Here is a 72,089-nt window from a genome sequence, read left to right as displayed (position 1 = left end):
TGTTTATTTTCGTAAATTCTACGAAAACCGTAAAATAATAGCAAGGGTGTTACACTTAGCAAAGCATCTGTATGATTCTTTACAATCCATTAGTGATCCGACTATAGAAGAAAGCCTTGTGTTGCAGATTTTAAACGGTTTACATTCAGATTACAAGATGTTTGTAACTAATATTGAAAAAATCAGGATGTAAAACCTCAAGCTCGCAGGGCCGGCCGTAAGGCTTATCAACCTAGGCTAAGGCCTAGGGCCACAAAAAAACAAGGGCCTCCAATTTTGTTTCCTTTCATATATTAGACTTGTTTTTTTGTCATTTAAACAACGTTTCTAGGCCCAAGATTTAGGATTTACACTAGGAGTCTGCATTGTCCTTGCACACAACACATCAACCCTCGTTACTTGCGGCGTCTTTTGAGTAACCATGTGAAACTGATTGCAAACTGAGGGAAATTAGGGCCAAGATTAGGAAAAATCATTGATATGGTTATTCAATGTCTCAAATCTCAATCTCAATTCCTTTATACCAATTCAATAGGGCCCTGACTATGTAGTTCGCTTAGGGCCTCCAAAAACGTTTGAACGGCTCTGCAAGCTCGTGTTGGATTCATGTATGTGAACCTCATATTCATTCATAAAAATTATGTTTTCTGTATCTGATTATTTGATAAACATCCCGAAAAAATAAACACAAACAACAAAAGTTTATAGCTCCAAATAAACGTCGTAACTTATAACGATCCCAACTATTATTTACCCAACATACAAATTGTATTTAGATACTTATAGTTAAAACTCAAGGTTTGCCTTCAATGCCATCAAATCTTTTTTTACCGACGGTATGGGACAACCTACTTTCTGACGAAGAAAAACTCCGATGAACACGACAACAAATTAAGTAGTAGACAAAGTTGAGCAAAGTCAAGAAACTGAGCAACCAATAATAATAAGAGTGAATTTCAAGTTTTGTCCTTTATCTTTAGGCCACTTTTCAAGTTTTGTCCTTTATGTTTAAAAATCAAGCACGTTTTACCCTTTATGTTTAAAAATCAAACACGTTTTGTCCTTTATGTTTAAAAAATCAAGCACGTTTTGTCCTTAAAAATCCAGCATAAAGGACAAAACGTGCTTGATTTTTAAACATAAAGGACAAAACTCGTCAAATTTAAACATAAAGGACAAACTTGCAAAGTGGCCTAAAGATAAAGGACAAGACTTGAAATTCACTCTAATAATAATCCACGTGTCCCTCGTCAATATCACTCGACAGCCAACTTACGCCACCTCCTTGTCCAGTAACCGAGTCCACAATATTAGTTAAAAGGCTTGCAACAAGCGAAGCAACCGCCATGCTCACCATAAACATAACCGTGGCTAAACTCGACATACTATTTGGGAGCTCGGAATAAAACTCCAACTGTCCAATTGCATTAAACGCTTCAGTTAATCCTAGTAATACAAACTGTTGGCGTTACCAAATTTGCCGAACCGAAAGATCTTAAGTACCAATTCGGTACCAACTTTTGGCGTTCCTGGTACCGGTTCACTACCGTTTTTACCTTCATATAGCGGTACCGTAACCGGTATTTTCGGTATCAGTACCGATTCTGTATCGGTTGGCACCGAGCTCATGCCTACCCGTGAAACTAAAATAAGAAAAAATTAAAAGTTGAAGAAAATCAACAAAAAAAGTTGTACGATACCGTTGTTGGTACGGTAACAGTGATCAGGGATGAGCAAATGGTACAGGGTAGCAGCACTGAATTTCCCGAACCAAAAAATTTCCAATATCAATTCGGCACCAATTTTTGACGTTTTCTGTATTAGTACCGGTTTTTACCTTCATGTACTGATACCAAACAGGACCGTCCCGGTATTTTCGATACAAGTACTGGTTTGATACCGGTTGACACCAGGTTTATCCCAAACCCTAATATTAAAAAAAGGACTAAAGTTAAAAAGTAAAGAAAATAATTATTATTATTATAATATTAAAATAATAAAGTTTTAGAAAAAACTATATATTATCTAATCTAACTACTATAATAAAAGAAACCAATTTTTGGACATGTGTCAATCATTGAAGGTATCCTCAAATTTATATTTAACTAAATAAATAAATAATAAATTAATATTAAATCTTTTCATACTTTAATAAAATATTATCCTCAAATCTAAATTGTTAATTTAATATATTTTTAAAACAAATACCTCTTTTATCTACTTATCTTATGTAAATATAAAAATAATAAATTAATGTTAAATGTTATCCTAATTACTAAAAAACATAACTTTATTTTATTATTTGGTATACAAAATTTTGTTTATTCAACTTGAGTAAAACGCGAGGTTTTTAAGGATATAATTTTTTTTATTATTTGGTAGATTTTTCAACCCGACTATACACGGTTTTTTTAAAGATATGAAGTTTTTAGTATTTAATATACAAAATTACATTTATTTAGGATACAATTTTTTTATTATCTGGTAGATTTTTCAACCCGACTATACACGGGTTTTTTAAAGATACCACGTTTTTAGTATTTAATATACAAAAATACATTTATTTAATCTGCGTAATACACATGGTTTTTAAAGATATAACTATTTTTTATATTTATTCAACACGTGTAATATACGGGGTTTTTAAGGATGTAATTTTTTACTATTTGGTAGATTTATTCAACCCGATTATACACAAGTTTTTTTTAAAGATACGACGTTTTTAGTATTTAGTATACATAATTACAATTATTTAATCTGTGTAATACACATGGTTTTTAAAGATATAACTTCTTTATTGTTTGATATATAACATTACATTCATTTAACCTGTACAATATATAAGGTTCATAAAGATATAATTTTTTATTATTTAATATATAAAATTACATTTATTCAACCCGTCTAATACACGAGTTTCTAACGTAGTAAAAATATAAAATCACTATTCATTTCATTCTTAATTGGCCGATTGGAAGCCCCAAATTTTGGGGAGACCCTAGGCTATAGCCTAGTTTCTTATAACTTAAGGCTGTGGGGTATGGTGGGGCTTGGGTTGGGCAAAAGGTGACACGTGTAAAGGGAGCCAGCCCACGGGGTGGTTACGTGTCTGCTGGGTATGGCGGGGCGTGGGTTGGGCGGGTGGCTATGCCATCTCAACAATTAATTTTAATATATATTTATATTTATAATTATACAAAAAATAAACATACATATAACATACATATTTTTTTAAAAAAATACATAAACATACATAATAATTATCAAAATAAAAGACAGTCATTCTTCATCGTCTTCGTCGGTTTCGAACCCATGAATCGTTGAAACGTGTTCCACCAAATCAGCTCGAAGGTTCTGATGTATATCCCTTGACTTTATTAAATATTCATTTGCCGTTTTATCTTCGTCTGTTACGTTACCTAATTGCCCGGTTACATCGGGTTTTTGCTTGAAATAATCATATTTCTCCTCAAGATCTCTAGATATTCTTAAAAACAAGTTTTACTCATACGAAAACGACGCCTAAACATTTTTTCATCATACTTAGGTTCCGCTGAGAAGTAATCGCTTACCAACAAATCGTTAGCGGTGTGCCGTTCACGAGCGATGTACCTCCTCCTCCGTTTAGGTTGTTGAGTCTCTTCCTCATCGTCTTCGTCTTCCACGATAGCTTTCACCATAGCCGTGATCGTTTGTAGAAATAGTTCCGCACCATCGTCAGATGATGATGACGATTCACTATAACTTGAAGAACTCATAGTAACATTGTGTTTTATGTGTTTGATATTGTGTGAGAAAAATGTTAAATGTGGTAAGTATATATAAAAGAAAAAAGATTTTTTTTTTAAAACATAGCCCCCAACGGCTAGCCCAACGGCTACTTTGAATGAGCCACTCAGCAACCGCCATGTGACATTGGTCCCCCTCCCCACGCCCGGCTTGAAACCCAAGCCCCAAGGGCCACGCCCCAAACCCAAGCCCACCCGGGGTGGTGACTTGGGCGTTTTTGTCACACCCCAACCAATGGCGGAAACATCGGGATGAGACGAAGTGTGAAGATTGCTAGAGACATCATAACGCTATTTGTGACAATATTTAGAAATTCCAAATTTCATTTCATTTCATAACTTCAAATAGTCAACATTACAAGAAATTCAAATACAACAAGTTTAACATAACAACATGATAACATAACAAAATTTGATACAACATATTAAACCCTAACGTCTATATGTGTATCTAGGCATCAACGCTACTTCTTTTCTTAGCATCGTCCTCATCAACCTGTAACATGTTTAAAATAATTCAATGCAAAAGCAAAGGCGAGTATACAAGTTTGGTACATACACAGCATAAGATAAAAGTGTGAACAATTCCTCATAGCAAGCATGCGATTCAAGATAAACATTAAATATGGCATGTGTCTAACATATCAAACCAAGAAAACGCAACTTGCTCATGACATAACCAAAGTTTCAGTAGAGGCGGGTCGTCAATCCTATAGCGCTACATATGTCAAGGTTTGGCTCGTACGAAGTTAATGATAAGTTCAACACATAAGAATCACCCAAATTTAAAGTATCAAGCCATCACATATACAAGCATTGTTATAGGAATGTTCGTGTGTTTAGACAAAAGTTCATGTGTAAGTTTCAATAGGTAAACATGTTACACCCCAAAAGTGGTAAAAGTAAAAGGGGAAAAGTACGAGTATACTCACAAAGTTTGCATATGTTTTCCGATTATCCAATTGTTGACGAGTAGAGATTTAGAGTCCGAATGTATAAGGGTTAAAGTTCAAGTATGTTTAGAGTCGAGATTCGGTGTTTAAAACAACATAAAAATAAGATATGAGAATAACATGGAAAATAATCATTTAGTACATATGATGCTTGTTCTTGACACTAGGAAACTCGAAGGAGTTTAGATGTTTTCATGGAACAAGGTTCCATTAGAATCGTGACAAGTTATCATAGTCTAGGATGATGTAATCTAGTACCCCGACATATGAACACTAGTTCATCATCAAAGATTCGATTATTCGAATAATATATTTAGGTTATATAATATATGTCCAATAGTTCAAGCATGAGGTAGAAGATTAAAATCTTCATTTTGGTACCTCTAAATGTCATAGAAGTCATGTAGGAGGTAGGAAGATCAAGTCTTCCATTTAGGCACCTCTATGTGTTCACCACTACACTTGATGTAAAAAAAACAACCAAGGAGGGTCATGAACATACAATGAAGAATATGCAATATACACACAAACTAAGAGAAATCATCAAATCATGTGAGGATTGTATGTTTGGACAACCCAAGTTGTTCCATAATCACTCATGTATCAAAGACAAAGTTTGACATGACTTGTGGGTTAAAAACCCTAAACAAAACACCAAGTTTATGAGGTTTAATCCTCTGATTTTAAATGTCTCAACCTTGTTTTTAAGCTTAACCAACCATGGGATAAGTTGTAAGCATTAGGACATAGGTATGAGATGTGTTGGACACAAGTTGCATAGGTTTAAACAAGTTTTTGATGAACATAAAAACAAACAGAAAGTTTATGGACTATTTCGGGGCATTTCCAGGTCTGATTTCTCCAAGGAGAAGTCTAGGAATCGAACCCCATGATTATACAAGCAAGTAGGAAAAAGAATCGAGTGAATCGGATAAGAATTGAGTGAGTTATGCTCATTTTCGTGAAGGGGTGTCAATCTACTCGAACCCTTGCTTTCAGCTACGGTTTGGTGGATGTTTTGTGAGTTTTTAGGGTTGCAAAAGTGGTAGGGTGGCTGGTTATAGGTGGTATTTATAGGGGGAAGGATTAGGGTTTCAATGGGTTGGGCTTTGGAAGTGTTTAGAAGGGGTTACACCTTGAAACTAGCCCACAAAACCCAACTATATGGGGCTGAATTTTGCTGAATTGGGCTGCCATATTTCTTTATTATTTTTTTTAAAACATTATAATGAGTAATTTTGTTAATTAAGTTGTGTAATAATATGCAACAATGTTTCCCCTAACTTGTAACAAGGTGAAATATGAAATAAAACATGATTTAACTAGGTAAAACGTGTAATGTACAAGTTTTATTTACGAAGCAAGTTCTGTATTTTACAACGATTACGATGAAAGAATGGTTATAAGAACACAAGATTTCCAAAGATAGAATTTCACGTAAGGTTTCTAAATATAGGATGTTTGAAAATGCAGGGCGTTACAGTCTCCCCTCCTTTAGGAAATTTCGTCCCGAAATTTATTCAAGAGGAAGGGTTGAAAGAGTTATTGGCATAAAGGTGATCATTAAGAATTGAAACTTGGGAAGTTTGAAAGTTTTGAAAAGTACCAAATTTTGGAGAACATCAAGGTAGATTTGCAAGGGGAAGTTTTTAAGGATAGTATAAAAAAATCATACTTTCGTAAAACCTGTTTATTGAGAGGAACGAAAAGATTTGTTACTTTAAATAAAGCAATAGAGAGATACTAAGTATAGTTACACAAGAATCAAGAATAGGGAGGCTATTTTATAGATAATGAGGTAAGTTAGGACTCAAATGTTTAAACAAGCTGGATTGCGAACGAGTTTTGTATAAAATAATACGAGTATAGAATGAACGAATGGCTCTTAAAGAGTACAAGTATGTGAATAGCATAAGTGTTGGATAGATGAACGTAGTGTGTTAAGGATGAAGTCTCGTCATGAATAATCGGATATAATGCGTTTGTGAGTTGCGTGAAGTTGTATTAGGTCCAAAAGGTCTGCAACACACTGAATTTCTCATGGCACGTTTTACGAAAGTTTGGTAACATGGTGAAAACACTTATATATAGGAAGTACCAGCGGCGTATCCACCATGTTTTAACCACATTACGTCCGTTTCGTTACTCGGGGTCATGTTACGTTCCGTGTCTTACCATACACAGTAGTACACTCTATGGTTCTCATACGTCTATCACTATAATCCCGTGTGCACCCGCGATTATACTGATCGTCGCATGATCCACATAGCTTGTACTAGTTATGTATGAATCAAGGTATACATGAATTTGAAAATAAGAATGTGTACGTAGAAGAATGTCGTATGTAAGCATGTTTATGTTTAAGCATGTATGGGACCCACGTAAGCGAATCCCTCGGATTACGCTCGCGTATAGGTACGAATGTACGAATCATGAGTAAGGATGAAAGTGTGAGCATAAGTTTAAGTATGAATACGCATGTATGTATGAGCATAAACATAAAACGTGTAAGTAGTATGTGTACAAGTAGAAGCGTAAAACGTATGAGTAGTATGTGTATGAGTACAAGCATAAAACTTATGAACATAGGTGTAGGTATGAAAAATAAATATTGCGTATATGGTGTACGTTGAGACATTGCGGAGAAAAAAAAAGGTTAAGTATGTAGATACGAACGATATAAATGATGTTATCGCGAGATATCGTCTAAAATGTGTATGATGATGTGCATGTATAGTTGTTTAAACAAAACGTTGAGCTTGTCGAATCAAAATTAGATTGAGCTTGGTTTGAAAGGTAGAATATAGTTTGTATATGTAAAGGAACATAAAGTACTCATTGGTCATGCTTAACGTATTTTGTAATGATTGAAATGCTACTTTTGTTTAAAAAAAAAGAAGTTCACGTATGTTGAAAATTGTCGGTCCCCATGAAGTCTTCTAGCCCACGTGTTTTGAAATTTGGATGACGAGTTAAGCGTTGTAGAGAAGGTTTTTTTTTTTTTTTTAAATAACGGGTTTGTTTCATTTGCATCAAAACATGAAATTTTGAACTTTGAAAGTTCTTGTGAAAACGTCGACCCTTAGAAAAGAAATTTAGTAAAAGAACTTAGTGATTGTTTAAAAATAATTTTAACAAAGGATTTATTGATGTTGGAAAGAGTATTTGGTAAAACGATCATATAACATCTATGAGGTCTTATAAGTAATTGAGAAAGGTTAGTTTGATTTCGATTAAGAGTGGAAGTCTATAATATGATGATATAATGTGAACGTGTTTCAGATAATAAATCAGATGTGAAGTTCATGGGCAAGAGATTCAGTAGATCGATTAAATTGATAGGTAGCATTTCGTAAGGTTTGGAAATTCGTGTAGTAAAACGGTAAAGACATGATTAAGAATCTCGTGTATATGATTTGAGTGAAAATGGATGGTAGAATAAGAAGTACGTTTGATAAACAATGTATTTTGAAATCGGTATAAGTAGGTATTTTGAATAATGATAAATGATTTACGTATAAAACATGATCGGGTTTGCATAATAAAATATTTTGAAAGAGAAGTTTTGGGTAACGGTCACCTAAGTAAGGGAATCACCCCTAACTCGTTGGTGAGGTCGTTTTAAGGGAAGAGGGGTGGAGTCAATCGTCAAGGTAAGGAAGTCACTCCAATCTCGATGATACCTCTCCACTAGTTGTTACAAGGAATATGAATTTAAATTATATGAAAATCATGCATATATAAATGTATCGAAAAGGTTCGATATGTTGTGCGTGTCAAAAGAGAAATCAAAGGTAAACTCGAGGTTGAAAGATTGCATCGTATAAAATGAACAATAGAAACACATGTTTGACCAAAGTTTGGAGTGTTCCAAATGGAACTTTGACTAACCAAAGTGGTCGAAAAGTCTTTTGAATTTGAGGAGCATGCTTTGGCCTAATAGGTAAAATACTCTCGCCGACAAGTCGGTTAACGGTATTTACCCTTCCGGTTACTACATGTCCCAAATCAATCGAAATTTCGAGACTTGGCGGGATTTATGAAAAATCAAGGAGTGGAACTAGTCGACAAGGTGCGGGTTTCACCCCTATCTTGACGATTTCGTATCCTAAGTGTGGTTGGTACTCGTCGGGTCAAAATTTAAATTTCGACATGTTGACGAGGGTCCACTAGAATTTGAAATTTGAGATTTGCCATTTAGATGTGGATTTCACTCCTAGCTCAATGGCGATATCTCGTGTAAAAAGAAGAATAGATAGATTGAGAGTCGTTCACTAAATTGTGGGTTTCACGCCTATTTTGGTGAATTCGTCTCATTTGTACAATATGAGTGTTGTCGGATTTAGAATAATCGAGTAAAATGCATGAGGGAAGTGTGTGTTGAAGAAATACACAAGCAAGTATAAACACATAAGAAAGCAGATCAAGAATGGTACTTAAATAATGAAATGATAAAACAAGTGTTAACACATAATAGAACAAGCTTTAATGCGTACGAATAACATGTCAAATATTACACATGAGTAACATACATGTTTAAAAGAGCATAAATAAGTAACAAATAAGGTATCATGTAGTAGTCCAAGCAAAGCATACGAATAAGGCTCTAAAACTATAGAATAGGTTAAAGCATTCCTACTTTTCCTAATTCCCTATAGTTATGGCTCTGATACCAATCTGTCACACCCCAACCAATGGCGGAAACATCGGGATGAGACGAAGTGTGAAGATTGCTAGAGACATCATAACGCTATTTGTGACAATATTTAGAAATTCCAAATTTCATTTCATTTCATAACTTCAAATAGTCAACATTACAAGAAATTCAAATACAACAAGTTTAACATAACAACATGATAACATAACAAAATTTGATACAACATATTAAACCCTAACGTCTATATGTGTATCTAGGCATCAACGCTACTTCTTTTCTTAGCATCGTCCTCATCAACCTGTAACATGTTTAAAATAATTCAATGCAAAAGCAAAGGCGAGTATACAAGTTTGGTACATACATAGCATAAGATAAAAGTGTGAACAATTCCTCATAGCAAGCATGCGATTCAAGATAAACATTAAATATGGCATGTGTCTAACATATCAAACCAAGAAAACGCAACTTGCTCATGACATAACCAAAGTTTCAGTAGAGGCGGGTCGTCAATCCTATAGCGCTACATATGTCAAGGTTTGGCTCGTACGAAGTTAATGATAAGTTCAACACATAAGAATCACCCAAATTTAAAGTATCAAGCCATCACATATACAAGCATTGTTATAGGAATGTTCGTGTGTTTAGACAAAAGTTCATGTGTAAGTTTCAATAGGTAAACATGTTACACCCCAAAAGTGGTAAAAGTAAAAGGGGAAAAGTACGAGTATACTCACAAAGTTTGCATATGTTTTCCGATTATCCAATTGTTGACGAGTAGAGATTTAGAGTCCGAATGTATAAGGGTTAAAGTTCAAGTATGTTTAGAGTCGAGATTCGGTGTTTAAAACAACATAAAAATAAGATATGAGAATAACATGGAAAATAATCATTTAGTACATATGATGCTTGTTCTTGACACTAGGAAACTCGAAGGAGTTTAGATGTTTTCATGGAACAAGGTTCCATTAGAATCGTGACAAGTTATCATAGTCTAGGATGATGTAATCTAGTACCCCGACATATGAACACTAGTTCATCATCAAAGATTCGATTATTCGAATAATATATTTAGGTTATATAATATATGTCCAATAGTTCAAGCATGAGGTAGAAGATTAAAATCTTCATTTTGGTACCTCTAAATGTCATAGAAGTCATGTAGGAGGTAGGAAGATCAAGTCTTCCATTTAGGCACCTCTATGTGTTCACCACTACACTTGATGTAAAAAAAACAACCAAGGAGGGTCATGAACATACAATGAAGAATATGCAATATACACACTAACTAAGAGAAATCATCAAATCATGTGAGGATTGTATGTTTGGACAACCCAAGTTGTTCCATAATCACTCATGTATCAAAGACAAAGTTTGACATGACTTGTGGGTTAAAAACCCTAAACAAAACACCAAGTTTATGAGGTTTAATCCTCTGATTTTAAATGTCTCAACCTTGTTTTTAAGCTTAACCAACCATGGGATAAGTTGTAAGCATTAGGACATAGGTATGAGATGTGTTGGACACAAGTTGCATAGGTTTAAACAAGTTTTTGATGAACATAAAAACAAACAGAAAGTTTATGGACTATTTCGGGGCATTTCCAGGTCTGATTTCTCCAAGGAGAAGTCTAGGAATCGAACCCCATGATTATACAAGCAAGTAGGAAAAAGAATCGAGTGAATCGGATAAGAATTGAGTGAGTTATGCTCATTTTCGTGAAGGGGTGTCAATCTACTCGAACCCTTGCTTTCAGCTACGGTTTGGTGGATGTTTTGTGAGTTTTTAGGGTTGCAAAAGTGGTAGGGAGGCTGGTTATAGGTGGTATTTATAGGGGGAAGGATTAGGGTTTCAATGGGTTGGGCTTTGGAAGTGTTTAGAAGGGGTTACACCTTGAAACTAGCCCACAAAACCCAACTATATGGGGCTGAATTTTGCTGAATTGGGCTGCCATATTTCTTTATTATTTTTTTTAAAACATTATAATGAGTAATTTTGTTAATTAAGTTGTGTACTAATATGCAACAATGTTTCCCCTAACTTGTAACAAGGTGAAATATGAAATAAAACATGATTTAACTAGGTAAAAAGTGTAATGTACAAGTTTTATTTACGAAGCAAGTTCCGTATTTTACAACGATTACGATGAAAGAATGGTTATAAGAACACAAGATTTCCAAAGATAGAATTTCACGTAAGGTTTCTAAATGTAGGATGTTTGAAAATGCAGGGCGTTACAGTTTTACCCCAACCCACGCCAAAAGTCCCGCCCCATACCCCCCGGCCTAAGGAGCCGGGCCCTGACTACCTAACAACTCTTTTTTAATGGGTAGATAACTTTCATTTATGTAGTATCAAGCTACAAATACAACATCATCCTCCAATAATTTAACATTGTATTTTATACTGACACGTAGACATTTTAAATTAGATTTTTTCAAGAAAAAAAACAATATTATATAAAAAATTATATTACAAGTTAAAATTTGTTTTATGTAAGTGTAAAATGAATTAATATATCTTTTCAACAATACATAGTTATTTAATTTATTCTATTTTTTTGTTATCTTTATTAATTTTTCATTACATCGATCTTACGAACTCTTTGTAAGATCGATGCATTTGAAGTATGGAATACTTGGGAACTTGCATTAATTTGAATCGAACTCTATACTCAAGCTCGTGTTAGATTCATGTATGTGAACCTCATATTCATTCACAAAAATTATGTTTTCTGTATCTAATTATTTTCCGAAAATATAAACATAAACATCAAAAGTTTATAGCTCCAAATAAACGCTATAACTAATAACGATCCCAACTGTTATTTATGCAACATACAAATTGTATTTAGATACTTATAGTTAAAACTCAAGTCTTGCGTTCAATGCCATCAAATCTTTCTTTATCGACAGGATGGGACAACCTACTTTCCGACGAAGAAAAACTTCGATGGACACGACAACAAATTAAGTAGTAGACAAAGTTGAGCAAAGTCAAGAAACTAAGCAACCAATAATAGTAATCCACGTGTCCCTCGTCGATATCACTCGACAGCCAACTTACGCCACCTCCTTGGCCAGTAACCGAGTCCACAATATTAGTTAAAATGCTTGCAACAAGCGAAGCAACCGCCATGCTCACCATAAACATAACTGTGGCTAAACTCGACATACTACTTGGGAGCTCAGAATAATAAAACTCCAATTGTCCAATTGCATTAAACGCTTCGGTTAAACCTAGTAATACAAACTGTGGGACCAACCACATTGCTGACATGACAACCGTCGTGTTTGAGTTTGCTAAATCACGCCTTATGGTTTCCACGATTGCGGATACTACCATGGTTATGATTGACAATATTATCCCAACTCCCATTCGGGTTTTCAGGTTGAGGCCACGAGGCTCGTGTGTAAATTTTGCTAGAAACGGGACCATAACACGGTCATAAACCGGGATCCATATTGTGATTGTCAAAAGCATGAACAAGCTGAAAGATGCTGCAGGGATCTCGAACCTTGAGGTGATCTTTCGGTTCATTTTTTCGGCTTCAAGTGTTGGGAACGTTTGCAACACGTTTACAAATAGTATAATGCCCGATGACCAAATAGGTATTATCCGAATTAGGGATTTGAGGGATTCCACATTTTCGACTGTGGGGATACCACACGAGTTCGAGCCTGAAGAACCAATGTCCACATCTCTAACAACACACGCTTTGTTAAGAAACCTAAAATACAAATTTAGATAATAACGAAAAAAATTAGAGGTGACAAAATAGACAAGTTAGATAACAGGTCATGTAATAAGTAATTTTCGAACCTCAAACTGTCGGTTAACTCAACTTGATCTATATCATTGCTATGATTATAGCAGTCACCAGGAAGAAGACGGATCTTACGGTTCCTAAACGCAACGATTAAGACTTGAGTCAAACCCGAAAACGGGCTCTTGTCAACTTTGACTTTGACATAAAGAGGTGACCCGAGTAAGAACATGAGAGCAGAACACAACATGGCCAAAACTGGAACCGCAAACCCGACCCGCCAACCAAATTGGTCTTGAATGTAGACCAAAACAGAAGTAGCAATAACAATGGAAACCGTGTTGGCAGCATAGTACCAGTTAAAGTAGCTATCGATGAGCCTTTGGTTGTTCCGGTGTTTGAGCTGGTCTGCACCAAAGGCTATGGAACACGGTCTGATGCAAGCCGACCCGATCGACATTAGACCAAAAGATGCGTAGAGGAAACCGAGTTGGGCTCGTGTTGGTGGGCTGCAACCCGTGTCCGGTCCTTGGCAAGATGAAGGTGTTAGTTGAGGAAGAATGGATGTCAACCAGAGAAATGTCACTCCCTGTTGCAAAAAAGTTCAACTTAGGGGTGAGATTTAAAATCGATATAACCGAACCGAAACCATATTAACCGTAATAACTGAACCATACTAAAAACTAACGCGTCGGTCTGGTATTTTCTTTAAACCAAGTTTTACTGTTCGGATTCAGTTTTTTCTTTTCTAAAAACCAAAAAAGCAGAACCAAAAACCAAAAAAAAAACCGTTTATTTTATAATGTTTACTAGGTTAGAACCCCGTGTATTACACGGATTAAATAAATGTAATTTTATATATTGAATAATAAAAAATTATATTTTTATGAACCCCGTATATGTATGGGTTAAATAAATGTAGTTTTATATATCAAATAATTAAAAATTATATCTTTAAAAACCATGTGTATTACACAGATTAAATAAATGTAATTTTGTATACTAAATACTAAAAACGTTGTATCGTTAAAAAAACCCGTGTATAATCTGGTTGAATAAATCTACCAAATAATAAAAAAAAATACATCCTTAAAAACCATGTGTATTACACATATTAAATAAATGTAATTTTGTATATTAAATGCTATAAACGTCGTATCTTTAGAAAACCCGTGTATTGTTGGGTTGAAAAATATACCAAATAATAAAAACATTATATCCTTCAAAAACCCTTGTATTACACGTGTTGAATAAATCTAATTTTACATAGCAAATGATAAAAAGTTATATCTTTAAATACTTTGTATATTACACGGGTTATACACATGTAATTTTGTATAGCAAATAATAAAAAAAAAGTTATATTTTTTAAAACCCCGCATTTTACAGGTGTGGAATAAATTTAATTTTGTATACAAATTATTAAAAAGTTATATTTTTAATAAATTAGGATAACATTTAATATTAATTTATTATTTATATATTTAATATAAGATAAGTAGGTAATAGAGGTATTTATTTTAAAAATATATTAAATTAACAATTTAGATTTGAGGATATTATTTTATTAAAGTATGATAAGGTTTAATATTAATTTATTATTTATTTAGTTAATATAAAATAAATATAAATTTGAGGATACCTTCAATGAATGACACGTGTCCAAAACTTGGTTTCTTTTATTATAGTATAATAGATAATAGATAATAGATTATTGAAATTTAGATTTATTTTTTTTTTAATTTTGAAGAGTAAATTATGATTTTCGCCCCTGTGGTTATATCACTTTTACACTTTTAGCCCAAAAAGAAATCCTTTAACATCTGAGCCCCCAACGTCTTTTTTCCTAACCCTTTTAGCCCCCAACGTCTTTTTTTCTAACCCTTTTGGGCTCTAAAAGTAAAGGATGGGATTAGTGTTAGGGGCCAAAAGAGTTATAAAAACAGACGTTGGAGGCTCAGATGTTAAAAGAGTTATTTTTGGGATAAAAGTGATATAACCACAGGGGCTAAAATCGTAATTTACTCTATTTTAAAAGTTAAGAAGTTAACAAGTGGTGTAACAAAAAAAAATTAATGTGTAATAATCAATTAATGATTAACAATACAAAAATTAAAGCAAAATTAATCATTAACTAAAAAAAATATACATATTGGTCCCAGATTTTTTCAGTACAAACATTTCAAGTTCAAATGACATGTTGAAAACACGAAGAAGTTTTAGTTTTTTATTCGGTTTGAGCCTAAAACCGACCCAGATGGAATAGGAATATGGATGATATGGACTTACAACAAGACTAAAGAAAGACCCGGTTGCAATGACCCGAAACCGACCCAAATAAGCGTCGGATATGACACCCCCAACAATGGAGAGACCATTCGAAAGCGCGGTCCAAATGAAGAGTACAATGGTTCCGGTTGCAGCTTCCATGTGATAAACTTCCATTAGATAGAAGATCATGTTCGCCATCACTCCGCTACTCGCAACTCTCTCAAATGCTTCATTTACTACAAAACAAAACACAAAGGTAAATCAAAACCAAAACCAAAACCAAAACCAAAACCAAAACCAAAACCGAAAGTGATGAACAAATAATGTACGTACCTATGATGAAGGGCATTGTCCTGAGACCACCCTTTTGAACATGGTGATCGTTGTGGAGTAATTTCGATTGTAACTCGGCTTCGACGCTCGATGTGTCTTGATTCAAATGTGTTCCCATGGTGGATCTATGGTTTGATTGATTGCAACTTAGGATACTATCATTTTTTTTATAATAATTGGAGCGAAAGTGACATTGGGAGACTGAGGAGTCCACATAAAGATTGTTGATAAGCTTTCTTCATATATATGGCCAAAACAATTGTGATATGGTTTGAGTGATTGGGTGGAGAAGAAATAATTAAAAAGGTTGGGCTCATGTGGCCAAAGGAGCTAAAGTTGAAAATGTATTATTAAGAAGTAACACGTGAAGAAAAATATAGCAGGAATTCATTTTCACGAATACCGAAAATCAATGGTAATAATAATAATAATAATAATAATAATAATAATAATAATAATAATAATAATAATAATAATAAGCTTGTTTTTTTTTGAACGGCAATAATAATTTCTATATAACATATAGAACCCGGGTCAGCAAGAAACTGAAGAACCCGACAAAACAAAACAAAACTGAAGAACCTGACAAAACAAAGTTAGGGAAGAACCCGACAAAACAAAGTTAGGGAATTACATCACGAAGGTTAAAATCTAACTACCTATCCCAATTTAGCGCATTAAATAATAATGAGCTTGTATATGTTTGAATAACAACATCGTATTTCTAAGAAACTAAACAAAATAGATTGGATAAGAGAAACATAAGGTAATTGGAAAGCATATCCTCATGATAATCCAATCAAACTGCTGGTAGATTAAAAATAGAATAGAAATTCTACATAAGTAAATAACATAGAACTTTTTAGTAGGAAAAAAAAAAGTAATTCGAAAGTAATGACAATGAGAAACTTATATCAATCACTTCAAACAATTAGTTAAGTCAAACTAGGAATAGGATAGTATACAAACATCTATTTTTTATACTAACTATAAAAACCAACAATTTAATGTATATGTTCTCAATTAAAAAATTGATTTAAGGGTATTTTAGACTTTTTATATCCTTTTATTTATATCTAAATAAAAACAATAATTAAATTATCCTTAAATTCATGCAAGATTAGTTTAAATCCTAATCTATTTTTCATTATCGAATCAGCACTGTAATCAGCATCATCAATCATCAGCACCGTAATTAACATCATCGTCAACACCGTAATCAGCACATCGTCAACATCAGCACGGTAACACCACCATCGGTACATCCGACGGTAACATCCCATACCACCACCGTCAGCACATCCTGTAATCAGCATAACACTGTAATCAACACATTAATCAACACCGTAATTAGCACAATTTCATGTTTTTTAGCTTTGTAAACAACATATATTATTACATAACTAGAGCAATTTTTTTTTTAATTTTATAAACAACACATACCGTTACATACTAGCACAATTTCATATTTTTATTTTTATTTTGTAAATAACATATACTATTACATAACTAGTAGAAAACAAGTTTATTTACAAATAGGCTCACAATAACAACAACAAAAAAAAGGAAAAAAAAGCTGAACACATAAAAATGCTTAACTTGTTATCCGGCATTAGTTCCTAACGTGTCTATCTTGTTGGGTATGTATACTTCGCTAATCTACACAAACCATAATAGTTGATGTTTTTTTTATCTGATTATTTAATAATAAATTACTTATCAATAAAAAAGATAACATAAGACCATGGATACTTCTATAAAAAACACATACAAAAGTTTATAGCTTCAAATAAACGCTATAACTTATTCCTATATATCAATAGCATGGGACAACCTGCATTCTGATGAAGAAAAGCTCCGATGAACCCGATAACAGATCAAGTAGTACAAAAAGTTGAGCAAATTCAATAAACTAAGCAACCAATAGTAGTAATCCACGCGGCCTGCGTTAATATCACTCGAGAGCCAAGTTACATCACCTCCTTGGCCAGTAACCGAGTCTACGACATTAGTTAAAACTTAAAAGGCTAGCAACAAGCGAAGCAACCGCCATGCTCATCGTAAACATAACCATCACTAGACTTGCCATACTATTTGGGAGCTCAGAATAATAAAACTCCAATTGTCCAATTCCATTAAACGCTTCGGTTAAACCTAGCAACACAAATTGTGGGACCAACCACATTGCTGACATATCAACTGGCGTGTTTGAGTTTGCTAAATCACGCCTTTTGGTTTTCATGATTGCGGATACTACCATGGCTATGATCGACAATATCATCCCAACTCCCATTCGGATTTTCGGGTTAAGCACGTGGCTCGTGTGTAAATTTTGCTAGAAATGGGACTAAAACACGGTCATAAAATGGGATCCATATAGTGATTGACAAAAGCATGAACAAAGAGAATGATGCTGCCGGGATCTGGAACCATGAGGTGATGTTTCGGTTCATTTTTTCGGCTTCTAAATGTTGGGAATGCTTGCAACATGCCTACTAATACTAGAATGCCTGATGACCAAACAAGTATTATCCGAATTAAGAATTTGAGGGATTCCACATTTTCGACTGTGGGGACACCACAAAGGTTCGAGCTCGGAGAACCAATGTTCATTTTTTTTCCATAATAACTTTTTCAACCATCCGGTTTTTTGAAGCACTTTAGTGATAATAAAGTCCTACTGATTCAAAAATTCTAACGTTGAGTTGATCAAAATTCGAACACCTACAAAAATGAACAGAGGGAAAAATAATTCTGAACCCGCTAGTGGTGGTCACACCCATTAAATGGCCACATATGGACAATAGATGCATCTCAAGAATTCCAATTTAAATAAAGAATTCAAAGAGTATCACTGTAAAACAACAATTATATGGATATGATGATATGACTACGTACAACTCTTTTTTAATGTGTAGATTTACAATCGACTAAATGTGTCCTTCAACTTTCATTTATGCAGTATCAAGCTACAAATATAACATCATCCTTCAATAATTTAACATTGTATTTTATACTGACAGGTAGACATTTTAAATTAGATTTTTTCAAGAAAAAACAATATTCATATAAAAAATTATATTACAAGTTAAAATTTGTTTTATGTAACTGTAAAATGAATTAATATATCTTTTCAACAATACATTTTTCATTACATCGATCTTACGAACTCTTTGAAAGATCGATACATTTGATGTATGGAATACTTGGGAACTTGCTTTAATTTGAATCGAACTCTATGCTCAAGCTCGTGTTAGATTCATGTATGTGAACCTCATATTCATTCACAAAAATTATGTTTTATGTATCTGATTATTTGCTAAACATCCCGAAAAAATAAACAAAAACAACAAACGTTTATAGCTCCAAATAAACGCTGTAACTTATAACGATCCCAACTACTATTTACCCAACATACAAATTATATTTAGATACTTATAGTTAAAACTCAAGGTTTGCCTTCAATGCCTTCAAATCTTTCTTTATCGACGGCATGGGACAACCTACTTTCTGACGAAGAAAAACTCCGACGGACACGACAACAAATTAAGTAGTAGACAAAGTTGAGCAAAGTCAAGAAACTAAGCAACCAATAACAGTAATCCACGTGTCCCTCGTCAATATCACTCGCAGCCAACTTACTCCACCTCCTTGGCCAGTAACAGAGTCCACAATATTAGTTAAAAGGCTTGCAACAAGCGAAGCAACGGCCACGCTCACCATAAACATAACCATTGCTAAACTCGAAATACTATTTGGGAGCTCGGAATAATAAAACTCCAATTGTCCAATTGCATTAAACGCTTCGGTTAAACCTAGTAATACAAACCGTGGGACCAACCACATTGCTGACATGACACCCGTCGTGTTTAAGTTTGCTAAATCATGCCTTATGGTTTCTACGATTGCGGATACTACCATGGTTATGATTGACAATATTATCCCAACTCCCATTCTGGCTTTCAGGTTGAGCCCACGAGGCCCGTGTGTAAATTTTGCTAGAAACGGGACCATAACACGGCCATAAAACGGGATCCATATTGTGATTGTCAAAAGCATGAACAAGCTAAAAGATGCTGCCGGGATCTCGAACCTTGAGGTGATCTTTCGATTCTGAACTAAGATGATAGTTAATTAGTTAGTTCAGAAGTCATCTATGGGAATGGAACTGAAGCCCTTGAAAAGTTAAGTTCATATGATGGAAACCTAACTCAATAGACTAGAGATCCCAAGAACTGAGTTCAATAGGAAAACCTAATTGTATGAATGAGTGAGGTCACTGTGGGGGATAACCCTACGTATTTAAAAGGGAGTTTATTACAAAGCTTAATAAACTTCTTAGTCCATTCCTAAAACTGACAAGTGTGAGGCTAAGCTTATGGCTTTTAATAATTCGACTAAGGTAACCATACATAGTGAATCACCTATGTGAGAAAGAAGTGGGGTCGCTTCGAAGGGTATTGTTGGGGCACAATACTTAATGGCTCTTGCAGAACCAGGATTATGTTCACGGCCATAACGAACATAACTATGAGGACTTGACGTTGTCAAGGAGAGTCTTATGTGAAATGTATTGTCGTCTACATAAATGGAAGAAGAGTTCAAAGACATCGATGTCTACTCAGAGCCAGTGGGCTAAGTGCATTTCATGAGCGAAGGTTCAAAGGGTAACACCTACCGATCGTATGTAAAACTCAACTGCTGAAATCAAATGGGAATAATGTTGTTTCTGACATCGACCTCCATTCATGTGGGGGATTGTTGGAAGTTTTGGTGTGAATGAAAGTCTCAAGTGGTAAAACCACCTTGTCCCACATTGGTGTGGGAACAAAAGGAAAGGTTATTTATAAGGTAAAACCTTAACCAACCAATTGTAGTCTTATGACATGTTTTATCACAAGTCCTACCCGCGCGTGCAGGGGGGTGAAAAAATTGAGTTCCGGAACTGGAATTTTGTTGAACTTTGCGTGCCCGCACGTCCTGAGGACACGAATGCAGCTCGAAAAACCCAGGCCCGCGTGAGGCAGTTTTTGCGCACTAGACCGCCTAATTTTTTAATTAGTCTTTAAAACTGAAATTGTTGGTCTTGTTAATGAGTTTTAAACTGAAATGATTATTCAGTATTGATGACGATCATTATTGAGTTTCATTTTAAACGGTTATTAATATCAGTTTTAAAATTGTACTAATGAAAATTATTTGGTTTTTAATTTGCGACAATTAATGTCCAAAATCCGGTTATGAGTTCTGTGACTATAAAACCAGATCATACCAACACAGCTGAGACACACCATCAAACAAATTCTCCTCTCTCAATCTCTGCAACATCTCTCCTGTTTCTTTTCAGGCAAGTCTCAAGTTCGGCAGTGCGCTGTTGCTGCTTCGAACCGGCGTACCCTGGGAGTAGACAGCGAATCTGTTTAAGGGAATTGTGTCAAACACAAGCCCGGTTTACTGTTACTGTTTCTTTTCTACTTTTTTGTTTTTCTGTTTCAAATTTCGAGTTAATATCAGCAGGATACTAACAGATTATTAGATAAACATCCCGAAAAAATAAACATAAACAACAAAAGTTTATAGCTCCAAATAAACGACGCTATAACTTATAACGATCCCAACTATTATTTACCGAACATACAAATTGTATTTAGATACTTATAGTTATAACTCAAGGTTTGCCTTCAATGCCATCAAATCTTTCTTTATTGATGGCATGGGACAACCTACTTTCCGACGAAGAAAAACTCTGATGAACACGATAGCAAATTAAGTAGTAGACAAAGTTGAGAAAAGTCAAGAAACTAAGCAACCAATAATAGTAATCCACGTGTCCCTCGTCGATATCACTCGACAGCCAACTTACGTCACCTCCTTGGCTAGTATCCGAGTCCACAATATTAGTTAAAAGGCTTGAAACAAGCGAAGCAGCCGCCATGCTCACCATAAACATAACCATGGCTAAACTCGACATACTATTTGGGAGCTCGGAATAATAAAACTCCAATTGTCCAATTGCATTAAACGCTTCAGTTAAACCTAGTAATACAAACTGTTGGCGTTACCAAATTTGTCGAACCGAAAGATCTTAAGTACCAATCCGGTACCAACTTTTGGCGTTCGTGGTACCGGTTCACTACCGTTTTTTACCTTCATATAGCGGTACCGTAACCGGTATTTTAGGTATCAGTACCGATTCTGTATCGGTTGGCACCGAGCTCATGCCTACCCATGAAACTAAAATAAGAAAAAATTAAAAGTTGAAGAAAATCAACAAAAAACGTTGTACGATACCGTTGTTCGTACGGTAACAGTGATCAGGGATGAGCAAATGGTACGGGGTAGCAGCACTGAATTTCCCGAACCAAAAAATTTTCCAATATCAATTTGGCACCAATTTTTGACGTTTTTTGTATTAGTACCGGTTTTTACCTTCATGTACTGATACCAAACAGGACCGTCCCGGTATTTTCAATACAAGTACTGGTTTGATATCGGTTGACACCGGGTTTATCCCAAACCCTAATATTAAAAAAAGGACTAAAGTTAAAAAGTAAAGAAAATAATTATTATTATTATAATATTAAAATAATAAAGTTTAGAAAAAACTATATATTATCTAATCTAACTACTATAATAAAAGAAACCAATTTTTGGACATGTGTCAATCATTGAAGGTATCCTCAGATTTATATTTAACTAAATAAATAAATAATAAATTAATATTAAATCTTTTCATACTTTAATAAACTATTATCCTCAAATCTAAATTGTTAATTTAATATATTTTTAAAACAAATACCTCTCTTATCTACTTATCTTATGTTAAATATGAAAATAATAAATTAATATTAAATGTTATCCTAATTACTAAAAAACACAAATTTTTATTATTATTTGGTATACAAAATTTTGTTTATTCAACTTGATTAAAACGCGAGGTTTTTAAGGATATAATTTTTTTATTATTTGGTAGATTTTTCAACCCGACTATACACGATTTTTTAAAGATATGACGTTTTTAGTATTTAATATACAAAATTACATTTATTTAGGATACAACTTTTTTATTATTTGATAGATTTTTCAACCCGACTATACACGGGTTTTTTAAAGATACCACGTTTTTAGTATTTAATATACAAAAATACATTTATTTAATCTGCATAATACACATGGTTTTTTAAAGATATAACTATTTTTTATATTTATTCAACACGTGTAATATACGGGGTTTTTAAGGATGTAATTTTTTACTATTTGGTAGATTTATTCAACCCGATTATACACAAGTTTTTTTTAAAGATACGACGTTTTTAGTATTTAGTATACAAAATTACAATTATTTAATCTGTGTAATACACATGGTTTTTAAAGATATAACTTTTTTATTGTTTGATATATAACATTACATTCATTTAACTCGTACAATATATAAGGTTCATAAAGATATAATTTTTATTATTTAATATATAAAATTACATTTATTCAATCCGTGTAATATACGAGGCTCTAACCTAATTAAAATATAAAATCACTATTCATTTGATTCTTAATTGGCCGATTGGAAGCCCCAAATTTTCGGGAGACCCTAGGCTATAGCCTAGTTCTTATAACTTAAGGAGCCCGGCCCTGACTACCTAACAACTCTTTTTTAATGGGTAGATTTACAAACGACTAAATGTGTCCAACTTTCATTTATGCAGTATCAAGCTACAAATACTGACACGTCGACATTTTAAATTAGATTTTTTCAAGAAAAAAACAATATTAATATAAAAATTATATTACAAGTTAAAATTTGTTTTATGTAACTGTAAAATGAATTAATATATCTTTTCAACAATACATAGTTATTTAATTTATTCTATTTTTTGTTATCTTTATTAATTTTTCATTACATCGATCTTACGAACTCTTTGTAAGATCGATGCATTTGAAGTATGGAATACTTGGGAACTTGCATTAATTTGAATCGAACTCTATACTCAAGCTCGTGTTAGATTCATGTATGTGAACCTCATATTCATTCACAAAAATTGTGTTTTTTGTATCTAATTATTTTCCGAAAATATAAACATAAACATCAAAAGTTTATAGCTCCAAATAAACGCTATAACTAATAACGATCCCAACTGTTATTTATGCAACATACAAATTGTATTTAGATACTTATAGTTAAAACTCAAGTCTTGCGTTCAATGCCATCAAATCTTTCTTTATCGGTGGCATGGGACAACCTACTTTCCGACGAAGAAAAACTTCGATGAACACGACAACAAATTAAGTAGTAGACAAAGTTGAGCAAGGTCAAGAAACTAAGCAACCCATAATAGTAATCCACGTGTCCCTCGTCGATATCACTCGACAGCCAACTTACGCCACCTCCTTGGCCAGTAATCGAGTCCACAATCTTAGTTAAAAGGCTTGCAACAAGCGAAGCAACCGCCATGCTCACCATAAACATAACTGTGGCTAAGCTCGACATACTACTTGGGAGCTCAGGATAATAAAACTCCAATTGTCCAATTGCATTAAACGCTTCGGTTAAACCTAGTAATACAAACTGTGGGACCAACCACATTGCTGACATGACAACCGTTGTGTTTGAGTTTGCTAAATCATGCCTTATGGTTTCCACGATTGCGGATACTACCATGGTTATGATTGACAATATTATCCCAACTCCCATTCGGGTTTTCAGGTTGAGGCCACGCGGCTCTTGTGTAAATTTTGCTAGAAACGGGACCATAACACGGTCATAAACCGGGATCCATATTGTGATTGTCAAAAGCATGAACAAGCTGAAAGATGTTGGCGGGATCTCGAACCTTTAGGTGATCTTTCGGTTCATTTTTTCGGCTTCAAGTGTTGGGAACGTTTGCAACACGTTTACAAATAGTACAATGCCCGATGACCAAATAGGTATTATCCGAATTAGGGATTTGTGGGATTCCACATTTTCGACTGTGGGAATACCACACGAGTTCGAGCCTGAAGAACCAATGTCCACATCTCTAACAACACACGCTTTGTTAAGAAACCTAAAATACAAATTTAGATAATAACGAAAAAAATTAGAGGTGACAAAATAGACAAGTTAGATAACTGGCTCGAGCTCGAATTACAAATCGAGCTGAGATTTGAGGCTCGACCTCGACCTGATTAATAAGAAGTAAACTTGATAAAATATATGAGGAATTTATTTTCACGAATACCGAAAATCAATAATTTGAAATAATAGAGTTAAATGCTATTTTAGTCCCTGTGGTTTGGGCCATTTTCCCAGTTTAGTTCAAAGGTTTCATTTTTAACCTGTGGGTCCAAAAAGGTTTCACAGTTGCCATTTTAATCCACTGGGTTAACTTCATCCATTTTTTCTGTTAACGAGAATGCCAATTTGGTCATTTTGTATGTAATTCTGTTAACTAAAAGAGCAATTTAGACATATAAAATGACCGAATTGGCCTTCTCGTTAACAGAAAAAATGGATGAAGTTAACCCAGTGGACTAAAATGGCAACTGTGAAACCTTTTTGGACCCACAGGTTAAAAATGAAATCTTTGGACTAAACTGGCAAAATGGACTAAACCACATGGACTAAAATGACATTTAACTCTAATAATAAATTAATAATAATGAGCTTTGTATATGAATGTTTGAATAACAACATAGTATTTCTAAGAAACTAAACAAGAAAATAGATTGGATTAGAGTAACATAACTACATAAGATAATTGGAAAGCATATCCACTTGATAATCAACCAAACTGCTGGTAGATTAAAAATAAAATAGAAATTCTACATAAGTAAATAACATAGAAAAATTTTTTTTTGAAAAAAAAGTAATTCGAAAGTAATGACAGTGAGAAACTTATATGAATCACTTCAAACAATTAGTTAAGTCAAATACAAACATCTATTTTTTATACAAACTACAAGTACAAACAATTTAGTGACATTTGTCCTCGATCAAAAAACTGATTTACGGGTATTTTAAACTTTTTATACCCTTTTATTTATATCTAACTAATATTAATAATTAAATTATCCCTAAATTCATGCAATATTAGATCAAATCCTAATCTTCTAATATATTCTTCATCATCGAATCAGCACTACTGTAATCAGCATCATCGTCAACATCAGCTGCTCAGCACGGTAACACCACCGATCATACATCCAACGGTAACATCCCACACCACCACTGTCAGTATATCCTGTAATCAGCATAACAGTGTAATCAACACATTAATCAGCACCGTAATCAGCACAATTTCATGTTTTTTTAGTTTTGTAAACAACAGATATTATTACATAAGTAGCACAATTTCATTTTTTTTAATTTTATAAACAACACATACTGTTACATACTAGCACAATTTCATGTTTTTTTTTTAATTTTGTAAATAACACATACTATAACAGAATTAGTAGAAAACAAGTTTATTTCCAAATAGGCTCACAATAACAATAACAACACAAAAGGAAAAAAAACGAACAGATAAAAATGCTTAAATTGTTATCCGGCATTAGTTCCTAACGTGTCTGTCTTGTTGGGTATGTATACTTCGCTAATCTACACAATTACACAAACCATAATATTTAAATTTTTTATCTGATTATTTAATAATAAATTACTTATCAATAAAAAAAAATATAACATAAGACCAAGGATACTTCTATAAAAACACATATAAAAGTTTATAGCTCCAAATAAACGCTATAACTTATCCCTCCATATCAACAGCATGGGACAACCTACGTTCCGATGAAGAAAAACTCAGATGAACACGACAACAAATCAAGTAATATAAAAAGTTGAGGAAATTCAAGGAACTAAGCAACCAATAGTAGTAATCCACGTGGCCCGCGTTAGTATCACTCGAGAGCCAACTTACGTCACCTCCTTGGCCAGTAATGGAGTTTAGGATATTAGATAAAATGCTAGCAACAAGCGAAGCAACCGCCATGCTCACAGTAAACATAACCATCACTAGACTTGCCCTACAATTTGGGAGCTTAGAATAATAAAACTCCAATTGTCCAATTCCATTAAATGCTTCGGTTAAACCTAGTAACACAAATTGTGGGACCAACCACATTGCTGATATATCAACTGGCGTGTTTGAGTTTGCTAAATCACGCCTAATGATATTATACATCTTTTCAATAATATATAATTATTTATTCTATTATATTTTTTGTTATCTTTATTCATTTTTCATTACAACGATGATCTTACGAGCTCTTTGTAAGATCGTTGCATTTGATGTATGGAATACTTGGGAACTTGCTTTAATTTGAATCGAACTCTATGCTCAAGCTCAAGTTAGATTCATGTATATAAACCTCATGTTCATTCACAAATATTATGTTTTCTGTGTCTTATTATTTGATAAACACCCGGAAAAAATAAATATAAACAACAAAAGTTTATAGCTCCAAATAAACGCTATAACTTATATTGATCCCAACTATTATTTATCCAACATACAAATTATATTTAGATACTTATAGTTATAACTCAATGTTTGCCTTCAATGCCATCAAATCTTTCTTTATCGACGACATGGGACAACCTACTTTCCGACGAAGAAAAACTTCGATGAACACGACAACAAATTAAGTAGTAGACAAAGTTGAGCAAAGTCAAGAAACTAAGCAACCAATAATAGTAATCAACGTGTCCCTCGTCGATATCACTCGACAGCCAACTTACGCCACCTCCTTGGCCAGTAACAGAGTCCACAATATTAGTTAAAAGGCTTGCAACAAGCGAAGCAACCGTCATGCTCACCATAAACATAACCATTGCTAAACTCGACATACTATTTGGGAGCTCGGAATAATAAAACTCCAATTGTCCAATTGCATTAAACGCTTCGGTTAAACCTAGTAATACAAACTGTGGGACCAACCACATTGCTGACATGACAACCATCGTGTTTGCGTTTGCTAAATCACGCCTTATGGTTTCCACGATTGCGGATACTACCATGGTTATGATTGACAATATTATCCCAACTCCCATCCGGGTTTTCAGGTTGAGGCCACGAGGCTCGTGTGTAAATTTTGCTAGAAACGGGACCATAACACGGTCATAAAACGGGATCCATATTGTGATTGTCAAAAGCATGAGCAAGCTGAAAGATGCTGCCGGGATCTCGAACCTTGAGGTGATCTTTCGGTTCATTTTTTCGGCTTCAAGTGTTGGGAACGTTTGCAACACGTTTACGAATAGTATAATGCCCGATGACCAAATAGGTATTATCCGAATTAGGGATTTGAGGGATTCCACATTTTCGACTGTGGGGATACCACACGAGTTCGAGCCTAAAGAACCAATGTCCACATCTCTAACAACACACGCTTTGTTAAGAAACCTAAAATACAAATTTAGATAATAACGAAAAAAATTAGAGGTGACAAAATAGACAAGTTAGATAAGAGGTCATGTAATGAGTAATTTTCAAACCTCAAACTGTCGGTTAACTCAACTTGATCTATATCATTGCTATGATTATAGCAGTCACCAGGAAGAAGACGGATCTTACGGTTCCTAAATGCAACGATTAAGACTTGAGTCAAACCCGAAAACGGGCTCTTGTCAACTTTGACTTTGACATAAAGAGGTGACCCGAGTAAGAACATGAGAGCAGAACACAACATGGCCAAAACTGGAACCGCAAACCCGACCCGCCAACCAAATTGGTCTTGAATGTAGACCACAACAGAAGTAGCAATAACAATGGAAACCGTGTTGGCAGCATAGTACCAGTTAAAGTAGCTATCGATGAGCCTCTGGTTGTTCCGGTGTTTGAGCTGGTCTGCACCAAAGGCTATGGAACACGGTCTGATGCAAGCCGACCCGATCGACATTAGACCAAAAGATGCGTAGAGGAAACCGAGTTGGGCTCGTGTTGGTGAGCTGTAACCCGTGTCCGGTCCTTGGCAAGATGAAGGTGTTAGTTGTGGAAGAATGGATGTCAACCAGAGAAATGTCACTCCCTGTTGCAAAAAATTCAACTTAGGGGTGAGATTTAAAATCGATATAACTGAACAGAAACCATATTAACCGTAATAACTGAACCATACTAAAAACTAACGCGCCGGTCTGGTATTTTCTTTAAACCAAGTTTTACTGTTCGGGTTCAGTTTTTTCCTTTTCTAAAAACCAAAAAAGCAGAACCAAAAACCAAAAAAAAAACATTTATTTTATAATGTTTACTAGGTTAGAACCTCGTGTATTACACGGATTGAATAAATGTAATTTTATATATTGAATAATAAAAAAAAAATATTTTTATGAACCCTGTATATGTGCGGGTTAAATAAATGTAATTTTATATATCAAATAATTAAAAAATTATATCTTTAAAAACCATGTGTATTATACAGATTAAATAAATGTAATTTTGTATACTAAATACTAAAAACGCCGTATCGTTAAAAAAACCCATGTATAATCGGGTTGAATAAATCTACCAAATAATAAAAAATTACATCCTTAAAAACCATGTGTATTACACATAATAAATAAATGTAATTTTTTATATTAAATGCTAAAAACGTTGTATCTTTAGAAAACCCGTGTATAGTTGGGTTGAAAAATATACCAAATAATAAAAATATTATATCCTTATAAAACCATTGTATTACACGTGTTGAATAAATGTAATTTTACATAGCAAATGATAAAAGGTTATATCTTTAAATACTTCGTGTATTACACGGGTTATACACAAGTAATTTTGTATAGCAAATAATAAAAAAAAAGTTATATTTTTAAAACCCCACATTTTACACGTGTGGAATAAATATAATTTTGTATACAAATTACTAAAAAGTTATATTTTTAATAAATTAGGATAACATTTAATATTAATTTATTATTTATATATTTAATATAAGATAAGTAGGAAATAGAGGTATTTGTTTTAAAAATATATTCAATTAACAATTTAGATTTGAGGATATTATTTTATTAAAGTATGATAAGATTTAATATTAATTTATTATTTATTATTTATTTAATTAATATAAAATAAATATAAATTTGAGAATACCTTCAATGAATAACACGTGTCCAAAACTTGGTTTCTTTTATTATAGTAGAATAGATTATTGAAATTTAGATTTATTTTTTTTTTTAATTTTGAAGAGTAAAATATGGTTTTAGCCCCTGTGGTTATATCACTTTTAGCGCAAAAAGAAATCTTTTAACATCTGAGCCCCCAACGTATTTTTTCCTAACCCTTTGGCCCCCAACATCTTTTTTTCTAACCCTTTTGGCCTCTAAAAGTAAATGGATGAGATTAGTGTTAAGGGCCAAAAGAGTTATAAAAAAAGATATTGGGGGCTCAGATGTTAAAAGAGTTATTTTTGGGCTAAAAGTGATATAACCACAGGGGCCAAAATCGTAATTTACTCTATTTTAAAAGTTAAGAAGTTAACAAATGGTGTAACCAAAAAAAAAAGTAAAATGTGTAATAATCAATTAATCGTTAACAAAACAAAAATTAAAGCAAAATGTGTAATAATCAATTAATCATTAACTAAAAAAATATACATATTGGTCCCAGATTTTTCAGTACAAACATTTCAAGTTCAAATGACATGCAGAAAACACGAAGAAGTTTTAGTTTTTTATTCGGTTTGAGCCTAAAACCGACCCAGATGGAATAGGAATATGGATAATATGGACTTACAACAAGACTAAACAAAGACCCGGTTGCAATGACCCGAAACCGACCCAAATAAGCGTCGGATATGACACCCCCAACAACGGAGAGACCATTCGAAAGCGCGGTCCAAATGGAGAGTACAATGGTTCCGGTTGCAGCTTCCATGTGATAAACTTCCATTAGATAGAAGATCATGTTCGCCATCACTCCGCTACTCGCAACTTTCTCAAATGCTTCATTTACTACAAAACAAAACACAAAGTTAAATCAAAACCAAAACCAAAACCAAAACCAAAACCGAAAGTGATGAACAAATAATGTACGTACCTATGATGAAGGGCATTGTCCTGAGACCACCCTTCTGAACATGGTGATCGTCGAGGAGTAATTTCGATTGTAACTCTGCTTCGACGCTCGATGTCTCTTGATTCAAATGTGTTCCCATGGTGGATCGATGGTTTGATTGATTGCAACTTGGATAGGATACTATCGTTTTTATTATGATAATTGGAGCGAAAGTGACATTGAGAGACTGGGGATTCCACAAAAAGGATTGTTGATAAGCTTTCATATATATGGACAAAACGATTGTGATATTGTTTGAGTGATTGGGTGGTAAAGATATAATTAAAAAGGTTTGTGTGTTCGAGGGGCGATCCACGCTGTGGTCACACCCATCAAATGGGCTCATGTGCACAAAGGAGCTAAAGTTGAAAACGTATTATTAAGAAGTAGGGCTGTAAACGAGCCGAGCTTGGTTCGAACTCAATTCGAGCTGGCTCAGCTCGAGCTCGAATTACAAATCGAGCTGAGATTTGAGGCTCGAGCTCGACTTGATTAATAAGAAGTAAACTTGAAGAAATATAGCAGGAATTCATTTTCACGAATACCAAAAATCAATAATTTGAAATACGGAGTAATAATAATAATAATGAGCTTGTATATGTTTGAATAACAAGATAGTAATTCAAGAAACTAGACAAGAAATAGATAGGATTAGAGTAACATAATAACTACATAAGGTAATTGGAAAGCATATACTCTTGATAATCCAATCAAACTGCTGATATATTAAAAATAAAATAGAAATTCTACATAAGTAAATAACATAGAACTTTTTAGTAGGAAAAAAAAAGTAATTCGAAAGTAATGACAATGAGAAACTTATATCAATCACTTCAAACAATTAGTTAAGTCAAATTAGGAATAGGATAGTATACAAACATTTATTTTTTATACTAACTATAAAAACCAACAATTTAATGACATGTCGATTAAAAAATTGATTTAAGGATATTTTAGACTTTTTATACCCTTTTATTTATATCTAAATAAAAACAATAATTAAATTATCCTTAAATTCATGCAAGATTAGTTTAAATCCTAATCTATTTTTCATTATCGAATCAGCACTGTAATCAGCACCATCGATCATCAGCACTGTAATTAGCATCATCATCAACACCGTAATCAGCACATCGTCAACATCAGCATGGTAACACCACCATCAGTACATCTGACGGTAACATCCCATACCACCACCGTCAGCACATCCTGTAATCAGCATAACACTGTAATCTTAATCAACACCGTAATTAGCACAATTTCATGTTTTTTAGTTTTGTAAACAACAGATATTATTACATAACTAGAGCAATTTATGATTTTTTTAATTTTATAAACAACACATACCGTTACATACTAGCACAATTTCATATTTTTATTTTAATTTTATAAATAACACATACTATTACATAACTAGTAGAAAACCAATTTATTTATAAATAGGCTCACAATAACAAAACAAAAGGAAAAAAAGCAACACATAAAAATGCTTAACTTGTTATCCGACATTAATTCCTAACGTGTCTATCTTGTTGGGTATGTATACTTCGCTAATCTACACAAACCATAATAGTTAATTTTTTTATCTGATTATTTAATAATAAATTACTTATCAATAAAAAATATAACATAAGACCATGGATACTTCTATAAAAACACATACAAAAGTTTATAGCTCCAAATAAACGCTATAACTTATTCCTGTATATCGATAGCATGGGACAACCTACATTCTGATGAAGAAAAGCTCCGATGAACACGACAACAGATCAAGTAGTACAAAAAGTTGAGCAAATTCAATAAGCTAAGCAACCAATAGTAGTAATCCACACGGCCGGCGTTAATATCACTCGAGAGCCAACTTACATCACCTCCTTGGCCAGTAACCAAGTCTACGATATTAGTTAAAACTTAAAAGGCTAGCAACAAGCGAAGCAACCGCCATGCTCACCGTAAACATAACCATCACTAGACTTGCCACACTATTTGGGAGCTCAGAATAATAAAAATCCAATTGTCCAATTCCATTAAACGCTTAAGTTAAACCTAGTAACACAAATTGTGGGACCAACCACATTGCTGACATATCAACTGGCGTGTTTGTGTTTGCTAAATCACGCCTTATGGTTTCCATGATTGCGGATACTACCATGGCTATGATCGACAATATCATCCCAGCTCCCATTTGGATTTTCGGGTTAAACCCACGTGGCTCGTGTGTAAATTTTGCTAGAAATGGGACTAAAACACGGTCATAAAATGGGATCCATATAGTGATTGACAAAAACATGAACAAAGAGAATGATGCTGCCGGGATCTGGAACCATGAGGTGATGTTTCGGTTCATTTTTTCGGCTTCAAGTGTTGGGAATGCTTGCAACATGCCTACGAATACTAGAATGCCTGATGACTAAACAAGTATTATCCGAATTAGGAATTTGAGGGATTCCACATTTTCTACTGTGGGGACACCACAAAGGTTCGAGCTCGGAGAACCAATGTTCATTTTTTTCCATAATAACTTTTCCAACCATCCGGTTCTTTAGACCATGGGGTATGGTGGGGCTTGGGTTGTGGGCATGAGTTGACACGTGGAAAACAAACCCAAACCCACGCCTGTGGGGTATGGTGGGGCTTGGGTTGGGGGCATGAGTTGACACATGGGGGCATGTGAAATGGCTAGTTTGGTTTGGCCATTGAGAGTCCGACATGTCACCTTGCTAGCCCGCCCCACGCCCGACTTCAAACCCAAGCCTCAAGAGCCATGCCCCAACCCAAGTTCCATACCCCATAGTCTTAAATTATAACACCCATGCTAGTTCTTATTTTTTTCCATAATAATTTTCTATGGAGATAGCTAGTGGGTTAAGAAATGCTTTGAAGCACTTTAGTGATGATATAGTCCTACCAACTCAAAAATTCTAACGTTGAGTTGATCAAAATTCAAACACCTACAAAAATGAACAAAGGGAAAAATAATTCTGAACCCGCTAGTGCTGGTCACACCCATTAAATGGCCTCATATGGACAATAGATGCATCTCAAGAATTCCAATTTAAATAAAGAACTAGTTGATGTCCCGCCCGCGATGCGGGACGATGGCCGAATAATTCTCAACCAATTAAAAAAATAATACTATAGTTTTGTTAGAATGGAAAACTAAAACGATCACAAGATCGTAATTTTTAGCGGGGGTAAAATCGTAGTTTTTAGCTAGGGGAAAACCATATTTTTATTTTTAACTCAGGGAAAAACGTAATTTTGAATTGAGGGTGAAAGCGTAATTTTGAACCGAGGTGAAAATCGTAATTCTTTTACATGCTACAATTCATTCATTACAGAAAAGACAAAAAATAAAGCAAAATAAGTTGTTGTTTATATAAAACCTTATTCAAACGAAATACAGTTTACTTACTGTGTGTATGAAAAGTAATATAAACGATGCAATTACTTCCATTGCTACGTTGCTACGGGATTTGATGAGCTCGGTACGAACCGGTACGGAAAATACCGTTACCGAAATCCCCAAAATTGGGTACCGGTACCGAATATACCTGGTACGGTACGGATCAGTACCGGTACTGGTACGACACCGGCATTTGAGGGTAAAAACAGATGAATACCGGTGTCGAACCGGCACCGAAAATATACCCGATTTGATAAATTCGATACCGATACAGGTACGCGGGACCAGCTCATTCATTAGTGATGTTACTATCCATTAAATTCAATTTTTATTACTATATTTATTTAATTATGTTTACTGTTCATTTAGTTCTCTTTTTAATATATAGGTCAATCAAAGAGTATCACTCTAAAACAATCTATACTATATAATAAAAGAAACCATTTATAGGACACTTGTCATCGTATTAGGTCAAGTATTGTGGATAATTATTATTTTAGTTTAATCTCTTTTAATTAATTATAGATGACCCTCATACTAAATATTATTTAGTTTAATATCTTATGGATAATTATAAATTTAGTTTAATCTCTTCTAATTAATTATAAATAATATTATAAATATAGTATAGATTAGTTAATAAATAAAAATTAATATTAAATTTTATCTTATTTTAAATGTCGAATAGAATGCTTCTATTTTTCTAATAAAATATTATCCTTAAATTTAAATTGTTAATATAAGACATTTTTAAATAACCAAACTATTTATCACCAAAAACCAAACTTTGTATTAATATATTATTTACTTTTATTTTCATTATTAAAAAATTATTATATCGATTTTATTACATAATTTTGAAATAAATTGTATATAACTTTCAATATTACTTTATATATAAAATTAGATTTATTACGAGTTTTTTTAAATATAATTTATATTTTATCACTCAAATGGCTGCTTATTTGCTTCTTGAATAACATGTTTGACCACTGTATCTTCTTTGCAATAATAATCTCCGCAATCACCATATCTATCGTGTACCGAGTATATCCATTAGTTTTTTTTAAATATAATTTTATTATTATTTGGCATATAAAATTATATTTATTCAAACCGTGTAATATACGAGGGTTTTTAAGATATAACTTTTTTTGTTATTTGGTAAACAATATTACATTTATTTAACCTGTGTAATACACGTGATTTTAAAGATATAACTTTTTTATTATTTGATATATAAAATTACATTTATTCAACCCGTATAATATGGTTCTTATAGATATAACTTTTTATTATTTAATATATAAAATTACATTTATTCAACCAGTGTAATAAAAAAGGTTTTTAAATATATATTATTTTATTATTTCGTATATAAAATTCATTTTTCAAACCCGTGTAATACACGGGGTTATAACCTAGTTATATGGATATGATGATAGGGGGAGGTTCATTTGAGAAGAAAATTAAATTGAGAAGAAAAAGAACAAAAGGTATAATTGTAAAATATTAAATAGTTTTCTCTCATTTCATTTATTATTCTTTTTGACTAATTAATTAGTCATAAAGATTATCATCCTCCACACTAAAATTTTTTGTTAGACACATCAAAATACATCCTACACGTTTTTGAAATTTATCCTACACATATTGAAATTTATCCTACACAACTCGTAATTCATCCTACACACCTCATAATTTATCCTACACCTTAAATTAATTTTTTTCTTATTTGAAAAGATATATTTTTTAAAAAAAAATATGTTACAAATTTAATTTAATTAGCTATTAAAAAGGAAGACTAACAATTAATGATCTATCTAATTTTACCAATATACCTTACACCCATATTAAATACAAAAATTAAATAAAGTAAAATAAAGCATTCTTATTGGTTAAAATTTGTTCTTTTTTATTCTTACAAAAAAAATTTCTCATTTGAACCTTTCACTATAATGATATGACTACTCAACAACTCTTTTTTAATGTGTAGATTTACAATCGACTAAATGTGTCCTTCAACTTTCATTTATGCAGTATAAAGCTACAAATACAACATCATCCTCCAATAATTTAACATTGTATTTTATACTGAAACGTAGACATTTTAAATTAGATTTTTTCAATAAAAAACAATATTAATATAAAAAATATATTACAAGTTAAAATTTCTTTTATGTAAATGTAAAATGAATTTATGTATCTTTTCAATAATATATAATTATTTATTTTATTATATTTTTTTGTTATCTTTATTCATTTTCATTATTATATCGATCTTACGAACTCTTTGTAAGATCGATGCATTTAATGTATGGAATACTTGGGAACTTGCTTTAATTTGAATCGAACTCTATGCTCAAGTTCTTGTTAGATTCATGTATGTGAATCTCATATTCATTCACAAAAATTATGTTTTCTGTATCTGATTATTTGATAAAAATCCTGAAAAAATAAACATAAACAACAAAAGTTTTTAGCTCCAAATAAACGCTATAACTTATAACGATCCCAACTATTATTTACCCATCATACAAATTGTATTTAGATACTTATAGGTAAAACTCAAGGTTTGCCTTCAATGCCATCAAATATTTCTTCATCGACGGCATGGGACAACCTACTTTCCGACGAAGAAAAACTCTGATGAACACGACAGCAAATTAAATAGTAGACAAAGTTGAGCAAAGTCAAGAAACTAAGCAACCAATAATAGTAATCCACGTGTCCCTCGTCGATATCACTCGACAGCCAACTTACGCCACCTCCTTGGCTAGTAACCGAGTCCACAATATTAGTTAAAAGGCTTACAACAAGCGAAGCAACCGCCATGCTCACCATAAACATAACCGTTGCTAAACTCGACATACTACTTGGGAGCTCGGAATAATAAAACTCCAATTGTCCAATTGCATTAAACGCTTCAGCTAAACCTAGTAATACAAACTGTGGGACCAACCACATTGCTGACATGACAACCGTCGTGTTTGAGTTTGCTAAATCACGCCTTATGGTTTCCACGATTGCGGATACTACCATGGCCATGATTGACAATATTATCCCAACTCCCATTCGGGTTTTCAGGTTGAGTCCACGAGGCTCGTGTGTAAATTTTGCTAGAAACGGGACCATAATACAGTCATAAAACGGGATCCATATTGTGATTGTCAAAAGCATGAACAAGCTGAAAGATGCTGCCGGGATCTCGAACCTTGAGGTGATCTTTCGGTTCATTTTTTCGGCTTCAAGTGTTGGGAACGTTTGCAACACGTTTACAAATAGTAGAATGCCCGAGGACCATATAGGTATTATCCGAATTAGGGATTTGAGGGATTCCACATTTTCGACTGTGGGATACCACGCGAGTTCGAGCCTGAAGAACCAATGTCCACATCTCTAACAACACACGCTTTGTTAAGAAACCTAAAATAAAAATTAGATAATAACGAAAAAAATTAGAGGTGACAAAATAGACAAGTTAGATAACAGGTCATGTAACGAGTAATTTTCGAACCTCAAACTGTCGGTTAGCTCAACTCGATCCATTTCATTGCTATGATTATAGTAGTCATCGGGAAGAAGACGGATCTTACGGTTCCTAAACGCAACGATTAAGACTTGAATCAAACCCGAAAACGGGCTCTTGTCAACTTTGACTTTGACATAAAGAGGTGACCCGAGTAAGAACATGAGAGCAGAACAGAACATGGCCAAAACTGGAACCGCAAACCCGACCCGCCAACCAAATTGGTCTTGAATGTAGACCACAACAGTAGTAGCAATAGCAATGGAAACTGTGTTGGAAGCATAGTACCAGTTAAAGTAGCTATCGATGAGCCTCTGGTTGTTACGGTGTTTGAGCTGGTCTGCACCAAAGGCTATGGAACACGGTCTGATGCAAGCCGACCCGATCGACATTAGACCAAAAGATGCGTAGAGGAAACCGAGTTGGGCTCGTGTTGGTGGGCTGCAACCCGTGTCCGGTTCTTGGCAAGATGAAGGTGTTAATTGTGGAACAATAGATGTCAACCAGAGAAATGTCACCCCCTGTTGCAAAAAATTCAACTAGGGGTCAGCTTCAAAACCGATTTAACCAAACCGAAACCATATTAACAGTAATAACTGAACCATAAAAAACTGACCGATCGGTTTGGTATTTTCTTTAAACCGAATTTTATCAATTGGATTCAGTTTTTTTATTTTCTAAAAACAAACAAATAAAAATAAATAAAACCATGCATTTTTAATGTTTGTTATTGAAATTTGGATTTAAAAATTTTTATTTTTGAAAGTTAAGAAGTTAACAAATGGTGTAACCAAAAAAAAAAATTAAGGCAAAAAAGTGGAATAATCAATCAATCATTAACTAACAAAAAATAATTTTGGTCCCAGATTTTTTCAGCCCAAAAAATTTCAAGTTCAAATGCCATGCCGAAAACACGAATTTTAGGATTTTTATTCGGTTTTAGCTCAAAACCGACCCATGTTTGCATCCCCACCCGCAAACACGAATATGGATGATATGGACTTACAACAAGACTAAAAAGAGACCCGGTTGCAATGACCCGAAACCGACCCAAATAAGCGTCGGATATGAAACCCCCAACAATGGAGAGACCATTCGAAAGCGCGGTCCAAATGGAGAGTACAATGGTTCCGGTTGCAGCTTCCATGTGATAAACTTCCATTAGATAGAAGATCATGTTCGCCAGCAATCCATAACTTGCAATACTCTCAAATGCTTCATTTACTACATAATAAAACACAAAGTTAAACCAAAACCAAAACCAAAACTGAAAGTGATGAACAAATAATGTACCTATGATGAAGGGCATTGTCCTGAGACCACCCTTTTGAACATGGTGATCGTCGTGGAGTAATTTCGATTGTAACTCGGCTTCGACGCTCGATGTCTCTTGATTCAAGTGTGTTTCCATGGTGGATGGATGGTTTGAATGATTGCAACTTGTATACTATCGTTTTTTTTTAGGATAATTGGAGCGAAAGTGACATGGAGAGAGTGAGGATTCCACATAAAGGATTCACGATAGTGGTAGATAAGCTTTTATATATATGGCCAAAACAATTGTGATATTGTTAAGTGATTGGGAGTGGTGGATCCAGGAATTTTTTCATGGGGTGCGGAACACATTTTTAAAAATTTTAGACCCCTAGGTATATAAGTAAAAAAATCGGTTCGTATCGGGTCGGTTCGGGTCGTGTCGGGTCATGTAAAACAAAAGAAATCACGCCATAACTCATGGTTTCTATCACAAACAAATTGATCCATAAGTTCAACGCTCCATAACATAATGTTTCAATTTTAATTTTCAACCCTAGAAATCGTGTGTAATCACCCTAAAAATCATCTAAACAACATAATCACCCTAAAAATCTTCTAAACAACCATAAACAACGTCAAAATACATGAAATTTCAGATCTATTTAAGAATTTTGTTACCCTTTGGTGTCTGACGGTGGTGGTTCGCGGCTGCTGATGACGTGCTGTTGTGGTTGTTGTTGTTGTTGTGTTCGATGATCGCTGGCAGGAGACGACCCAAGAGAGGGAAGGCGGGAGGAATTCTAAGGGATTATTGGGCTTATTTTAATTATTATAGTTTGAACTTAGGTTGAGTTTGGTTAATGGGCTAGTAATTAGTGGGCTAATTATGTTTAATGAAATAGTGGGTTAAGGTATTGGGTATTTGGGTTAAGTTGGGTAGTATAAGTTTATATAATTTAAGTAGTTTTTTTAATTAGAGTTTACTAAAAAAATTTAAAATATAAATCGATAACATTTTTTACCTTAGGTGTGTAGATGAAAAATTCCAAGGGGTGCGGATGAAAAAATTCAAGGGGTGCGGACGGGATTTTCAACGGAAAATAGCACTAAATTTTTTTTTCCCGGGGGTGCGCCCGCCCACCTTGGGCTAGAGGTAAGTCCGCCCCTGGTGATTGGGTGGAAAAGACATAGATTAGATAACTACAATAACAACAACAACAACAACAACAACAACAACAACAATAAAAATAATAGGATAAATTACACTTTTCGTCCTTTATGTTTATAGTGGGTTGCAATGGATAGCCTTTAACTTCAATAATTACAGTCACAATCCTTTATTTGGAAAACACATTACACCTTTCGTCCTTTAGCATTAACCAAGTTAAAATTTTCAGTTATGTCTATCCACTTAAGGGTATTTTGATCATTTCATGTTTTATTTAAAATGTTTATTAATAAATAAACACCATCTTCCCCAACCCTAACCTTAGAATCTCTCCTCTTCATCTCTCTCGAACCAACCTCTACCACCACCATTCATTATCGCCGGATGCAGTAAGAACAAAAACAATCTCCAAACTGATGTGCTGAACAGAAACCATGTGCGAGAAGATTCAGTTCTATGTGCCATATTCAAATTCTTCAACACCACTGTGTTTGATAATTTCATTTATTAATCAGTCAATGAAAACTCATACATCAACTGTTGATCAGTTCTGTTTAAACATAATGGAAAACATGAATAACATACCTGTTACAGCAGACAGGCCAGCAGAGAATCCAGTCAGAGATGCAGCCATTGAGTTCGACATACTTGTCAGGATGATCTGGTTCCTCCTTAGGGTGTAAAGTTATGATGGTGATGAACCGAAACAAGGGAGGGTTCGGTTATGGAGAGAGAGCGAGTCGTGAATGATGTTATGAGGGTTGTGTAATTGTATAACTTGTGTAACCCTTAAACTCTCTAGTAATATCCTTATATATACACCCAAGAGGAAACCCAATTAGTTAATAAGGGTAATATGGTCCATCAACAATTACCAACTAATTATTAATAGGTTATTAATATATTTTGATCTATATAATATAAATGATTATAATGGCTACAAGATTAAATATTATATTAATAATATATTTAATCTCACATTCTCCCACTTAGCCGAGTAATCATTTATCATGAGTATTAGATGAGTCTGGCCAGGAGTTAACATTCATTTTAGCCTTAAACCAAGAACTATAGCAGAGAAATAAAGCCGTTGAATCATCATTCGACTCAGGACCCCCATTAGTCATATTATAGCCTCAATTTAAAACCTAATAGTTATGATCAAAATACGCATAAGCCCTTTAGCGCTTGATTTGTATTTATATTTGTCTATATGTCATTACACAGGCAGAACATATGTTAGCATACAAAATCAAACTGGGCAAATTTTATTAATTAAAACATAAGCTAGTACAATATGCCATTAAATAAGGTCTTTAGTAAGTCCCATATTCGATACATGTTCTTCGAAAACTTTAGGTGGGAGACCTTTAGTCATCGGATCCGCAAGCATATCTTTAGTACTAATATACTCAATACAAAGATTATTTTCTTCAACTCGTTCACGTACGAACAAATATTTTGTATCGAGATATAAACCAGCTCCAGTCGAACTGTTACTGTTCGAGAAACTAAGATAGCTGAGTTATCACAGTAAAGCTTCAATGGTCTAGAAATGGAATTAATGATTTTGAGTCCAGTGATCAGATTTCTAAGCAACATTCCATGACAGGTTGCGTTGTAAACAGCAATGTATTCTGCCATCATTGTGGAAGTTGTAGTTAACTGTTGTTTATGACTCTTCCATGAGATAGGTCCGCCTGCTAACATAAAGATGTAGCCCGAAGTGGATTTCTTGTCATCTTTGCATTTGGCAAAGTCAGAATCAGAATAACCTACCACTTCTAAGTGACCACTTCTTCTATAAGTCAGTTTATAGTCTTTCGTCCCTTGCAAATATCTAAGGACCTTCTTAGCTGCTTTCCAGTGATCCAGACCAGGATTAGTTTGATAACGGCCTAGCATTCCAGCAATATAAGCGATATCTGGGCGAGTACAGACTTGAGCATACATCAGGCTCCCGAAGGTATCTGGCTCATTTGCTCCTTTTCAACCTCTGTTGTCGGAGACTGGAATGAACCGAAAACATCTCCCTTAACTACTGGAGCGACGGAGGGTTTGCACTTTGCATGTTGTAACGTGTAAGGACACGATCTATGTAAGTCTTTTGAGACAATCCTAAGATCCCTTTGTGTCTATCTCGGTGAATTTCGATGCCAATGACGTAAGAAGCATCTCCGAGATCCTTCATGTCGAAGTTATGCGAGAGTAACCGCTTCGACTCATGCAACATGTCTAAACTATTACTTGCCAATAGAATATTATCTACGTAAAGGACAAGTATAGTAAATTTACTCCCACTCATCTTGAGGTAGGTGCATTGATCCACTTGATTCTTCATAAAACCTTGCCTCTTCATGACTTCATCAAACTTGAGGTACCATTGACGTGATGCTTGTTTTAACCCGTAAATGGATTTCTTCAACTTACAGACTAGATGCTCCTGACCTTCAGGTTTAAAGCCTTCAGGTTGTTTCATGTAAACATCTTCGTCTAAGTCTCCGTTAAGGAAAGCAGTTTTGACGTCCATCTGATGCAGCTCTAAATCAAAATGAGCTACTAGGGCCATAACGATCCTTAATGAATCTTTACGAGAGACAGGTGAAAACGTCTCTTGACAATCAATTCCCTCTTTCTGAGTGTAGCCCTTTGCAACCAATCTCGCTTTGTAGCGTTCAACGTTCCCATTCGGATCCAGTTTTGTTTTGAACACCCATTTACAACCTAAGGTTTGACACCGTTGGGTAATTCTACCAAATCCCAAACGTCATTTTTCTTCATGGATTCAAGCTCATCAATCATTGCTTTGTTCCATTCAGAAGACTGATCACTGCTAATGGCTTCATTATAAGAGGTAGGATCATTGAGCTTTCCTGCATCCATTTCAGTCCGGTAGGTAACATAATCATCCCAATTAGTAGGCCGTCTTTGCCTAGATGACCTCCTGAGTTGATTATCGGGTTCAGCGTTGTCTTGGTTTTGAGTGTTTGATGTGCCTTCGTTATGAGGTATAATGGGTTCTGATTGTGGAGATGGAGTTTGTGTAGTGGCTTCAGGTGCAGTTGTTGCATGGGGTACAAGAGGAGTAAACGGAGTAATGGTAAGCGAGAGTCCCCCCCCACGTCTTGTACTTCTTGCAATTCTTCCTAAGGGTTGGTACTGCTCCCATTGACCTTGAAATCCTCCAGGAACGCCGCACGCTTGGTTTCAACAATACGGGTGACATGGGAAGGACAATAGAAACGATAACCCTTTGAATGATCAGGATACCCGATAAAGAAACATGTAACTGTTTTAGGGTCAAGTTTCCTTAGGAAAGGATTATAGAGTTTTGCTTCAGCAATGCAGCCCCATACTTTCATACATTTAAGACTCGGTTTCCTTCCTGTCCAAAGTTCATAAGGAGTTTTAGGGACAGACTTAGAAGGAACTCTATTGAGTATATGAACAGCTGCTTTTAACGCTTTAGTCCAGAGGAATAATGGTAAATTAGTGTTGGCTAACATACTGCGCACCATGTTCATAAGGGTACGATTTCTTCTTTCAGCGACACCATTCTGCTGAGGTGTACCAGGCATGGTGTATTGGTTCACGATCCCCTGGCCCTTATAAAACTCCTAAAATGGACCAGGAGCTTGACCCACATCAGTATGTCTTCCATAATATTCATTGCCTCTATCTGATCTCACAACTTTAATCTGACGATCTAATTGCTTTTCAACTTCAGCTTTATAATCTTTAAAAGTTGTAAGAGATTCAGACTTTTCCTTAATAAGATACAAGTACATGTAACGAGAATAATCATCAATGAAAGTGATAAATGAAGTATGTCATATTATGCCAGCGATTTGGTAAGGACCACTAATGTCAGTGTGAATGAGTTCTAATAAATTAGAACTCCTAGTGGCACCTTTCTTATTCGCTGATGTCATTTTGCCTTTAAGACATTTAACACATGTTCCAAAATCAGTGAAATCAAGAGGAGGTAAGACTTCATCCTTTACGAGACGATTTAATCGTTCTCTTGAGATGAGGCCTAAATGTTGATGCCACAACATGGATGAGGTCTCTAAGTCTCGTTTCTTTTCCATCTTTGTGAGTGATCCATTAATATTATATGACAACAAAGATTTGGAAAAAATATCATCTAGTTCTAATCTATAGAGACCACCATCCAGAATGCCAGTACCATAAACAACAGAATCATAGAGAATAGAGAGTTTGCGATGACCATGAGAAACGACAAAACCGTCCATGTCTAACTTTGGTCCTGATACAAGGTTCCGAGTTACCTCAGGAACATATAAGGTATCATAAAGTTTAATACATAAACCAGTTTTCAAAAATAGTTGTAATGTTCCTATGGCCTTCACTTCTAATTCCCGATCATCCCCAACTTTAAGTGTTCTTTGGTTTCTTCCCAGCTTCCGGATTGAAAGGAATCCCTGAGTAGAGTTAGTTACATGAACCATAGAACCAGAATCAAACCACCAAGAATTAGCAGGAACATTTAAATTAAAGGACTCAAGTATAATGAAAAAATCGTTACCTTTCTTATCCAGCCACTCCTTGAAGTCAGGGCATTCCTTTTGCTTATGTCTTGTTTTCTTACAGAACTTGCAATAGGGTTTGCCTAAGGAGCTCTTAGAGCTGGAAGGTGCACTTGTATTAGGATTTGGCTTTTGGACTTTAAAAGCATCCTTTCTTTGATAATTGTTCTTCCTATTTTTAGAGCTGGAGGTGGTGAAGTTAGTAACATCAGTAGTGCGATCCATCTTCATACGCTCTTCCTCCTGTACGCACATAGCGACCAGCTCACTCATCATCCATTTGTCTTTCTGAGTGTTGTAATTGATCTTGAATGCTTCATAGGATGAAGGAAGCGAAGTGATGATGAAGTGAACAAGAAAACCATCACTGATTTCCTAGCCCTTTCAGCTTATTGGCCATGTCATGCATCATCATGATGTGTTCGCGAATGCCACTCCTCCCATCATACTTAGTCGTCACCAGCTCGAGGATAAGAGTGCTAGCGTGTGCTTTTGATGTTCCTTTGAATTGAGCCTCCACAGAAGCCAGGTAGGTTTTAGCATCCTCTGAATCAGGAATAACGCCTCTAATTGCATTGTGAATGGATTGCTTCATGAACATGAGAGACACGCGGTTACACCTAGTCCATTTTTCATGAACTATCTGCTCAGCAGCAGTACTTTGAGTGGTAAGGTCCGCTGGCTTATTCTCTCTAAGAGCATAATCGAAATCTAGCAATCCTAGTGTAAGCATGGGGGCATCATTCCATTCAGCAAAGTTATCACCAGTCAAAGGTGGAATCCCGCAATTGGGTGCTGTTAGTGGAAATAAGATGAGCAATTTATGATACTAAGAAAGAAGTCCTAATGTGATCTAAGGGCATGTTATACTAAGGCAGGCATAAATAATGACCATTTTAATTATGAAGCTGTGATATTGTCTATTACTAACATCAAAATAATAGACTTAGTTAAAAAATTCTACTTAAACGAAGACAAATCAGCTTTGGCCAGAAGTGTAATCATTTAAGTATGTGTGCGAAGTAATCGTGACAAATCAGCTTTGGCCAGAAATGAGACAATCACTTTAGTTATGCACTTGTCAAGCATGCTAAACATAAATGAATTAAATCATCTTTGGCCAGAATTAAGACATTTCACGTTTGTAATGCATACTCAACATAGCTTTTATAATACTTGAACAATAAATAGATGTATTAAATCAGCTTTGGCCAGAATTAATACATCAGAAGCTCATTCAAGTTAAGCTATTTTGGTTTTGTATAAATTATCTGATTCTGATTAGTTAATTAAGTGTTAACAAAACCAAGTATTTAATAGCAAACCACCTGTTAGCGTGGATCGAACTCCGCGGTGAGTTCGCTGGGGGTTGCAGGGGGACAGCGTGCCCCCCGCACGAGGTTCGGGGCGGAGCCTCGAGCTAAATTTTAGTTCACATCAAACAGCCTAAGGTAATGAGGTCTCGAGTGACGTCTCGACTGAGTTTTGAGATCTCGAGTTAGTTATGAGCTCTCGAGTCGTAACCTTAGTCTCGAGTTGTAGCCTTATGGTCTCGAGTCGCAACCTTATGGTCTCGAGTTGTGACCTTATGGTCTCGAGTCGCAAACTTGGTCTCGAGTTGTAAACATTTGATGACCCTTATGATTTCGAGTCGAGACCTTGTGGTCTCGAGTCGAGATCTGATGGTCTCGAGTTAGAGTCTGATGGTCTCGAGTCGAGATCTGATGGTCTCGAACCCACTGTTTACAGTTGTTTTGTGATAATAACTGAAAACTCGAAATTTTAGGGATTGTGGGATAATGTTTCCTGTTTTATTGCTGATCTAAACTTATCAAAGATTTCGAAAATTATAACTGATTATCTATTAACAGTTTTCGAAGATTTTAATAGATAAAATTCAGATCAAAATCAGTAAATACACCCACTAATCCAAATTATGTTCCAAAACTTAAGGAATTTTCGAGTTTTCTTAGAACAATATGATAAACCCTAAAAAATTAAAACATAATTCTGGGATCCAAAACCTGAATTTTAATGATTTCAAACGGGTCTCGGACATAAGATTAACCCATATTAGTTTCGGGTGACATGATTAATCACACCTTTTCTCAAAACACTGATTTCGGCTCAATGTAACCCGAAATCAGCCGTGATCTTTAAGGCTTTAAAAAAATTCTGTTTTCCATATTATGATCCCAGAATGATGGATACGAAAACAAAACTGATTTATCAACATATGCTCTGATACCACATGTTGATCAGTTCTGTTTAAACATAATGGAAAACATGAATAACATACCTGTTACAGTAGACAGGCCAGCAGAGAATCCAGTCAGAGATGCAGCCATTGAGTTCGACATACTTGTCAGGATGATCTGGTTCCTCCTTAGGGTGTAAAGTTATGATGGTGATGAACCGAAACAAGGGAGGGTTCGGTTATGGAGAGAGAGCCGTGAATGATGTTATGAGGGTTGTGTAATTGTATAACTTGTGTAACCCTTAAACTCTCTAGTAATCTCCTTATACATACACTCAAGAGGAAACCCAATTAGTTAATAAGGGTAATATGGTCCATCAACAATTACCAACTAATTATTAATAGGTTATTAATATATTTTGATCTATATAATATAAATGATTATAATGGCTACAAGATTAAATATTATATTAATAATATATTTAATCTCACATCAACAAATGAAAAATCAAACAGAAGAATCATAACATATTCTTCAATCACAAACTGAACAAATCAATCAAATAATTTCTTAAAAGTTGTTATGAAACAACGGATCAGACAATCAAAATAAATTCATCTACAATATATCAAGTTCTTCGAACACATGGAAGATATTTTAAAACAACAAAAAAAATCAACCTCTTCACACCGACATCGGAATCCGGTCAAACCGACTCTTTTCCGGCAACCGGAGCACCGATTAATAACCTTCATTTCTTTATTTGTCTTCACAACCGTCAGATCTGTAGATTCATCATGTGACGCAAACGTCACCGTCAACCTCGCCGGGGACCTTGGTTCATTAATTCAGACCTGCAACTATGGTTGGGGTTTTTCTAAGGGGGTTTTGTCACAGGTAGAAAGAGAGGCAGGGGTGATGGAGAGTGATTTTGTTTTCGGTATGGCAAGAGTGATGCTATGGCGGCGGTGGTGCTCTGGTAAAGTGGAGCATCAGGAGTTCGAGAGAGATGTATTTAGGTGTGTATATGTATATTTTCGGTTTTTATTGGTATTAGTTGTTTATTTTTTAAATTTATTTGTTTGAGTGTAAAAAGACATAATTGCCCTAATGTGATAATCACATGATCTGACTTAACTGAAAATTTTAACCTGGTTAGTGCTAAAGGACGAAAGGTGTAATGTGTTTTCCAAATAAAGGATTGTGACGGTAATTATTGAAGTTAAAGGCTATCCATCGCAACCCAATACAAACATATGTAACACCCTGGTTACTAATTAACGAATTTGTATGTAATACCAACGACTAGATGTGTAGTTAAGACTACACATACTATAAAAAAAATACAGGTTTATTAAAACTTTTACAAATCATAAGTTATTCTACATAACGTGATCGGTTTCGTCGTTAAAATTTACAACGAGGCAATGTGCGGACGCATGTGTCTTTATCGTGTTCGGTTCTTCATTGAGCTTGATCGTCTTCCGGCATCCAAGGTGTACCTACATTTCGTAAACATGAAATGCTTTAGTCATACAGGACTTAAAACGTGTCTAGACGAGTCCGAGAAACAATTGATAACAAAAACAAAAGTTTCAATTGATAACAATTGACAATTGACACGAAATCTTCCGTATCTTTCAAACCGCTTGTCCGTTTAGCCTACCGTTTCTTCCTACGTGTTTGTAATTTGATTCTCCATCATTTGGAGTTAAAATCCGACATTCGGCCTAACAAAATTTAAGACTTCTAAGTCTTCGGCTTATTACCCTTTATACCAATTTTTGACCCGGTTATGCATTTTATCAAACAAGCATATTTATTTGATTCCTATATTTCGTACACTTCATCAAATAATTGTGATATACCATAATAGGTTCTAATCATAGGTTTATTCACAAATTAAACCCGTTTTCACTAGTATGCTTATTTTGACCCGTTAAGGATATTTTAAGCACTTTTAAGCTCAATTTCGCTTTCATTCTAATCTAGCGTTGTAACCTATATCTCTTATCTAGTACTCTTCCATCACAACTAAATGTGTGTTGGATTTAAAGTAGATATCTATGTGTTCCGAATTTATACCTCATGAAATATCATTTTACGGCAAAGACTCATATGGAGTCTTTTGGCCCAAGAATTACATCTTTCACTACCCGTACTCGTTCTAAACTTTTGTTTAATCATAAGACTCGTTTCCAAACAACCTCTCAGGGTTGTTTGTTCAATTTAGCCTACAAGGGCGTTTTGGTCGATTTTGGTCCTTCTTTTACAATGAAGGACTCTCACCAAATATTCGACCAAATATCACTTTTAACTACAACATAAATATGCGTACCTGGCTCGGATCAACGAATAGACCCGATTTATGCCTCACTTTTATTATCACACCATCAATGATGACGCAACTATCCGATTTGCTAATTAGTCCTGTTAACATAAGACTTGACGACCACATTAGTCGATATTGTCAAATGGTGTTATCACCACCATTCGACCCCTTTGGACTATATACCCAACATTGTCTATTTAAATCAAAAACACCGTTTTTGATTTCCAATTTGTACATCATCCCATCCCGGGTTTTATAACCATACCCTTTTTCTTTTACACTCTTTTCTTGCCGTTTCAACCCATTTCGGCTTACGCCATGGGTATCCTTTTTAACCGTGATTTACATAAGTCAACACTTGACAATTTTCCAAATTTCCAATATTATTGTTTTCATGTTCATAAGTATCGAAATAACAAGCATTCTACATAAGTGTGTAAATTACACTTACCTTGCATCCGAGCTACGCTTTTCTTCTATGCTTGACTCGTTTGACCCGCTTTCACTCCAAGCTTCACCTAGCTTGTTTAAGCGCCAAGCTATCATCATAATTCGTAAGACGGTTATATTAGTCATCATTAATTATTATGACTATTCCATCTTACACATTTTCTATCACAATTACCATTCGATCTTATTAATGGTCGGTTTGACTATTTAAAAGTCAAATCACCAATTAACACATATGATTGCACTATCAAGTTCACAAGACTCAGTTAGGCACATTATCAACACTTAGTTCTCATTTAGGCATTTTAACAAACACCTAATGTGCATGATTTTACATATTTACTAACTAGTTCCTAACTAGTTATTTTTACCAAGATTAACATCAAAATTCACCACTATCACTTATGATCAATTACTCAAACTTGCAAATTGTTCAAGTATCTTGTTCCTACTAGCAACTATGATGTTTTTAAACATGTGTACATCATCATCTTCACTATATAATGAAAACCCACTTGTCTAAAAGTGGTAAATCACCAAATTACTCAAATCCTAGCAATTTACTTCAAATTTCTACTTAGGGTTTGTTCCTAAGCAATCATACTTCATTAATTTGGCCATAGCCTCTATGATTCTTGCATAATTCGCATCATGCAAATTTAACAAATTTTCACAACTTCATAAATGTTAGAAATTCGACATACCTTACGATCCCCACGACTAGGTGATCGTTTCTATGTATTAAATTCCGAATTTGGCCTTCATTGATCTTCCAATTTGAAGATTTTGTTGAAGAACTAGGGTTTGCTCCATGGAGCTCCCTCCTGGCTTCTCACGTACGCACATACACATATGTGTGTGTGTTTGTTTTATTTTTAAGTTTATAAAGCCATTTGTAAGTTACCCGGCTTTGGTCCCTCGTGTTTGGTTAGTTATTAATTAGGTCACAACCTAATTATTTTCAACAATACTCTCACTTATTAACTAGGTTTAATATTCCTAGTTAACTTAGCGGGTTCGGGAATATTTATGACTAACTTTATTTTAGGCCCCGTTAACTCGGGCCTTTTGTCCATTTTATTTCTTTAAAGCTTTTATTCATTTTTATTCATTATTAGGATTAATTATTTAAATCTTAATATTCCACCGGGTAAACTTTTACCACTAACGGTACTTTACCCGTCTTTTAGTATTAACGGGGTTTAATTACCAAACCCGTTTTCGGGGTGTTACAAGTCTACCCCCATTAAAGAGGTTTCGTCCTCGAAACCTTGCTTACATAGTTCATTGAGTTCTAAACTCAATGTGTTTCACTTGAGTAATCTCTTAAGCATTACTCATACTTTAACCAAGTGTTAGTATTACCAGAAAAATTATGGTAATGTCTTTTTGGTTACAGAACCTCTACGTACCTCATACGACATAATGTAACTTGAAATAACGTAATTCCGTTATTTTCACTAGTTTAGTTAACTTAGCGATTTCCATCGCTTTTATATATTATCGAACTCTTGGTGAATCCGTTATATTGACCCGTTTAAAGGTCTTTAGTGAAATCTTTCACTTTTAGCGACAATTTCTTTTGTTTCCAAAATTCATTTATTCGGTTCAGTTATACCGAATCTACCGCTTACAAGCAACCAAATTACTAAAATGACCTTAACCGGTCTCGCTAACTAGACTTATTAGTCCAGTTACTTTTTACCGCTTGCTTGGTTATAATGTGATTCTACTTCACATTACATTTCTTGACCATGATTGCGTTACATCATATTTAATTTATATCAAAATTTCATTTTCGAAAATATCACTTTTTGAATATATCGTCTTGCGCCTATCAGTGTCAAGACTTGTATCTTTCATGCTTACTATTTAAATTCCTATCATAATTTATATTGGTAATAACGTTGTTTCTTACTAAAATCGAAGTTTTAGTTTTAGGATCCTTTTTTAACCTTGTCAATTATCCATACCATGATATTGACAGTCCATAGTTTATTCTTTTAAAATCTTAGTTTTGTACGAGGGATCATAACAAGTTCCCTTACCTTACACTATTGACCCGTAGGTCCCTTCACTTAACCTCGTAGGCTATTTCCCTAGGCTTTCACCTCTTTGAGGCGAAGCCCTTATGATTCTTTTGCTTTAATTCATGACCCGTGGGTCATTTTGGCCCCGTAGACCTTTTTGCTCTAATTAATATCCCGTAGGTTATGATGATCTCGTAGATCATCTTTTATTCGAGTTTTCTTTCAAATGTGTATACTTTTATACACGCATATGGCGTTATATTGTATTCAACATGTTTGACCTATTAATGTGAAATCCATCACTTAATGAACAATCAACTTTATTCTTTATTCAACCCATTCGACTTCGAATAGTTGAACATATTTACTCACAATTTCTATATACGAGATTTTATAGTCCTGACTCATAATCCAAGTTACTTTGATTTTTCAACCTGCGTTCACGTCTCTTGGTTTACGCATGTGTTTAATTCTTACCCTTCAACCGGGTGTTTTACCAAAGTCGTTATTATTGCAGTCCTCCCAGTATGCATTAAGACCTCGCTTCATTTTTATATTCTGACTTTATCTTTAAGTTTGACGTTTTACAAAAATGACCCGTTAAGGGACATATTTGCATTTTTCCGGGTTCGAGTGCAAGTACACTCCCTCCCATTGCTTGTCTAAATCATTTTTCATGTTTGCGTTTTCTGGGTTCGAGTGTAAGTACACTCCCTCCCAATACTTGTCTAAATCATTTTACATGCTTGGTGTTTTTTGGGTTCGAGTGTAAGTACACTCCTTCCCAATACTCGTCTAAATCATTTTACATGCTTGGTGTTTTCTGGGTTCGAGTGTAAGTACACTCCTTCCCAATACTCGTCTAAATCATTTTACATGCTTGGTGTTTTCTGGGTTCGAGTGTAAGTACACTCCTTCCCAACACTCGTCTAAATCATTTTACATGCTTGGTGTTTTCTGGGTTCGAGTGTAAGTACACTCCTTCCCAATACTTGTCTAAATCATTTTACATGCTTGGTGTTTTCTGGGTTCGAGTGTAAGTACACTCCTTCCCAATACTTGTCTAAATCATTTTACATGCTTGGTGTTTTCTGGGTTCGAGTGTAAGTACACTCCTTCCCAATACTTGTCTAAATCATTTTACATGCTTGTTTGTCCCTTCACCCGGGCTCATTATCCTAATGTAATACGCTCCCGTCACTTGGTTGTGCGTTTACATTATTATCAAATATTTTGCTTATCTGATTCATTTAGGTACTTTTTAATTAGTCCCATTCACCCTGCCCTTACTACATCGGATGTAAACGTGTCCGCCATAAGAAGCTCATGGTATCATAAGCCACTACTTACTTGGCCAGAGTAAGCGATTAACATATGACACACATGACCTTTTTATAGTTTTCACATCACGCCCTATGTAAGTAATGCCTCTATTTGTTTCTCTTGGAAACAATATCCCGAATACATTTTCTATTCGGGTTTTTCCAAATTTTTAATCTACATATGCAACTTTCAATTTCTATTCGTTTGTTGCATATTGCTATTTGTGCGATTATATTTAAAAAAAACACGCACCTGGTAATGCTTGCCCCGACGGGCGTTTCTTGCCATTAACCTTGTTCGCGGTCGTTACGCGATCTAGTCCTTGGTGAGCATGCTCCTATCGTCATACTTCGGACCGTTCCTCTATCATATCCTTAATGTTCAACTCTTGTCATCTTTAAATGCAAGTGTCCATCAATCAAGATATTCACAAAACTTAGTAATATCAACTTCAATAATCGCCTGTATTATAGTACAAGGCTTTTTCTACTATACACGTCAACGCGCGTATTTTTGCAACTATATCAATCATTTAATTGGGGTAACGTGTTTTACACGGTAACCCTATGTGTTGTCTACAACACTTTAATACGCTAGACCATTAGCATACATGCACTTACCGGATTTGCGATCAAGCCTCGAACCGAACACACCTTACTCTTTAACCATGAGCTCTGATTACCAACTTGTAACACCCTGGTTACTAATTAACGAATTCGTATGTAATACCAACGATTAGATGTGTAGTTAAGACTACACATGCTATAAAAAAATACAGGTTTATTAAAACTTTTACAAATCATAAGTTATTCTACATAACGTGATCGGGTTCGTCGTTAAAATTTACAACGAGGCAATGTGCGGAAGCATGTGTCTTTATCGTGTTCGGTTCTTCATTGAGCTTGATCGTCTTCCGGCATCCAAGGTGTACCTACATTTCGTAAACATGAAATGCTTTAGTCATACAGGACTTAAAACGTGTCTAGACGAGTCCGAGAAACAATTGATAACAAAAACAAAAGTTTCAACCTGACCTCCACCGTAAATTACGGTGGCACCGTAATTTACGGTGGCCACTGGTTTTACATGCCCCTACCGTAAACCAGTAGGGGGCCACCGTAAGGCTTTTCATCTCCACCGTAAATTACGGTGTCACCGTAATTTACGGTGGGCCCTGCATCCAGTTTTCCATTTCTGCCGTAATTTGACACGAAATCTTCCGTATCTTTCAAACCGCTTGTCCGTTTGGCCTACCGTTTCTTCCTACGTGTTTGTAATTTGATTCTCCATAATTTGGAGTTAAAATCCGACATTCGGCCTAACAAAATTTAAGACTTCTAAGTCTTCGGCTTATTACCCTTTATACTAATTTTTGACCCGGTTATGCATTTTATCAAACAAGCATATTTATTTGATTCCTATATTTCGTACACTTCATCAAATAGTTGTGATATACCATAATAGGTTCTAATCATAGGTTTATTCACAAATTAAACCCGTTTTCACTAGTATGCTTATTTTGACCCGTTAAGGATATTTTAAGCACTTTTAAGCTCAATTCCGCTTTCATTCTAATCTAGCGTTGTAACCTATATCTCTTATCTAGTACTCTTCCATCACAACTAAATGTGTGTTGGATTTAAAGTGGATATCTATGTGTTCCGAATTTATACCTCATGAAATATCATTTTACGGCAAAGACTCATATGGAGTCTTTTGGCCTAAGAATTACATCTTTCACTACCCGTACTCGTTCTAAACTTTTGTTTAATCATAAGACTCGTTTCCAAACAACCTCTCAGGGTTGTTTGTTCAATTTAGCCTACAAGGGCGTTTTGGTCGATTTTGGTCCTTCTTTTACAATGAAGGACTCTCACCAAATATTCGACCAAATATCACTTTTAACTACAACATAAATATGCGTACCTGGCTCGGATCAACGAATAGACCCGATTTATGCCTCACTTTTATTATCACACCATCAATGATGACGCAACTATCCGATTTGCTAATTAGTCCTGTTAACATAAGACTTGACGACCACATTAGTCGATATTGTCAAATGGTGTTATCACCACCATTCGACCCGTTTGGACTATATACCCAACATTGTCTATTTAAATCAAAAACACCGTTTTTGATTTCCAATTTGTACATCATCCCATCCCGGGTTTTATAACCATGCCCTTTTTCTTTTACACTCTTTTCTTGCCGTTTCAACCCATTTCGGCTTACGCCATGGGTATCCTTTTTAACCGTGATTTACATAAGTCAACACTTGACAATTTTCCAAATTTCCAATATTATTGTTTTCATGTTCATAAGTATCGAAATAACAAGCATTCTACATAAGTGTGTAAATTACACTTACCTTGCATCCGAGCTACGCTTTTCTTCTATGCTTGACTCGTTTGACCCGCTTTCACTCCAAGCTTCACCTAGCTTGTTTAAGCGCCAAGCTATCATCATAATTCGTAAGACGGTTATATTAGTCATCATTAATTATTATGACTATTCCATCTTACACATTTTCTATCACAATTACCATTCGATCTTATTAATGGTCGGTTTGACTATTTAAAAGTCAAATCACCAATTAACACATATGATTGCACTATCAAGTTCACAAGACTCAGTTAGGCACATTATCAACACTTAGTTCTCATTTAGGCATTTTAACAAACACCTAATGTGCATGATTTTACATATTTACTAACTAGTTCCTAACTAGTTATTTTTACCAAGATTAACATCAAAATTCACCACTATCACTTATGATCAATTACTCAAACTTGCAAATTGTTCAAGTATCTTGTTCCTACTAGCAACTATGATGTTTTTAAACATGTGTACATCATCATCTTCACTATATAATGAAAACCCACTTGTCTAAAAGTGGTAAATCACCAAATTACTCAAATCCTAGCAATTTTACTTCAAATTTCTACTTAGGGTTTGTTCCTAAGCAATCATACTTCATTAATTTGGCCATAGCCTCTATGATTCTTGCATAATTCGCATCATGCAAATTTAACAAATTTTCACAACTTCATAAATGTTAGAAATTCGACATACCTTACGATCCCCACGACTAGGTGATCGTTTCTATGTATTAAATTCCGAATTTGGCCTTCATTTGATCTTCCAATTTGAAGATTTTGTTGAAGAACTAGGGTTTGCTCCATGGAGCTCCCTCCTGGCTTCTCACGTACGCACACACACATATGTGTGTGTGTTTGTTTTATTTTTAAGTTTATAAAACCATTTGTAAGTTACCCGGCTTTGGTCCCTCGTGTTTGGTTAGTTATTAATTAGGTCACAACCTAATTATTTTCATCAATACTCTCACTTATTAACTAGGTTTAATATTCCTAGTTAACTTAGCGGGTTCGGGAATATTTATGACTAAGTTTATTTTAGGCCCCGTTAACTCGGGCCTTTTGTCCATTTTATTTCTTTAAAGCTTTTATTCATTTTTATTCATTATTAGGATTAATTATTTAAATCCTAATATTCCACCGGGTAAACTTTTACCACTAACGGTACTTTACCCGTCTTTTAGTATTAACGGGGTTTAGTTACCAAACCCGTTTTCGGGGTGTTACAACATAAAGGGCGAAAAATGTAATTTACCCAAAATAATAACAATAATAATAATAATAATAATAATAATAATAATAATAATAATAATTTGAATAACAACATAGTAGTATTTCTAAGAAACTAAACAAGAAAATAGATTGGATTAGAGTAACATAACTACATAAGGTAATTGGAAAGCATATCCTCTTGATAATCCAATCAAACTGCTGGTAGATTAAAAATAAAATAGAAATTCAACATAAGTAAATAACATAGAACTTTTTAGTAGGAAAAAAAAGTAATTCGAAAGTAATGACACTGAGAAACTTATATCAATCACTTCGTACAATTAGTTAAGTCAAACTAGGAATAGGATCTTATACAAACATCTATTTTTTATACTAAGTATAAGAACCAAGAATTTAATGACATGTGTTCTTGATTAAAAAATTGATTTAAAGATATTTTAGACATTTTATAACCTTTTATTTATATCTAAGTAAAAACAATAATTAAATTATCCTTAAATTCATGCAAGATTAGTTTAAATCCTAATCTATTTTTCATTATCGAATCAACACTGTAATCAGCATCATCATCAGCACCCTAATTAGCATCATCGTCAACACCATAATCAGCACATCGTCAACATCAGCACGGTAACACCACCATCAGTACATCCGACGGTAACATCCCATACCACCACCGTCAGCACATCCTGTAATCAGCATAACACTGTAATCAACACATTAATCAACACCGTAATTAGCACAATTTCATGTTTTTTAGTTTTGTAAACAACAGATATTATTACAAAACTAGAGCAATTTTTTTTTTAATTTTATAACCAACACATACTGTTACATACTAGCACAATTTCATATTTTTATTTTAATTTTGTAAATAACACATACTATTACATAACTAGTAGAAAACAAGTTTATTTACAAATAGGCTCACAATAACAATAACAAAACAAAAGGAAAAAAAAACAACATAAAAATGCTTAACTTGTTATCCGGCATTAGTTCCTAACGTGTCTATCTTGTTGGGTATGTATACTTCGCTAATCTACACAAACCATAATATTTTAATTTTTTTATCTGATTATTTAATAATAAATTACTTATCAATAAAAAATATAACATAAGACCATGGATACTTCTATAAAAAACACATACAAAAGTTTATAGCTTCAAATAAACGCTATAACTTATTCCTATATATCAACAGGATGGGACAACCTACATTCCGATGAAGAAAAGCTCCGATGAACACGACAACAGATCAAGTAGTACAAAAAGTTGAGCAAATTCAATAAACTAAGCAACCAATAGTAGTAATCCACGCGGCCTGCGTTAATATCACTCGAGAGCCAACTTACATCACCTCCTTGGCCAGTAACCGAGTCTACGATATTAGTTAAAATTTCAAAGGCTAGCAACAAGCGAAGCAACCGCCATGCTCACCGTAAACATAACCATCACTAGACTTGCCATACTATTTGGGAGCTCAGAATAATAAAACTCCAATTGTCCAATTCCATTAAACGCTTCGGTTAAACCTAGTAACACAAATTGTGGGACCAACCACATTGCTGACATATCAACTAGCGTTTTTGAGTTTGCTAAATCACGCCTTATGGTTTCCATGATTGCGGATACTACCATGGCTATGATCGACAATATCATCCCAGCTCCCATTCGGATTTTCGGGTTAAGCCCACGCGGCTCGTGTGTAAGTTTTGCTAGAAATGGGACTAAAATACGGTCATAAAATGGGATCCATATAGTGATTGACGAAAGCATGAACAAGGTGAAGGGTGCTGCCGGGATCTCGAACCTTGAGGTGATGTTTCGGTTCATTTTTTCGGCTTCAAGTGTTGGGATTTGGGAATGCTTGCAACATGCCTACGAATACTAGAATGCCTGATGACCAAACAGGTGTTATCCGAATTAGGGATTTGAGGGATTCCACATTTTCGACTGTGGGGACACCACAAAGGTTCGAGCTCGAAGAACCAATGTTCACACACGCTTTGTTAAGAAACCTAAAATACAAGATAACACAAGTTAGATAATCAGATAATTACGGAAAAATCAATAAGAGGTCGCAAAATAGACAAGTAAGATAACATCTCAAAACAAGATTTCTTTTTAAAAACTCAGCTAAATGGGTTGGTTTGTACCACTAAGTTATCATTTTTAACCTGATTAATAATCATCATTTCCATATTTTGGACCAGTTTGACTTGTAGTATTTGAACATATTGGACCGCAATTGCAATGGGTCTGACTTTTTTAATTTAGCCGAACAAATGTGACCATCGATTGAGTACTAGGTTTGAGTATATGAACAAATTAGACCATCGATTGAACAAATCTAACTAAAGATTGTGAAAATATCTTATATATTAGTGTATAAAAGTTAACAATTAGAGATTTTATCTATAAATACGTTTTAGTGTTTTTAAAAAAAAATAATAATAATGAACCCTTTTTAGGGTTTTTAATAATGAACGCGTCGCATACACGATATCATGCAGCGGCTTTTCGGATCATAACGCATTGGATCACCACACTTTTTAAACAGTAATTGTCAAACCTCAAACTGTCGGTCAGGTCAGCTCAACTCGATCCATTTCATTGCTATTGCTATGATTATAGCAGTCATCGGGAAGAAGATGGATCTTACGGTTCCTAAACGCGACGATTAAGACTTGAATCAAACCCGAAAATATAATGGGCTCTTGAATGTAGACCACAACAGTAGAAGCAATACCACTGGAAATCGTCGTCGAAACATAGTAAAAGTTAAAGTAGCTATCGATGAGCCTCTGGTTGTTATGGTGTTTGAGCTGGTCTGCACCAAAGGCTATGGAACAAGGTCCAATGCAGGCTGACCCGATCGACATTAGACCAAAAGATGCGTAGAGGAAACCGAGTTGGGTTCGTGTTGGCGGGTTGCAACCCGTGTCCGGTTCTTGGCAAGATGAAGGTGTTAGTTGTGGAACAATGGATGTCAACCAGAGAAATGCCACCCCCTGTTGTAAAAAAAGTTAAAACCAATTTAACCGAATCGAAACCATATATTAACTGTAATAACTAATGACTGAACCATACAAAAAACTAACGGGATGGTTTGGTATTTTTTTTTAAACCGAATTTTGTGGTTCAGATTCAGTTTTTTATTTTCTAAAAACCAAAAAAAGTAGAATTAAAAACCAACAAAAAAACATTTATTTTTTAATGTTTATTATTGAACTTTGGATTTAAAATTTGTAATTTTAAAAGTTAAGAAGTTAACAAATGGTGTAATAATCAATTAATCATTAACTAACAAAAATGAAAACTCGAATTTTTGGTTTTGTATTCAGTTTGAGCCCAAAACCGACCCATATAGGAATATGGATGATATGGACTTACAACAAGACTAAACAGAGACCCGGTTGCAATGACCCGAAACCGACTCAAATAAGAGTCGGATATGAAACCCCCAACAATGGAGAGACCACTCGAAAGCGAGTTCCAGATGGAGAGTATGATGGCTCCGGTTGCAACTTCCATGTGATAAACTTCCATTAGATAGAAGATCATGTTCGACGTCAATCCTTGACTCGCAATACCCTCAAATGCTTCATTTGCTACAAAACAAAACAAAACAAAACACAAAGTTAAATCAAAACCAAAACCAAAACCAAAACCCAAAGTGATGAACAAATAATGTACCTATGATGAACAAATAAAGTGATCGATCGTCATGGAGTAATTTCGATCGTAATTCGGCTTCGATGCTTGATGTGTCTTGATTCAAGTGTGTTCCCATGGTGGATCGATGGTTTGATTGATTGAAATTTGGATGATATTGTTTTTTTTTATATGAAATTTGAAGCGAAAGTGACAATGAGAGAGTGAGGATTCCACATAAAGGAGTGATATATGGCCATTGGCCAAAAAAAGGCCTGCACGAATATAATGTGTACACTAATAAAAACGTGTACCACTAACGCTGAACGGTGTGGGGACGGCAACGGGCCGTCGAGGCTCGGCTAGGGCCGTCCACACCGCCCCTCTTCAGCCCCGTCTCGTCCTCCCCGTCTCTTCCTTGCCGATAGGGACGGGCCTCGTTTTCAAAATATAACCATTATTAAACGGTAGTGTATTAAAAAAATTAACTATTATCTATATAAATAACATCAATCTCAACCATATTTAATACAATCTCAACCAAACTCTCTCCTACTTTTATACAATCTCAACCGTTTTTTTTAACCTCTCGAACTTTTATACACTCTCAAACTCTCTCCAAAAAAAATACACAACATCTTCATCTTCGTGGTATTCGTCATCTTCGGGTGATTAGTTTTTTGTAAACGCCATAATGCAGGCGGCTCGGATGATCATTGCAGAGGAAGAAGAAGAAACCACGTTACAACCTCGAACTAGGCAAGTGGCCATAAACATAGACCGAGAGTTAGTTTATATTTGTATATTTGTATATTTTTATCGCTATCATATTTTGAATTAATAATTTATTTCTACGCTCAATTGTTATGTCGTTATTTTATTTTTATGTCGTTATTATATTTTTATTTGTAATATACGTGTAGGAGCCCACGATAGATTAGTGGCCGATTATTTTGCCGACGAACCGTTGTACACGGCCGCAATGTCAGTGGCGGTTCTAGACCAAAATTTCAAGGGTAACGTTCAAAATGTTTTTACTATACTTCATACAATGTAAACGAAATAAAATAAAAACATAAAATAAAAACACGATAAGAAAAACTCGAAAACGGGTGCAAACGAGCTTGAGTCCGAGCCGAGCTTAAGCCTAAAATAAACGAGCTCGAGCCTTGCATGTGAAGCTCGTCAGGCTCGTCAAGCCCTAGTGTAATATTAGTTTTTATTAATATTAATAACATTTATCCTTTATTTAAAATTGTCTAGTAAACGAGTCGAGCCGAGCTTATTTAAACTTGTTTACGAGCCAAGCCCGAACCAAAAAATAAGCTTGTTTAGTAAATGTCCGAGCCCGAGTTTCACTTATCGAGCTCTCGAGAGGCTAAACAAGTCTATTATTAATACTAAATATATTAATTAAGAGATGATAAACGAGCCGAAATCGAGCTTTGAAAACAAAGCTCGAACCGAGCTAAGCTCGAGCTTGAGCTCTCATAAGCCTAGTTGAGCTCGGGCTCGACTCGCCTCGTTTGCACCCCTAATGACAATGGAGGTGCATGGTGTTGCTTGTTGTGGTTGCTATGTTCACGTTTAGTTCTTTTTCCCCATCAAAAATCGATTCTAACTAGTATTTGAGCTTTAATCAATCATTTTAATTGGGCTTTTAACTTATAAATTAAGTAGTGGACTTTTAATAAAACTTTGAGATGATAAGGGTGATGGACTTTTTAAATTTTGAGGAGTAACATAATTTAATTTCCGGGGTAACCTAATACAAAAAACGTAAACAAATGGGAAGAAAACACTTTGCCAGATCTCTATTTAACGCATCACTCCCAGTTATTGGTTCTGAAGTTCCTTCATCTCCTTCCATCTCCAAAATAATTTCCGTCGTCTCTCCATCATTGCGCTAACGTTTAAGTTTACAACGTTTTCCTAGAAGATGATGAACTCATGGCTACTAACAAAAATTTAACAAGATTATATAAGAAGTTTATAGAGATATTTATGTAATTTGATGAAGAGGAATGTATGATGTTGGAGAGGGTTGTGAGTTTTAGATTTAAATGTGCGAGTATATAAAGGTTAAAAAATGATTTTTTTTTAAATTTATAGCCATTATTCAAACGGTCAAAATGTTTTAAAATTCAAAAAGTTCATCGGGGAACGGGGTATCTCGCCGAGCTCACCGATAATGGGTTGGGGGCGGGGGTAGTGTTCCCCGAGATCACTGACGCCATGTCAGCTTCATCGAACTCACCCCTTTCCCCACACTCTTTAGCCTAATAATTATATATAATCATGGTGAGTTGGCTAAATGAACGTGAAATAAAAGAGAATAAAAATAAAAGAAAATGACAGTGATATGAATGAGGGGTTGTACAATGCTTGTAAGTCGCCCCATAATAAATCCACTTACACCCTGGTCACACCCATTAAATGGACTTAATATGGACAAAGGAGCTAACCATTAAAGATGCTGTTATAAATAGTTGAAACATAACATTAAGAGGTAACACTTAGGCTACTTGGTATGGTTTAGGCTCATATTTGGAGGATGATCCGTCACGTAAGTCTTACGTCATAGTTCTTGGAGGATGCCCCTTCAAGGATGAAACCAAAGAAATAGAGGATAAGCCTACCCCACCAACTTAATTTATTTATTTTTTTTATTTTGGCAAATTAAATATGCAATATATATATATATATATATATATATATATATATATATAACTAAAATTAAAATAAACTCTAAAATAAATATTAATTCCAACATTACATTAAAAAACCAACGTATTCTTAAAAAAAATTATAAAAACTACTAGTCTTCATCCGGCATGTAGTCGTTAGGTTCGTTTTGTGCGCTGTTCCAAATGTACTCCACCAAGTCCACTTGTAGGTTTGATGCGTGTACTCGTTACGTAGCGACAATCCGTTTATATCTTGTTGTTCCAAACTCACTAGAACAGAATTCCCGTTAGACGCGTTTTCATCGTAGTCACAAATCGCTCTACCTTCGTCTTCGATGATCATGTTATGCAGCAAGATAAAAGCATAGATAATGTATCGCAACCTCTGTGGTGTAAAAGAACGTGCTGGATGTTCAATGATGCCTTTTTTTAGAACCCCAAAACACCGTTCAATATCTTTTTTTTTACCAACGGCTAGTGCATCCCAACGGTCAAAAAATTTGTCTTCTTCTGCCCGTCTCGTCCGTCCCACCCTCGACGTTTTGGACGACGCCGTCCTACCCGGTACGGTGTTTGGGGCGTCATCGGGCGTCGCCGAGCCTGGACGACCCCCACACCGAGTACCCTTAGAAGAAAAATACGACAGCAATTAATTAAGGAATTTAAATGGTATTACTCTAAGGGGCTGTTTGGCAATATCTGAATGGTTAAGTGCTGAACCAGTAAGAGGTCTGAACCATTAATTGTTGAACCAGTAAGAGGTAGGTCTGAACCATTAAGAGCTTGTATAATGCTTAGCCGTTCAGAGGCAAATGTCTGAGCAATTCAGATTAGAGGTCTTAACCATTCAGAGGCAAAACCATTCAAATATCTGCTCGTGAAACAAACGGTCTGAACCATTAAGTGCTGAACCAGTAAGAGGTCTCAACCATTAAGAGCCTCATTAAAAGGTAAACAAACCGCCCCTAAAACAATTATATGTATATGATGATATGACTGTGTAACAACTCTTCTATAATTGGTAGATTTACAAACGACTAAATGTGTGCTACAACTTTCATTTATCCAATATCAAGCTACAAGTACAACATTATCCTATAATAATTTTTTTTAACGGCAAATTTAGATCATTGACGAACCACTGGAGTATCATAGTGTCACCAGCAGAACCACCTGATCATATCAATCTCCACTAGGCATAATGCCTATACACCAATTCAGGAGAAAACCCAATAAATATGAGAAAAACCCCCTTTGTGAGAATCGAACCCAGAACTTATTGGCCCAAAGTCTTATCTCACCCCCAAGATACCACTAGGCTATAAAGCTAGGGATGAGATCGGTACGATACTGGTACCGGATACCATAAATACTGTTACCGAAATTGAGGAAATATGGATACCGATTACCGTACCGTATTTATAGATTCGGTACCGGTACGGTACTGGTATTTCAGTACTTTACCACATTGGTACCGCTTTGGTGTCATCCATTGTTTTACATAAGAAATATCATGCGCAACCCATCTATCTATTATTAACTGAACTAGAGTAATATATAGAGGAATGTAAAAAAAGGCAAACATATTAAACATCCATGGATTCGACTTTTACCCAATTCCGAGTCACCATCAAGTTCGACAAAATGGGTTTCTTCAACAATAGTATCGTCTCCTTACACAAACAACCACAAAGATATTAAAAAATCTAAAAATAAGAAAAGATATATTGATAATTTATAACGAAACCATTAAAAAATTAATTTACTTCAATGGTTTCCATGCTTTTTACCGATGATTATTAAATTCGGTATTAATACCGGTATTTACCGAAAAATACCGGTACCGATACCGTTTTTTGCCGATACTGAATTTAGAAAAATCTATTACCGATACTGATACCGTTTATGATCGGTACGGTACGGCATCGGTACCGTACCGGTATTTCGGTAAAAAATCTCATCCCTATATAAAGCCATGGGCTATCCTCCAAAAATTTAACATCACATTCTACATAATCTTAAAGCACAAAGTCGGTGTCGTAGCTTTTACGCCACCGACCAATTACAATAATGCCATTTTCATATAATTACGATACTGCCATTTTTTCCATAAAAGTCAAATGCCATCGGAATTGAGTGTGTCGCTACAGCTATCTTTTAAATTACAACGTTGTAGCCAAGAGAGAGCCAAAGTTTGGAGCCATGATGGAGAAAAACTGTCGGGATTATGAATAACCGGCGTCAAAGCTAATTTGCTCAAAAGGAAAACATGCACGTTGAAGAGCTTAACCGGATCTAAAGCCTCATTGAGACATTGGTGGCCGGAATGTCAATACCATAGTTGTAAACCACCGCAAACCGGCATTGTGAACAACTGGACGGGGGTGATGGAAATTTGATGAAGATGGTGGTTGTCTCCAGTCACCGGAGAAGGTGGGTGAAGAGGTATGGTCCCAATTCCCTGCCTACATGGCAGGGACCACACCACTTTTGTGCACACAAGGCACCCATGTCACCAGAACCTTCTAGAAACTTCAAGAAGACACCTACGCGGTTCACAGCTGGCATCAAAGATGCTTTGCCCAACATAAAGGACAACACGTGTCACCATTGAGAGAAGGCCACATAGGCCTGCGACAATCCAGGGAGCAGGGCTGACGCGACCAATACGAGGTACCCAGCGCAAGCGAATACAAGGACGCCACGTGTACCACTACACCCTTCGCGACAGAGCAGACCAAGAGGATATTCCCCTTGGTCGGACAGCTGGCGCGCACCCACAGCTGGCACAGCTGCTTCCTCCTTCTTCACCATCCGGCTATAAATAGGACCCTTCATCATTCAGGTTGAGGATCTTGGCCCTCTTTACTTACTCTATACACACACTGTCTTATTCCTCTCAGAGCAGTGCTTATTCTCACGCCGGAGCCTGGTTAAGAGGGAAAATCCCCTTTTCCCCTCTTAACGAGACTAACGGTGTTTACTGTTTTGCAGATCTCAGGCCACCGATACGAGCAAGAGAAGAGGTTGAACCCCATAAGTGAAACAACCCTCTTGGTTATCCTTGTGTTAACCATTGTTTCAACATTGGCGCCATCCGTTTTTTTGCAAGACCACTCTCACCTCTTTTTCTCTTCTAAAAAACACTCGTGAAAATGGCAGACCAGAATCATTCACACCCAGCTGACGGAGAAGTCTCTTCCTTTGAACTCGTTTCGGACACAGCACACGTCCAACGAGGTCAAAGGAACGAGACCATCCAAGAAGGTCAGCTGAACAACGAGTTTCCATCCATTTTTGGAAGTGCGTCCAGGGCTGTTAGCCAAACCACAACTGGACCCATCTTCCAAACACCGGCAAGAATCATCACTCAAACCACAAACGGAGCTGCTCTCCAATCTCCAACGGGGATGTTACACCAAACACCTCCGCCGATGCAGACTGTAAGCCATGGACCAGGACCTTCTGTTCCATCAGAACAAGCACAACTCAACTACTCTGCACTCTTAGGGCTACCCGAGGGAAAAACTCTGGCTTCCTGGTATGCCGAACAAATGGCGTCCATAAACCTAGTTTATACGCAGCTCAGCGCACAGCAAGCCTTGCTCCAAGCACAGGCTAACCAATCAACATTTGTAACTCCACAACCGAGGTCTCTGAGTACACACACGGCTCAGCAGACAAACGCGTGGAACTTACGACCAGAAAGAGGACCAGTGCAAAACATAAGAAGACCCAGCGTACAAGACACGCGCGATACTTATGCTGAAACAGAGAGCAACTTCGTTCAAACCTCCAATCTACAACGAAGGCCGATCCAAACCCGTTTGGGCGCGCGCAACATGAATACAGAATGGGAAGAAGAGGAAGACGACCCAACTTACAAGGGGGAGCCCACAGTATTCAGCAGACTTCCTCTAGAACACGAAGCATACAAACCTACCAAGCGCGCGGGGTACAACCCCAAAGCAGAGCATGATTACACCTTGAGCTATCGTCCTGAGGACATGGCTGAAAATTCAAAATTCATTCCAGAGATCGCGTGCGAGGCCATCGACAAAACGAAGTTACCACACAATGTGGGTAAATACAACGGGTTGACGGACCCAGACGATCACCTCCAGGTGTTTAAAGGTGCAGGAGCAACAGGCGGATGGAACTTACCAACATGGTGCCACCTGTTTGCTCAGACATTCGTTGGCGCGGCGCGCATTTGGTTCGACAATTTACCGGCTGGCAAAATCAAATCATGGGTCGATTTCCGAGAGAAGTTCCTGGCACACTTCTCTCAGCAACGAAGACAAGCCAGAGATCCGGGTGATTGTCTGAACATATGGAGAAAAGACTATGAAAGCGTAGAAGATTTCATTACAAGGTATAACAAAGAATGTCTAGAGATCGGAGACATACCAGAGAAAATGATGCGGGCACACTTCATGCGAGCGGTCAAGTGCGACGATCTGGTTAAAAGAATCAAAGGGCGAGATGGAGGACCCAAAGACTGGGAAACCTTCATTGAAGCGGCCAAGACCATTGCGCAGACAGACAGGCAACTGACCGGTGATGATCACCGTCAGCGCGCACACAACCATAACGATCGAAACAACAGAAGGGGCAGAAATCAACCCTGGAGGGCTTCTGGGAACAGAGAAAGAAGCCCCCCACGGGACGACGCACGCCATACGATCAATCAGATAGCCCATCGAAAAGAAGTAAAGCGCGAAAATAGAGAAAAGCAGTGGACTCCACTAACCAAAACACCTTCTGAAGTTTTAGCCACAGAGAACCATCAGTTCAAACCACCCTTGCAGATGCGCAACAAAAGGGGTCAAGACCCAAATCTCTTCTGTGAATTCCACAAAGATACGGGCCACTTGACCGATGACTGCTTTAGCTTAAAGCAAGAAATCGAAAGAGCTCTAAGAGACGGAAAGCTCGGTCACTTAGTCAAAGGAGGAAAGCGCGATTACCGCCAGATACAACGAAGAGATGAGGGTCCAGACAACAAGAAGCTCAGAAAGCTAGAAACTCATATGGTGCAAGGAAGTCCACGGCGACCAAGAAAAAACTACAACAAGCGCGCGCAGGACGATTCATGGCACGAGAAGCAAGTGGTGTTCCCAGTTGTCAGGGGAGATCCAAGAGAAAAGCGGCCAATAGTCATCCCAGGGGTGATCGGCCACTACCAAACAGATTACATCTTTATCGATCCCGGGAGCACCGCAGACATCATATATGAACAGTGCTTCAATCAATTCGACCAAGAGGATAAGGCGCGCCTAGAACCAGTCGATTACCCACTAACTGGTTTCTGCAACGAGGCCGTCTTTCCCCTAGGACAAATATCATTCCCAGTGTTGCTTTCTGATGGGAGAAATTCGAGAACCGAAGAAGTCACGTTCATGGTACTACCGGCACATTCAAGACATGACATCCTCTTAGGAAGAGAATCCCAAGGAGATTTCAGCATGATCTGTTCCGCACCACATTCTGCCATAGGCTTTCCAACTGAAACAGGCATTGCGTTGATATACGCAAGCAAAGAAGTGCTAACAACAGATGAAATCAGGCCGGCAAAAGCAAGCAAACAGGCACCGCGCATAGAAGCAGAGAAATGGGTATTGAACAGCGCATACCCGGAACAAACCGTCACTCTGGGACCCGCAATGTCTGATCTAACGTGTGCGGCGCTAAAGAAATTACTGCATGACAACATGGACGTGTTCGCCTGGACACCGGCTGATATGGTTGGTGTTCCACGGCATATAGCAGAACACCGTCTAAACGTCTCCGAAGACGCCAAGCCAGTGGTGCATGCCAAGCGCCACCTAGGCGATATCAAACATGATGCAATGAAAGAACAAGTGTTGGAACTGCTAAACGCAGGAATCATCAGGGAAGTCCGGTACCAAACGTGGGTAGCAAGCCCAGTAATGGTAAAGAAACCGAATGGTAGTTGGAGAATGTGCGTCGACTACAAGGATCTGAACAAAGCATGTCCTCGTGACTGCTATGCTTTACCAGACATAGACGAGAAAATAGATTCTTTGGCAACGTTTCGGTGGAAATGTTTTCTGGATTGCTACAAAGGATACCACCAGGTCCATATGGCTGTTCAAGAAGAAGATAAAACCGCATTCCGCACGCCAACGGGGTTATACTGCTACACCAAGATGTCGTTCGGCTTAAAGAATGCAGGTGCTACGTACCAACGGTTGATGAACGAAACATTCAGTGACGCCATCGGTAAATACATAGAAGTATACATGGACGATCTGGTAATCATGAGCAAGGAGGAGAGCGCGATGCTGGCAAATATTCAGAAGACCTTCAACACGCTGCGCAGCGTAAGCATCAAACTGAATCCAGCAAAGTGCTCATTCGGAATGGAGGAAGGAAAGTTTTTGGGCTTCATAGTCACTAAAGATGGTTTTAAGGTGAACCCAGAAAAGGTCCAGGCCATAGAAAGGATGCCTTCACCAGCAAACGTCAAAGACATGCAAAAGCTCGCAGGACGATTGGCAGCACTCAATCGGTTCCTAGCTAACCACGCAGCAAAATCCTTCCCATTCATCAAGACCTTGCGCAACTGCATGAAGAAAAACCAATTCCAATGGACTCCGGAAGCAGAAAATGCGTTCCGCGAGATGAAAGACTGTCTCATCAAGCTGCCAACTCTAACCGCACCAAACAAAGGAGAGCCTTTGGTCTTGTACCTCTCAGCTTCCGACAGGGCCGTTGGGGCTGTATTGCTGGTTGATCGACAAGGTGTCCAAACACCTGTGTATTATGTGTCCAGAACCTTAACCGATCCAGAAACCAGATACGCAATCATGGAAAAGCTTGTCCTTGCACTGATTCACGCGTCAAGAAGGCTGCGCCGATATTTCGCCAATCACGTCATCCACGTGTTAACAAATTACAATATTGGGAATATCCTAGCAAGGCCAGAAGTATCAGGAAGGTTGGCCAAATGGGCAATAGAGCTAGGGGGACACAACGTAGTCTTCAGACCACGACCGTCGATCAAAGGCCAAGTTTTGGCAGACTTCATGACGGAAGTCCCGGATGACAAAGACAGAGAGTGTAAGGCGATGGAGAAAGCTGAGAAAAAACAAACCGAAGAGCCATGGCTGCTGTATACAGACGGTGCATCCAACGAAGATGGGGCAGGCGCGGGGCTACGGCTAGTAAGCCCTGACAAACACGAGTTCACTTACGCCATACGTCTAGACTTCAAGAGCACAAATAACGAAGCAGAGTACGAAGCCTTTCTGGCCGGCTTGCGTTTGGCAATCAAAATGGGAGTCCGACACATTGAAGCACATGTGGACTCCATGTTAGTAGCAGGCCAAATCAATGGTCAATACGAAGCCAAGGGCGACATAATGGCACTCTATCTCAACCAAGCAAAGACGTTGCTGCAAACCTTCTATTCTTACAAGGTGCACCACATAAACCGCAGCGAAAACAAGCCGGCAGACGCCTTAAGCAAGCTTGCGTCAACAAGTTTCCAGCACCTAGCCAAAGACGTGCGCATAGAAGTTTTAAGCAACCCGTCTGTTCCACTCAGAGAAGTCAGCGTCATCCAAACAGGAACCACGTCCTGGATGACACCCATAATCATGTACTTACAGTCCGGGATACTTCCAGAAAATAAAGCTGAGGCGCGGAAAATCCAGTATAAATCAGAGCATTATCAGATGGCAGACGGGATATTGTGCCGAAAGTCATATCTCGGCCCGCTGCTAAGATGTGTTGACGCCGACGACGCAAATTATCTGATCCGGGAAGTACATGAAGGCATCTGCGGTATCCACGCCGGGCCGCGCATGGTAGTGGCAAAAGTAATGAACGCCGGTTACTACTGGCCCGGAATGCACCTCGATGCCGTGAAGGAATTAAGGAAGTGCAGCGGCTGTCAACGGCATGCGCCAAAAACCATGCGTCCAAAAAACGAATTGGTACCAGTAACAACCGCATGGCCCTTTCAGCAATGGGGCATAGACATGGTGGGCCCTTTCCCAGAAGCTCCGGGGGCAGTCAAGTTCATCATCGTTGCGGTCGATTACTTCACAAAGTGGGTGGAAGCAAAAGCACTTGCATCAACCACATCGGCAGTCGTTAAACGATTCATCTGGGAACAAATTATATGCCGGTTCGGCCTACCACTCCGAATCATCACCGACAATGGTACAAACTTTGCAGCAGATGATCTCGAACGATGGTTCAAGGAACTAAACATTGAACATACCTTCTCGTCGGTCGCACATCCGCAAGGGAATGGTCAAGTTGAAGCGGTCAACAAGAGCATCGTCGATGGCATCAAAGCGAGGCTCGGTGAAAAAAGACGAGGGTGGGTCGATGAGCTACCAAGCATATTATGGGCCCATAGAACAATGCCCAAAACAAGCAATGGAGAAACACCTTTCAGCTTGGTCTATGGGTCCGAGGCTGTGATCCCAGCAGAAATTGGGCTTCCATCTCCAAGAATGCTCTCCATGAATCTGATCAATAACGAAGAAGAAAGGAGGATCGACCTGGACCTCCTAGAAGAACGGAGGGAGATGGCAGCAATCAATGAAGCCAAATACAAATCAAAGCTTGAAAAGTATTACAACTCCCGAGTCCGGATCTGCACCTTCAACCCAGGCGATTATGTCTTAAGGGACAATGAAGCGTCCAATGCAGAAAAACCAGGGAAACTGGCTCCCAAATGGGAAGGCCCGTACATCATTGATGAGGTCCTCGGCAAGGGGGCATACAAGCTACGCACCATGAACGACAAAGAGGTTCCACGAACCTGGAATGCCCAACAATTACGAAAATGCTACATATAATACAAACATGTAATCGTATAGGGCGAATCGCCGACACATTTACCTAATACAAGAAGTGTTTGGCTATCTTTATTTCATGCAAATTTTTTGTCACAACTGCATTTATTACTTCGGGCGTACACGAAAACATCAATGGCTCGACCATAGGAAACGTTGTAGACCTCCAAGGCTCGTCACAACCAAGTGAACAGCCGGGTCAGAAACACAACCAAAGCCTACAAAACGCCAAAAAACATAACTTCGTGCCCACATAAAC

General features: G+C 36.1%; 7 protein-coding genes across 7 annotated transcripts; all 7 read right to left on the bottom strand.

Annotated features, from left to right (window-relative positions):
- Positions 1-12,156: 12,156 nt before the first annotated feature.
- Positions 12,157-15,984, bottom strand: LOC110920958 (protein NRT1/ PTR FAMILY 1.2-like). The gene is made up of 4 exons (XM_022165207.2): positions 15,767-15,984; positions 15,452-15,669; positions 13,219-13,751; positions 12,157-13,126 (listed from the first exon to the last, which is right to left on the bottom strand). Exons 1-4 carry the CDS (start codon positions 15,882-15,884, stop codon positions 12,268-12,270), a joined length of 1,728 nt encoding a protein of 575 aa, XP_022020899.1. The 5' UTR covers positions 15,885-15,984; the 3' UTR covers positions 12,157-12,267.
- A 3,355-nt stretch (positions 15,985-19,339) lies between these two features.
- On the bottom strand, positions 19,340-21,737 carry LOC110921125 (protein NRT1/ PTR FAMILY 1.2-like). The gene is made up of 2 exons (XM_035989673.1): positions 21,494-21,737; positions 19,340-19,884 (listed from the first exon to the last, which is right to left on the bottom strand). Exons 1-2 carry the CDS (start codon positions 21,735-21,737, stop codon positions 19,340-19,342), a joined length of 789 nt encoding a protein of 262 aa, XP_035845566.1.
- A 5,447-nt stretch (positions 21,738-27,184) lies between these two features.
- LOC110920957 (protein NRT1/ PTR FAMILY 1.2-like) lies at positions 27,185-30,926 on the bottom strand. The gene is made up of 4 exons (XM_022165205.2): positions 30,778-30,926; positions 30,475-30,692; positions 28,242-28,774; positions 27,185-28,149 (listed from the first exon to the last, which is right to left on the bottom strand). Exons 1-4 carry the CDS (start codon positions 30,893-30,895, stop codon positions 27,291-27,293), a joined length of 1,728 nt encoding a protein of 575 aa, XP_022020897.1. The 5' UTR covers positions 30,896-30,926; the 3' UTR covers positions 27,185-27,290.
- Positions 30,927-36,602: 5,676 nt separating this feature from the next.
- Positions 36,603-39,224, bottom strand: LOC110922225 (protein NRT1/ PTR FAMILY 1.1). The gene is made up of 4 exons (XM_022166531.2): positions 39,024-39,224; positions 38,737-38,954; positions 37,719-38,251; positions 36,603-37,627 (listed from the first exon to the last, which is right to left on the bottom strand). Exons 1-4 carry the CDS (start codon positions 39,139-39,141, stop codon positions 37,522-37,524), a joined length of 975 nt encoding a protein of 324 aa, XP_022022223.1. The 5' UTR covers positions 39,142-39,224; the 3' UTR covers positions 36,603-37,521.
- On the bottom strand, positions 36,770-37,438 carry LOC110921127 (protein NRT1/ PTR FAMILY 1.2-like). Its single transcript, XM_022165401.1, has one exon. The coding sequence runs from the start codon at positions 37,436-37,438 to the stop codon at positions 36,770-36,772; it is 669 nt and encodes a 222-aa protein (XP_022021093.1).
- Positions 39,225-58,050: 18,826 nt separating the features above from the next.
- On the bottom strand, positions 58,051-58,485 carry LOC118491691 (protein NRT1/ PTR FAMILY 1.2-like). The gene has a single exon (XM_035989665.1). It carries the CDS (start codon positions 58,483-58,485, stop codon positions 58,051-58,053), a length of 435 nt encoding a protein of 144 aa, XP_035845558.1.
- Positions 58,486-59,230: 745 nt separating this feature from the next.
- Positions 59,231-60,247, bottom strand: LOC118479395 (protein NRT1/ PTR FAMILY 1.2-like). The gene is made up of 2 exons (XM_035976096.1): positions 60,046-60,247; positions 59,231-59,663 (listed from the first exon to the last, which is right to left on the bottom strand). The coding sequence occupies exons 1-2, from the start codon at positions 60,214-60,216 to the stop codon at positions 59,238-59,240; spliced, it is 597 nt and encodes a 198-aa protein (XP_035831989.1). The 5' UTR covers positions 60,217-60,247; the 3' UTR covers positions 59,231-59,237.
- Positions 60,248-72,089: the final 11,842 nt, after the last annotated feature.

This window comes from Helianthus annuus, chromosome 1 (genome assembly GCF_002127325.2).
Source record: "Helianthus annuus cultivar XRQ/B chromosome 1, HanXRQr2.0-SUNRISE, whole genome shotgun sequence".
NCBI lineage: Eukaryota > Viridiplantae > Streptophyta > Magnoliopsida > Asterales > Asteraceae > Helianthus > Helianthus annuus.
This window is presented reverse-complemented; position numbering and strand designations above follow the sequence as displayed.

Excerpts from the sequence above, each read along its gene's own strand:
- LOC110920958 (XM_022165207.2), bottom strand. The coding sequence starts at position 15,884 with ATGGGAACACATTTGAATCAAGACACATCGAGCGTCGAAGCCGAGTTA. Across the intron at positions 15,670-15,766 it reads GACAATGCCCTTCATCATAG|TAAATGAAGCATTTGAGAGA; the intron begins GTACGTACATTA and ends TTTGTTTTGTAG. Across the intron at positions 13,752-15,451 it reads GGTCTTTCTTTAGTCTTGTT|GGAGTGACATTTCTCTGGTT; the intron begins GTAAGTCCATAT and ends TTTTTGCAACAG.
- LOC110921125 (XM_035989673.1), bottom strand. The coding sequence starts at position 21,737 with ATGTCGAGTTTAGCCATGGTTATGTTTATGGTGAGCATGGCGGCTGCT. Across the intron at positions 19,885-21,493 it reads GAGTTTTTCTTCGTCGGAAA|TTCAGAATCGAAAGATCACC; the intron begins GTAGGTTGTCCC and ends CTATCATCTTAG.
- LOC110920957 (XM_022165205.2), bottom strand. The coding sequence starts at position 30,895 with ATGGGAACACATTTGAATCAAGAGACATCGAGCGTCGAAGCAGAGTTA. Across the intron at positions 28,775-30,474 it reads GGTCTTTGTTTAGTCTTGTT|GGAGTGACATTTCTCTGGTT; the intron begins GTAAGTCCATAT and ends TTTTTGCAACAG. Across the intron at positions 28,150-28,241 it reads GAGTTAACCGACAGTTTGAG|GTTTCTTAACAAAGCGTGTG; the intron begins GTTTGAAAATTA and ends TTTGTATTTTAG.
- LOC110921127 (XM_022165401.1), bottom strand. The coding sequence starts at position 37,438 with ATGAACCGAAAGATCACCTCAAGGTTCGAGATCCCGGCAGCATCTTTC.
- LOC110922225 (XM_022166531.2), bottom strand. The coding sequence starts at position 39,141 with ATGGAAACACACTTGAATCAAGAGACATCGAGCGTCGAAGCCGAGTTA. Across the intron at positions 38,955-39,023 it reads GACAATGCCCTTCATCATAG|TAAATGAAGCATTTGAGAGT; the intron begins GTACATTATTTG and ends TTTATTATGTAG. Across the intron at positions 38,252-38,736 it reads GGTCTCTTTTTAGTCTTGTT|GGGGTGACATTTCTCTGGTT; the intron begins GTAAGTCCATAT and ends TTTTTGCAACAG.
- LOC118491691 (XM_035989665.1), bottom strand. The coding sequence starts at position 58,485 with ATGAACCGAAACATCACCTCAAGGTTCGAGATCCCGGCAGCACCCTTC.
- LOC118479395 (XM_035976096.1), bottom strand. The coding sequence starts at position 60,216 with ATGATCTTCTATCTAATGGAAGTTTATCACATGGAAGTTGCAACCGGA. Across the intron at positions 59,664-60,045 it reads GGTCTCTGTTTAGTCTTGTT|GGGGTGGCATTTCTCTGGTT; the intron begins GTAAGTCCATAT and ends TTTTTACAACAG.